Source organism: Brienomyrus brachyistius, chromosome 7, assembly GCF_023856365.1.
Source record: "Brienomyrus brachyistius isolate T26 chromosome 7, BBRACH_0.4, whole genome shotgun sequence".
In the NCBI taxonomy this organism is placed as follows: Eukaryota; Metazoa; Chordata; class Actinopteri; order Osteoglossiformes; family Mormyridae; genus Brienomyrus; species Brienomyrus brachyistius.
The window spans coordinates 25618389-25687345 of record NC_064539.1 but is presented as its reverse complement, the minus strand read 5'-3'; the positions used below and the strand labels follow the sequence as shown (position 1 = coordinate 25687345).

Sequence of the window (68957 nt, the reverse complement as noted above, 5' to 3'; positions counted from 1 at the left end):
GATTAGCAATGTAAACTTGTAGCTTTAAAACCTTTTCATGTTTTAAAAAATAAATTTTCTAAGGAAACCGAACATTTCACAACTCAAGCATGTCTGCTTATCCTATACACCTGCAGAGCCATTTCGACTGGAATATTTTTTCTATTATGCTAAGCATCATGTGTCCAATACAATTATTACCTTTAAAAGGTGACAGAGTTAAATATAATTTTTACATTAGGCTACACAAACACCTGGCTTTCTAATCACCTCGGAACGTCTTTCCTCTTAACGTGGACTCAAACTTTTCCTCCTCAAAAAAACGGAAAAATACTTTACCGTGCACAACTTTAATAATATCACGACTAATCAATTAAAAATACAAATTATAGCAAATCGTCAGCAAGCCGCATATTGGCAGCTTACTGACCGACTAGCCGGTTCCTTTCGGTTAATTTAAACACGGAACCTGACTAGGTCACCATAGGTAACCACCTGCCTTTTTAAAACTGCAATGTACATTTGTTTTATATTATTTCCGTCTCGCTAACCGAGCGCCGTGGTTTACGCACCTTGCCGTTTTTAGAGGTCCCGTTCACAAATAGCGTAACCCTCCTCATAATAAAAAAATATTAAATGCCTTAATTTGTAATATTCGTATATTTAAACGCCAAGAGACAAGTCCAACCATGGAACGTTTTTAAAGAGACAAACTAACGCGCTGTGTTATTGCAGCAGTAACATCCAATAGAAAGTTAAGGATCTTACAGTAGCCAATCAGAAAAGGCAGAGATGACATCAAGATAGATCGACGTGTACAACGCTGCGAAATGTAGAAGTATGATCACCGGCTACTTCTCCATAGATTAAATTATTTTTTAAGTCATCAAGGCTGAAAGTAAAATCGCTTTAATATCGCGAATTTTTCGATTTTACATATAAGCATGTTAGTATCATAAGCAGGTCAAAAGAATTACACTCACAGACAGCAATCATTAATTTATTATAATTGACAAAATTAAAAGTACAAGCAACACTTGAACAGTATTTTACATTTTAGTCCTCTGTTGCGCAACTTAATTTCCATGACTTCATGTGGAGTCCATTGTGCACAAGGCTGATGAATGTTTCATCTTTATAAAATAATAATGAAAATAAAACGAACCTAAGAGTATTGGTCTTCCAATGCAGTTATACAGGGTGAAGATTACTCCAATCAAGGGTGAAACGCCAAAGGGGTGGGGGGGGATGGCTTGGACCTAAACTCGCAGCACTCGGAGAGGGCAAAAACTTTCACTTGTGTCTGAGGGCCCAGCTTAATTTCAGAATACTGCTGCCGTGTTTTTTTTGGTTCTGCTTCTTATGCTGACATTGGCAACCTTACTTACCCAGAAACGTCTCGAGCAGCATCCTACGATACAGGTAAACAGATCACACCTTAAAAACACTTGAGGATCCCCAGATTCTTATTAAATTGCCCCCCTCTCTACCTAATTACAGGTGTTCAGTCAGGGAAAACACCACATACGATATACTATGTGACACTGCACGTGGCAGTACAACCACAGAGACTAAATCTGAATGCAAACAAAAGCAAAGGCCCATTCTAGGCAGCTGTGCTTAAGACCAAAATAACCATCTTTCACCCTCAATGTAACCTTAACAGAGAGTTTACCCTCTTCTCATTTATCCCCCAACGACCTCAAAGTGGGACTGACAAATCTTAGAAAAGACTAATGACAATCTGACTCTCTGTGTAGTGTCCAAGAGACACAGGTGAGGTACAGTGGCTTACATGCCATCTAGAAACCATATTTACACATATAATTTCAATTCAAGCTTAACCAAATTGACAGCATCATAAACCCACAGACATTGCTTTAAAATATGCAGTCAGTATTAACTGTTTGGTTATATGGAGTTATGGATATTTAACCCTCAGTAATAGGGGACAACAGTTTACAAACAAATATTAATGCACCTGAAACAAACTGCCCTTTGCTAAATTGAGCAAAGTGGAGAAATAAACCGAAAAAAAAACCTCACTAGAAAGGGAGCCTGATAATTCAGCAAAGTAAATCACTGACATCTGCCGTCATTTCAATACTGGATATGATTGTGTCATTGGGCCTATTAACGGACTTAATAAATACTTGCATCTAGAGTACAGCCTTACCCTAAATGTAACGATATAAACGAAAAAAGTCCACGGTTGTAAGACATGCACCTGAAAGCCATATTTTTCTTTGTGTTTCTCTTGAGAGTGGGGATGCACACCTGTCTGACTGCTGGCCTAGACCCTTTGCCACTTCTGGCTGTAGCCCCCCAACAAAGGGGGTGGGGAGCAACAGAAGGCATGCCAAGCCTGCGGGAGTTCAGGGCTGGGCTCTCTTGCTTTAGAGATCCCATGAGTATGCGAGGAAATAGTAGCCAAGGGTGAAGCAGAGGAAATAAGGCGAGGCAGAGGCCCCATTAAAAGGTCTTTCTATGAATGGCCCGGGCACGATCTTCCTCGTACTCCTTCTTGGAGACCCACATCTTCTTAAAGGTGTCCAATGAAGCCAAGATGGACCCCCTGTTTGGAGCCATAAAGATACAGATGGTGTTATGGTCAGATGAACACACTTGCTACACATGCTGCGGCAGAACGGGGATTCCCATCCTCACCCAATCCACGTGGAGTACAACCGTTCCTGTGGTGCAGAGATCTGGGGAAGACACAGATACAGTGATGAGAATCCCTGACTGCCAGTAGGAGTTTGGTCTGTTTAATACCGTGCGCCAAGCTGCAGCCGCTGCTGTACCTTTATTTTCACATCCTTTGGAGCCAGCTTCTTCACCTCACTCAGCAACCGATCCCCAAAGCCTGCAGGAAAGCAGGCAAATGGTCAGAGGCTTCAGGTCTGTCAGGGCCTCATATCCATCCATCCATTTTCCAAACCGCTTATCCTACTGGGAGTCCGGAGCCAATCCCGGAAGTGAAGGGCACGAGGCAGGGCAGGGCCTCACATATTAATAATAAATATTCTCCCAAAAAACAGCAAAAAATAACATCTTTCGTTATTTTATATAACAAAATAAATACTCCATGTCGACATATGTTTAAGCGGAAATCTGAAAAACGCCTGAGTGTGCATGAGAAAAATTTTGTGACACTCATATTACTCTAAAGCTGTGCTGTTGCTTTTATTACGTGACTGTGAAACCGGTTTATACTGGACATTGTCTGTTACTTGTTTCTTTTTGTTTCTTCAAAATATTTAGCAGGCCTAGGCCTGGGATATAACCTGAAGCCTTCCTTGGGTATTACAACATGTGAAAGCGGAATTCCAGGTGCTTATATGGCAATGTTTATGCCCATTGGCTGCAAAAACAGTTGGGCTCTGGAATTAGCAGGGTACTTCCAGGCGTAGATGTGAGTCATTGATCAATTCTCTTTTGTCTGTCACATCAGAGCTTCACCTACGTGCACATTTGTGTTGGATTGCCCTGTTGAATGTAAGAACCATTAGAATCATTGTATTGTCCTGCTGAAATTTAAAGAATTTATTTCCATAAATAACACAAGGGCGGTAAGGAGCACAATAAGGGAAGAGGAGAAGCAGGACAGCTTGGCAAGACAATGAGTGAGACTGGAGGAATGCTTTCCACCTTTCAGTAGTGTGGATCCTCCAGAGAGGACGATGTTGGAGAACAGTGTGCGTCGGAGGTCCATGTCGGATTTCTGGATGGCGAAGGCCAGCACCTCGTGGATGCCCTCGCTCTCATCCCCAATCAGGTCTGGCCGGAACAGTAGCTCTGGGGCCCTGAACCGTGCAGGTCCAATCTGGGATCAGAAGAGGCAGAGTCAGTATCAAGGGCGTAGATAGGGCCTCACATTACTGGAGAAAAGCTCAAAAACCTATTAATGTCCCACAACAAAAGATTCTAAACAGGCTAAGTCATACTGCTTTTAATGGAACCTTAGCAAATAAAACAGCTGCCATGTAACTGGTGCTGTATCTGTGAGAAATGTAATGCAACATCCATCCAACTAGAATAAGGGATCAGCTGAGAATGTTAATAATTCATGTCATGTGTCATATTCATTAAATATTCTGGGGGGGGGGGGTGCATTCCAAACACTGACATCTAGTGCACTGCCGTCAGGAAGGGTGTACTGGGCCTTCTCTGTCTCAAGAGTCTCGTCTTTCTGTGGGTTCAGTGACAGGTAGCACGCCCTCTGCAGGAAAGACAGGCAGTGACATGTTATTGGTCGTCATAGCAGCATCTAAAAAGTTATTACATTTTATATTTTTTTGATGCTGAAACCCATGGAACCTGTGGGAAAGTGAAATATCCTGTAAAAAGTCAGTCTGTGCACACTAATCTTCTGCCTGTGCACACTAATCTTCTGCCTGTGCACACTAATCTTCTGCCTGTGCACACACACTGGTTGCAAAATGCAACACTTGGTGTCTTACATTTAATAATCCAAATGAACAACAAATACAATAGTAGACTGCACTCAGGGGTGTCATCCCCTTCATAAAAGTGGCCATTATACTAATAATGGCTTCATATTAGCCAACATTTAAAAATAAATCATTTCTGGAGGTCTTTTTAAAAAATAAAATAAAACACAAAGTGGAGAAACCTGAAAGTTGCACTAATGTGTCTCAAATAAAGAAAAGCATCAAGAAAGGCAGCGTGCAATGACATTACTGCATACCTCCTTAATGGTGCGCACCACCTCAAACTCTGCCGAGGTGTGGAAGTCGTAGCCCTCCTTGCGCAGCAGAAGGCGGAGGTAGCGGGAGACGTCTCGGCCAGCGATGTCCACGCGCATGATGGAGTGTGGGATGGCAAAGCCCTCATAGATGGGCACAGCGTGGGTCACCCCGTCTCCTGCATCCAGCACCACGCCCGTTGTTCGGCCCGTGGCATACCTTCAGGGAGGGGTTGAGTCATTCCCATTTTGCCTCCTTTCTCTTGTACGATCACCCCCCCCCCTCAAATTCTCCCACAAGCCTGCAGACGAGTCATCCTCAACCACATGGCTGAGTGAGAGATTCTTACCTGCACACTGTTAGTCTTTTCTCTATATGTTCCGGGCAAGATACCAGCCGTAAGAAAGCCTAATTACTAATGAGGTAAATGCTACACAAAATTTACGGTTCGGTACAAATCTTGGTTTTGGGTTCACGTTTCAGTGCAATTTCAGTACAGCATGATTCGAAATCATCATCATCATCACCATTATTATTATTATTATTATTACAGTTTTAATTATTAAAACTGAAAACACAATTAGGAACACCTATAAACCTGTCTCTTGTAGTGTCTGAAGAACAAATCTCTTAAGATTTTCCTAATTGTGTTTGTTTGCAGTTTTAATAATAATATCTAAACAAATTGTTTTCCCTGCTGTACTGAAATTTCACCAAATTGTGACAATAATATCGAGATTCGTACCATGGAGATGAAGAGGGCAAGCACACTCACAGGCTGAGAACAGCCTGCATGGAGATGAAGAGGGCTGGCATACTCACAGGCTGAGAACGGCCTGCATGGAGATGAAGAGGGCCGGCACGTTGAAGGTCTCGAAAAACACCTCAGCCGCCCGCTCCCGGTTCTTGCTGGGGTTCAGGGGAGCTTCAGTGAGAAGCACAGGATGCTGGGGAGAAAAAGCACAAAAACACGACTGTCAAACGATAACAAACAGCTGTAAACAACGAACTCTGAAATGCTCACTTTCAAACAACATTTACTGTATTCACAGAACGCAAGACATTTTGCTTACTTAAACGTCCTTTAGCCATCTAACAATGCACTTTCTGAGCACCCAGCTAAATAGTCAGCTATAGAAGGGTTTTCCCTTTGGGGGGAAAAATACATATACCTGTATATCAGCTTTGATGATTATGTGCTAAATTTATTCATCGCACTAATTCTTTCATTGTTTTTGCGTGCGTGCACATGTGTAGTGGATTTATGACATCATGTGCACTGGGTGTATGACATCATGTGAACTTGGTGTATGACATCATGTGAACTTGGTGTATGACATCATGTGCAGTGGATTGATGATATCTAAATCATAGATGGATTATGAAGTGCATGGATGGCCTGGTGGCAGAGGCACACCTCCTCAGAAAAGGTCTGCAGCTGCTCCTTGGAGTAGACATACTGCCATATTCGCTCCATATCATTCCAGTCCTTCACGATGCCATGCTCCATGGGATACCTCACTGACAGAAGCCCCCTGTGCTCCTTGGGGGAAGATGAGGTTGACTTCCAGTTATTGAGTGACAAAACCTTAATTCACCTTCAATCAAAGATAAGTGTTTGAGGGTATACCCCCGAATTTTAGAGCATCACTGACAAGACTCTTGTTTGCTCTAATTTAGCTCTATAATCTAGTATCCCTCCATCCATTCATTTTCTATACCCATTTGTTATTAAGTAAAAGTTACCTTACACGGTTTTACCAATTTCAGTTTTCTGCTGCCATATCATCAGCCATAAGGAACACTTACAACATTACATTTACATTCATACATTATTATATTTACCCAGTGTTAGGCATTTCAGGTCCAGTAGTTACAAATCCAGACCGGGATTTTGTTTCGACCAGCCAGCAGAGCATAAAGAGTCATAGTCACAGAGTACTCAACTGGTTAGTAGGAACAAAATCTTGGTCTGGATGGGTAACTCCTTTGACCTGAAATGCCTAACACTGTATGCACCATCCATATGTATTTATTTCCATATTTGTCTGTGTCCTTTAACACTAACTTATTACCATGTAATTTTTCCCGGTTTCCCTCTGTATTTTGTTACCATTTTGGCACTTTTTGCACATATTTGTCTGGCCTCATACTACTTTGTATATTGTACGTCTATGACTATTCATATGTGTCTATACTTATTGTCCTTGTCTGTAGATATTTTATATGTTGTTGTACAAGCTTGAGTGCTGTTCAAGGATATTTCATTGCTCTTTGTCCAAAGACAATAAAGATTTTTTTTTATCCTTTCAACCGTGTGTTGCTGACATTTCATCTCGAATTGTACCGTTGAATATCTGACATTGCTGCCACTGCCGCTATCATTTCCCAACAGGGACAACCAATGAAAACCCCCAGAAAAACACGAGAAATGGAACTGAACTGCCATTGTGTGGGCAGTGAGGTCCACAGTGAAAGGACAGTCATAACAATGCAGATGACAGCATTAAAACATGATACCTCAGCTTTGGGCCCGATGAAGAGGTCCCCCTCTAGTGCGCCGGCCATCACGCGCACATGCTTCGGCCGTCCCACACTGGAAGCACCAAAAAGGACATATAAGCCATTATCTCGTCATTCAACACCCAGCCAAATACCAGGGGAAAGAAATGAATGAGGCTTACTAGTTTGGGAAGCAGTATTTTGGGATCTGGTCTCCGGCAAACCCTGCTTTGATCACTCCTGAGCCCTAAAAAGCAACATATTCAGTGAGGAGAAGCTGTATCGATATAGTTTGAAGGTTTTCTTTTGTCAAACCCCATCAACACCTCTGTTGTTTGCACCCTGGTCATGAGACGATGCTTGAGGCTGGAGGGGATGCCTCAGCAGACTGTACTGAAGTACAAAGAGACTTGTAGATCAAGAACAGTGTTCTCAAAGAAGATATGGGAGATACTCAGAGTACTGGGGTGAATGACCCACCCCTGATATCTTTAACATTAATAGCATGAAATCACAATACAGTTCAAGATTTTGAATTTTTTTTAAAGGGGGGGAGGGGTATTTATTTCAAGTATAGAAAATATTTCCGTGCAGCCCAAAATGATCATATGTGGATTTAACAAGCCTTGGCTAACAATGCGTGTACTGTTGCAGTTCTCGCACCAGAGATAAATAATGATAAATAAGAGGTTTATTATAGAGCAACTGATGGGGACCCATATTTCTTCGACAGTAATAACAATGATAGCAATGATGATAACCCAATAATTTGATATGGCTAGCGTCATACCAGCATCCCTCTGATGGGAGCCTTAAGTCAAAATCCTACGTTGTTATGACACCGGATTGCAACCGGGCGGCTAGGCGGGGACTCCGTGTGAAACCTGCCTAATGTCAGTACCGCTTTAACGACCGCTGCGAGCGCAAGCGCATCGCCAGCAGGGAAGAAACACGTATCGCAGTAACCTCTCCATAATGTGCTAGCCAGAAGATGCGAGCATGTTTTAAAATCATTAGTCAATGGACGGCAATCAAGCGATAGCTATGCTAAGCTAAGAGAAGCTAACGTCTATACAATGAAAGTGTTAAGGGCGTGGATGTGGGACATCCTATACTTACATTATCGATCACAACGGGCTGATTGGCTATGATGTCGTACGACTCCATGACCAGACGTCCGTGATGTAAAACTCGGTACTGTATATATCTTTCCCTGCAGGCAATCTATGTCTTTTTGGACATTTAAAACAAAAAAGCAGTGTCACTTTGAGCTCTGTCGGCAAGCGTAAGCGTCCACCAAACAGGCCGTTGATGGGTTTGACTGCTTTGACGGACGTCCCCAGCGACCAATCAAAAGAACGGTGGCAGCAAAACGATGCCAGTCGCTAAATTCTAACCAATGAGACACTGAGAGGGGCTGCGCATGTTTAAGTCATGGTAGGGTGCGCGAAAAAAAATATCATGAGGTCATTTTGTCCATAACGTTAATTTAGTTTATAATAAATAGTAAACAGCATAATATGCGGGTTATAAGATTTTTTTCCTGAAAAAGACTGAGTAACAGCGAGAGTATGCACTCCTTATTTCGTAAATCCATGTGTAGGCTTACACGTAGAAAAGTAAAAATAAAAAAAACAGTTATGGAAGAGATGCTGTCCCGCTATATAAGCCACTCATGAACGGAATTTTCAAAGGATATTTTCAAAAGCTTTGTTTTTTTGTAGTGAAAGGGACAGTAATTTCCAGGATTTTACAATGCAGTATTGTTTAAATATCCAATCCGAAGAACTCCAAACTTTTTGACACTTAAAGGGTTAATAAAATTACATTTATGCAAAAAAAGTAATATAATATAATAATGTAAATAATTAATAGCATTAGTTTACTGATTTTCATCTTAATTCACCACTCACATAGATGTGGCATATGTGTATATAGGTCTATAGTTTTAATCAAGTAAAACTTATTTACTCTGTAGCGAAAGTTTAAATGCAATCACCGTAGTGCAGATTAATTTTAAACTTATAAATTAAAGACAGATCATGTAAAGAAAAATGCAAATGCCTTAAAGTGATACAGATTTGAAACGCAACAATTAAAGAAAACCAGGACTTATATCATTTTAGTGCTTATATCCTTCTAGTGTTTGCACTACTTGGGTGTGAAAACGATTACAAATGCCGCGTGGGAATATTCGGTTAACTTAGGCAACAGGTAGGTTTATTTCTTCAGCACTTCATGTCTTTGGGTATCGCCTGCAATAAAAATAGATCAAACTAAAACAAAACTATAGCCATACAAGACTGAAATACTACGAAACAAATCAGTCTAGAAACATTACATGTGCACAAAAAGGTAAATGAGAAATTACTCTGCAAACACGAGACGCCTGCCAGACGTGTAGATGTTTAAATTGCGTCGGTCAGGTCAGCAGAGATGGAAAGTTTCAAACCAGCTCGTTTCAATGTATGATTTAAGATACACTTTACACCCAACATTACCACTTACGCGAAGCTGGTGCAATCCATTGCAGGTCCAGAAAGTACAAATCCAGAACAAGATTTTGTTTCAACCAACCAATTGAATAGTTTGTGAATGTCATCATCATGTCATCATCACTCATCTAGTTGTTTGAAACAAAATCTTGGTTGGATTTGTACTTTCTTAACCTGAATTTACCACCTCTGAGTCTAATACTATATCTGTATGTATGCAAGAAGTGCAAATCAGGTTCAGTATTTGAACGTCTGACTACGACCCCTCTTGGATGTAGATATGCAGTTCAACATCTGAACGTCTGTCTGGGGGAACTTTTTGAACCCCTGTAGACATGCAAGGCAGGTGCAGGATTCGATATTGGATGTTGAGAAGACGTCATAAAAATGACGTCTTAAAAACTTTCATTCTGTCTCCTCATGGTACGTCTTTTCAACGTCTGACAAGAAGTTCAAAAGATGTATTTATAAAACGAATCTTTTCTCAGCGGGTACCCTGAAGTCTTCCTGTATTCCTACTTGCACCACAACGCCAGTTGTATAGACAATATATTAAGCAATATAAGGTTAATTCTATTTACATTAAATTCTAGTTTACAATAATATAAAATAAAATGCTTAGTCTAGCATGTGTCATAAAGGATTAGTGTACCTGTCTGAGTCATGCACTGTGTACAAACCATCTGTACTCTTTGGACTGTATGGGCACACCTATCTGAGACAATTATAAAATCCGGTAGCCCTAGGGAATTTTCCAGGAACATTAATGGTTAAAACGGAGAAGTTAGTGACATCTGAAATGAGACAGCATCTCTTCCTATTTGCAGTCCAAATTCTTATGTTAAGAACATGGAACAAACCGAAGACACCATTGCGACTTGTTTAAGGACACGTTCCCCTTTAAGAGCGAAGACTAAACCGGAAGTGACGCCATCCCGGCCTCCACCTGCGACATGTCAACATAGAGGCTGGGGGCTGCACGGCCTACTGTCTTGCCAGGAAGTTGAAGTTGGAGGCGACTTATTAAGTACTGCAGGTCTCCTGCTTTATTTCGCTTTTGTTACGGTAAAACTTCCTTCCAGTTATTTGAGGGTTTTAAGATTTTGAAGTTGGCTTAAATCTCAGCTTAGTTACTTTTAGTACCATCTTGGAACACTATACTGCGAAGTGTACTCTTAGCCCATCGGCTAACTAGTTAGCTGGAGTTTCCTTAATATTAAATCCTAATATTGTCACGAATAACAGAGAGGGAAAATCACGCAACTCCGGCAGGTTGACTACTTTTGTAAATGTTTTTCTTTTCGCCATTCTGTAGATAGCCAGCAGGTGCCAAGCTAAGTAATTGCTATTGGGATTACGTTTCATATTTATGGGACTGAGTTGTGAGGTGTCACGGCTATCTAACAATGCCGCTGAATTAAGTAAACTTACATGTTAATATCTGTATTAGCCGATATCTGTGTATATGTACCAAATGTATGTACGTATAAATATATCGGTGATATGAGGAATACTTTTTGTTTCACTCTGGGATTTGGTATATTCATCATGTAAGTTTCGTTTAAAACAAAAATAAAAGATGGTTCTTTAAAAGGTCGATAAATATGACCTTGTTGATCATGTGTGTTTACAGCTGCACTTCCAGTAGCCCCTGCTGTGCGTATGCCCCTCCCAACTTCATGGTTAAACCGCTACAGGGACTAGGGACTCGCCATGGCCTGTGCAGAGGATCAGAGCGAGAAGTAAAGAGACACACTCTCACCTGTGTGTGTGTGTGTGTGTGTGTGTGTGTGTGTGTGTGTGTGTGCTGGGTGGGGGGCTGGGTGTTTCGTGGATGTTTCTGTATGTCACCTTTGTTTATTTACTTCTGGACATTATGCTTAAACTCCCCCGTTATAATTAGTGTGGTTCCAGCTTACTGTAGGTGAGCCATTGAGTCTGCTAAGTTTGTCACACATGTAGCCATCTCTCCTATCCCCTGATGAGCATTGCCATGCAGGCACTGCTGGGTGTGCTTTGCCACTGAGCGGGAGGACCGGGGTGCAGAGTGGGTGAGCCCATGTCGCTGCCGGGGCTGCACCAAGTGGATCCACCAGGCTTGCTTGCAGCGGTGGCTGGATGAGAAGCAAAAGGGCAACGGCACCGGGGCAGTCAGCTGCCCGCAGTGCGGCACTGAATACCGCATCGTGTTTCCCAAAATGGGTATGGCCCACGGAATCACCGCGTTATTGGTTCTGTTCCTCTCTTCATCACTGTCTTTTCCAAAGTCTGTACATTAGGGATTCTCCATGGTATTTTATTCCATTGAATTCAGCAGCTGCAGATATTGGAGGATTAATCTACAGTTGCATATAACTAGTGTCTGATTTATACCTAATTACTAGGTTAAGTGATGAAGAGTCTGAACAGTCACTTAAGGAATGTTGGTAAACGCTGAAGTCGAGTGTAAAATGTTGCAGTTACTGAACAGGAAGTGGACTAAACTTCTGTACCCCTGCCTTCCACCACAGGGCCCCTTGTGTGTTTCCTCCAGCAGGTGGACCGAACCCTGTCCAGAGCCAGCCCATTCGCAGCAGCTGGAGTGGTAGTGGGCACCGTCTACTGGTCAGCAGTGACATATGGCGCCGTCACAGTCATGCAGGTGTTTCATGGGAACAGATGAGTTACTACTGGGGTGCTTGGTCTGGTTGTTTTGGAGCCACTGGAATCCCGTCCGATGTTACTGGGCAGCCAGTCCTGTAAGTCACATGTATTAACAGGCTTCCTGTTCATTTTCTGTGCTTCCAGGTGGTTGGACACAAGAAGGGGTTGGATGTTATGGAGCGGGCCGATCCCCTGTTCCTGCTCATGGGCCTGCCCACTATACCAGTCATATTGGTCCTGGGAAAGATGATCCGCTGGGAGGACTACGTGGTCCGGCTGTGGCAGAAGCACTCCACCAAGCTGCAGCTTCTCCTCCCTGGTGACTAGTTGGGATCCTCTTGGTGGATCGATGAGCCCTGGATTTACATATGAGGAATGTTATGACTTAAGCTGAATATTCAGCTGTGCTTCTGCAGCACATGCCAGTCCATAAATGTACTGCCTGGAATGACATAAGTAGAATGATTCAGCAGCCAGCCTGACCACCCCTGTGATAACTAGATAGATGGGTAGTTAAACTAGATCAGATGAGTAGTTAAATGGAGGATGCTTGAATCTGGCATGTCACTCAGCTGACATGGTGGTGCCAAATTCCACAGGGACAATAGTGAATGATTCGTGGTTGAGAGCCCCCTGTCTTCCTCTCCAGGGTTCGGGCGGCCATTGCCACGTGTGCCAGCCGACGCAGGCTACAGCAGCGACCACCTGTCTGTGTCACGCACGCTGTGTGGTGCCTTGGTCTTTCCCACTATCGCTAACCTGGTCGGCCGCCTTGTGTTCAGAAGGATTCCTTCAAGCCTGCAGCGCACAGTTCTGGTGAGGGGTGGTCCTGGGATGGAGGGTTGAGCACTGGGCTGTTATCAAGCCATGTGACAAAGTGTTGGATGTTCTCCACTATATATGGAGACTTGGAAGAATACCATACGCTAGGGTTCTTTTTTTTAACCTTCTTTCATTCCTTCCAAATGAGAATAGCCCACCGCTAGGGTCCCCTTTAGCATTAATGCATGATCTTATAAAAACATGCTTTGCTTTGGGGATGATGTCATTATGGTGACTAGTAACATTACATAAAGCACATGAGAATGTGACGTCTCACCGGGATGTGAGTGTAAGCTCCCTCGGGACTGCCCCAGGGAACGGCACCCACAGCTTCTGCGTGCAGATGATGAAGAGGCAGAACAGGAGGGCATTTTGAATTTTACAAAACATTTCTATAGACCCACAGCTGAAACCTCTTGCCCATTTAGTATAACTTATGGAGTGTTTCTCCATTAGACGTTCAGTCTAATCCGCCGTTGCTAATAATGTGACAGACGTCTCGCACTATATAGAGACTAGGAATGCTGGCATGTGCCTATCAGTGATTTCCAATCCGGTTTTCGGGGACCCTTAGATGCTCCACGTTTTTGTCCCCCCCCCAAGGTTGAGAAACGCTGTTTTAAACAGCGACTGATATAAAAAAAGAAGGCAGTTGATGTAAACTGATAGCAGTAACCTGGAATGCAGCTGCCCATCTGTCCACCCTTTCAGGGAGGGATCGCCTTTGTGATCATCAAGGGTATCCTGAAGGTGTACTTCAAACAGCAGCAGTACCTCATCCAAGCCAACAGACACATCCTCAACTACCCGGAGAGGGATGGCTCAGACGGGCAGCCCCATGAGGACAATGATGACAGCAGCAATGAGTAAAAGCAAAAGCACCCCCTACTGTCCCTGTAAAGAATGATCTGGCCTTTTTCTCCTTACAGCTGTGTAAATGCACACTAATTCTGTACATTTAATGAATGTTTATGAATGTTTTGGGGTTTTTTTTTTTTTTAAAGTGTAAAGCCTTTATTGTTTTAGTGAAAAGGTTTATTAAAATTGTGATTGTTTAGCCCTTGTGTCTTGGTTTTGTGATACCTCTTCATGGATCAACATTTTGCTCAGCAGTTGTTGTGTCCAGATTGATGCGCAAGTAAGAGCCGCGTCAGCCAGCATCTGTGGAGCTGTTGGGGTTAGAAGCTTTGCTCACTCTGCCAGCCACAGGAACTCAAGCAGTAACTTTCCAGTCATGCGCACAGAGTCCTGACTTACAGAGCCTCTTACTGCCAGAGGCGTTGGGACAGACATGCTATGGATGTCATTCTTGTAGGTCTTGTCTGTAATTTCCTTAGCTCTTCTGCAGGAATATGGAATTATGTTATGAAATATCATTTCTAACTGCAGTATTAGTAGTGATGCATTAATGGTTTTATTAATAAGTTGATGTAGACGCCTTCATTTAGATTAATCTTAAATCAAAGTGGTAATGGGTTAGAGTTGTTTTCGAGACACCTGGACTATTTATGAATTGCTTTTTATGAGTGGAATACTGTGGTTCACAATATGCTGATCAAAAGGGTGTTGGACATGGATGAGGTTGTTAAATATGTTGTACATTTGATGCAGTATTGATTTTTGCCAATAGATGTCATTACATCTTGGATTGGAGACAAGGTCTCAGAGGGCAAGGGTGCTGGGTTTAACATATGCAGTTCTTAACCCAGCCATGTAATGTGTAATTCATTCTCTGACATAACTATTTGTGGCACACTCATAACTCTTGCTCAGCCTGGGTTGTGTTAGCCAAGCCTGCGGTTTATAAATTAATTAGATTGAAGCATGTATGCATAAAGGTAGATAATATGATACTCTTAATATTTAGGTTTTTTTTTCAGAGGATTTATTTAGCATTTGGAGAACTGAGGCAAGAAGTAGCTTTGAACAAGCAGAGATGTTATTTTATTTGAGCGGGCATTTAACAAAACAAACACCAGCCATCCCCACATAGGTGACCACAGTCTGACATATAATGGACAGGAATGAGGTTGCTGTTTGCTTTTTTTTGCACCCATTGATTTCAGCAAATTAATATATGAGTAATGATGCCGCATGGGTAATGCTCCAAATCTCAGTTAAAAAACAAAGGATTGTGTTATCTGGACGTCCCCATTGTTGCATTAACTCCGTTTCTACGATATTATCCCCTATATGTATTTGTTAATATCCCCACTCTGTGGATCTGTATGCCTGATAATCTTGTTTTTAAGTAAGGAATACTTTAACCCTGACCTAACCTCAATGTGGTCTTTTGTGTGGCTGTTGTGGTGTAAAGAGGGCATCGGTGGTGTAAGACAATGCATAAGATAAAAAAGCCATTGCCCTTTCACTAGCTTGTCAAGTAAATAACGGGTCAGTGGTAAGACACAATCAAAAGGTTTGCTCTGTCTGTTTGCAATCGCAGAAAGCAGGGAAATGAATTTCTGTTTGAAAGGGCCAGAACCTTTGTGGCCTTTTTGCACTTTTATGTTAAAGTGTTGCGATGGGCTGGCCCCCCGTCCTGGGTTGTTCCCTGCCTCGTGCCCATTGCTTCCGGGATAAGCTCCGGACCCCCCGCAACCCAGTAGGATAGGCAGTTTGGAAAATGGATGGATGTGTTTCATGTGTTTGTTCATCTAATCCAGCATAAATCCAATTTTGGAAAGGAAGGGTAATGGACAGAGGTAATGCTGGCTCCGCCCAGAGCAGCGATGAAGGAGGGTTCTTCAGGGTTTCGGGATACGTCCTGATGGCTGTACTGCCAAGGGCCCATAACAAGCAGGCCAGGCAGACAATGTTGCATTGTACCAAAAGCGGCACCTCGATGTCTTCCAACGCTACACAAGCCAGGTGGAGAAGCTGTCTCCTTGCTGCCAGGATAACAACCAGGCCAGGAAGGAGCGGCAGAGAATGTACGCAGCCCTCCAGATTTTCAGGACTCTGGTGGAGAGAGCAGCTACCTCAGAGTACACATCTGACATGGACAACCCACACGTCCACATTTGTGTAGAAAGCTAGACCGTATCTCCTGAAGCAGCTGAGGAACTTCAAAATCACCTCAGTCTTGCAGAAGACCTTCTACGGCACTACCATGGCATCGGTGCTTTCTTGCAGTGTCCCTGCCTGGTACGGCAGCTGCAGCTCCGAGGACCACAGATCCCACAGACGGTGATGCGGTGCACAGACTGAATCACCAGGACAAAACCTTCCACCCTGTTGGACATCTATATCCACATTCTGGGTCAAGAGCATTAAGCATCATCAGCGATACTCTCCACCCATATCATAAACTGCTCTAGTCACTGTGCTGAGGTAGGCGCCTTCAGAGCCTCACTGAGAGGCTGAGGAGAAGCTTCTACCCCCTGGACATTAGGATCATTAACAACACCAAGTAATATAAGTTGTAAATGCAGCCTGCACTTATATAGTTATTTTCAAATATTTTCTTATAACCTATATCCTTCTACCTTGTTAACTGGAGTCTGTAGCTGCTGGTGTACCTCAGTTCATTCATGTGACAAAAATCTTGAATCTTCAAGAGCTCCCCATTGTCTGGGGGTGTCTCACTTGGACACCAGCATTCCATTTAGAATCACGAGTATCATTTAAGGGGAGGTGGCGTGAGACTGAGCAGGTTGGGAGGCAGTTCAAATCCCAGCATCAGCAGAATGATTTCACCATTGGCTTCCTGAGCAAAGCCCTCAATCTCCAATTGTGTCTGATTCAGCATATGAATAGTTCTTATGGAGGGTGAAACGTGACTTAAAAATAAATACATCAACCAATAAATACACTGTTGGCAGAAATAAGCAAAAAACATGAAATGAATACATGAAAAAGACTTTTTATGCCAAAGATTATTTATTCATTTATTTCTTTCCAGATTTATTTATTAACAACACAGATACTGTATAGACACTTGCCAGTTTATAACGTCGTTATAATAATAGTGTTAAGCGGTGTTAAGTGGTGCGCTTGTAATTGGACATCAATTGGAAACTAGCTGCACTGGAGCCTAGCTGCACTTCTGCCTAGTATGTTTGGTATGTGATATATGCCTCACTTGTACATCACTTTGGACAAAAGTGTTGGCCAAATAAAAGTAAATGTAAATGTAGTGCAGTATCGTGATTCTGAACTGATTCTGATTCTGAACTGCTTATTGTGGATACAACTGCATTGTGGATGCATTATTGTCATATTTGCCCCCAAAAGATGCATCCCTAGTGTTTAGAATACAATGTTGTCCCTGGATCTTTGTTTCATTCGGAATCAGAGCAATGAAAACTCGCTAGGTTCAAAAGCTGCAGACTTGAATCTGAAAAGACCTACGGGAGCCCCGTGACTCAGAGTACTGCAGACAGAAGGTGGTTTGTCAAGGGCAGCTATGTGCTATCATGAAGGGGAACAGGCCACTGCGCAAGGTTAAGCTCGCACTTACAGTAAGTGTGAGACCAGCTGAAGGTATACAGAGCTGAGGGAAACAAGCCAAAGAATGCAAGAAACATTCGCACCAGCATCTTTCTCTTTTTCGAGTCCCTTAACAGATTCTTAACAAATATGTGAACATCATTTACATCTTTTACACATAGTTTTTATGATTTTTCACTTGCTCTTCACTTACACAAATGTTCCCTTTGTGTTTTCCAAGGCTTCTCCCAACAGCCTGAAGACATGGTGACTTCTGTGTCTCTTACTTGCTAGTAGTGTATGATTTTGTGTGTGAATGCACAAAGTAAATTAAATATCTAGGTGACAACCCATGAAATTTACAATAGTTCATACAACGAATTATGTTTTTGTATGATTTTTCTTATTATATTTACCAGAATATATAACTGCAAAGTCACTGTTCTTCAATATATCCAGCTAAATGATTATACGGTCACACTGATAACACCATCATTGAATTCTGTTGAAGGGCAGCACTAAAAGGCAGCTCACAGCGAGCAAACAGTCAGCAGGCTCCCTTGTAGAGCCCCTTAGATACTCACGATCAAGCTTTTACTGCACGTTTAGACACGACACACGGAGAGGTGCAGAGAATATGTAAAATATTACTTAATATACAACACAAGCCTATTAAACAAATGTATAACAGATATATGAATATAATAATACTCCCTAAATCCAAGTACCTTTAACAGCAGTCTTCTGTGTATACAGCACTGCTGCGGGGAAAAATTTTCTCATAGCAAAAAAATACTTCGGTTTTATATAGCACAGCTAGTCTGGCGTCAGACCAGCAAAGGTCTTGAGTAATAAGCATCCAGGAGCTAATGAGTGCCACACAGCCAACTGCCATTCCAGTTTTTTGGATATAACAGTCCTGCCACTCCCACACAAATCATAAGGGGGTTCCGCACATGTTCTGGGTTTTGCTATAGCCTTGGCAAATCGCAGCACCATGACCAGATGACAGATACGTCTGAGTTGGGTACGAACTTGCCTTGAAGTTAACATTGATTACACAGTGCAGCTTACATCACATGGCCCACTCAGTATCAAAAGCCAGTCAGCTGTCAGTCTGTGTCCAGGTGGACACTCTGGAATTACACTGCACAGAGAGAAAAGAAACACCCTTTCATCCAGTTACAGCAGCGAGGTGGGATGGCACGGGGAGACTGAAGTTGCTGCATCTTCACTGGAAAGCTCAGCTGCTTTAGCTGCAGAGAGCCATTCCAGCAACCTGGACGCGGGGGGAACCACAGCCTGCTTCCACCGGCTTAGCAACGTCGGTAGACAGGGTGGAAAGTGGGAAGCTCTCATAGCTCTCCGGTGGCCCCCAACGGCGGCGGCCCAGGACTTGCTGGCCGCCCCGGCGATAGTGGCGCAGGATGGCTCCCAGCTCCTTCTTAAAGTTGCTATTGAGGAAGCCATAGATGATGGGGTTGACACAGGTGGAGGCCATGGCCAGCAGGTGACAGGCGGAGAAGACGGCATCGTGCTGGCAGGACCGCAAGGCCTGGTCATTCCAGTCAAATAGGGTGTTGAAGACATGAAGTGGGAGCCAACAGAGGGCAAACGCCACCACGATGCAGACCAGCATGACGTTAATGCGCCGTGCCCGGTCGCTGCCCCGGCCCGGCCCGCCTCCAGCTTTCCGGCGACGCAGCCGCAAGTAGATGTGCAGGTAGCAGAGCAGGATGAGCAGCAGTGGCACACAGTACTGCACGAGCAGCAGCGAGGTGGTGTAGGTTAACCGTTCCTGCTCCGACGGCCAGTTTTCCATGCACACCAGATGGTCCCCAGGGCCGCCGAGGGACAAGCTTACGTTGCGGAACGGGGCATCAGTGAGGACGTGGAATAACACGAAAGGCAGTGAGAGGAGACCAGCCACTGTCCAGATGATGGCTACTGCCAGGTAAGTGTGGCCAGCTACAGGCATCCAGCCTTTGGGATGAATGATGAGCTGGTGGCGTTCCAGTGCGATGAGCACCAGAGAGAAGGCAGAGACAGTGACAGAAGTGCACTGGATGAAGGGTGTGGCCTTGCACAGCGCCTCGCCCAGCACCCAGCGGTCCATTAGCGTGTAGACCACTGTCACAGGCAGGCACACCACACTAATGAGGATGTCAGAGCAGCACAGGTTGGCGATGAGGATGACGGTGACATTGTGGTGCTCCCGTTGATGGGCAATCACCAACACTAGGCAGGCATTGCCTACCAGGCTCATGGCAAGCAAGGCGCTGTAAGCCGCCACCAGGAAGGTGGCGCTACCCACTGAAGGCAGGCACTCGCCACCTGCCCATGCTGTCTCACCCCACGTTCTGCTGGTGTTCATGCCCAAGGAAGTCGTCGTCTCCATGGCACCCTGAGGAAGATTGCTGAGGGGGTCCTTGTGCTCGTTGGGGAGGTTCACCTCAGACCAGGATTTGAGCTGCAGATCGTGGTTTCCCAGGTCCTGTCTTTGCCTCCTTTTATGTAACGAGGTATCCCATCATGCCACAGCAAGCACATACCCTCTGATCGCCTGCGATCTCCTCATGGATGCACCTGCAAGATAAAGCACAGGTACGCCTCTGTCCTGGTGTTTGTCTTTTCCATATGAATGTCTTATTAAATAAAGGATGAGGGGCTGGTTCTGCTCATCCATCCATCCTCCACCTGCTTATCCTGCTTAGGGCTGCGCTGCCGTCCTATTCATTAAGAAGAAAACCATGTTGCGACAATCACAGGACCCAAACAGAAAGCCAATGAAACGGATGATGAACTGTATAGGTTGGATGACTCTGTCAATCAGTGTCACGCTGCTATATCTGCCCTAGAGCTGGAGAAGGTGCCCTTATGTTAATAATAAGTCACAGGCTCAGTAGGCTGTCTATTTCTCTTTCCATGAGCTGGAAGTGACTGGCCCTGGTCCCAGAAGGAAGCTTTTTTCTGTTATTTTATTGTATTGTCTGTGATCCAAGAAAGAGCACATATAGGTAAAAAAGCTAAAAAATGATACATAGTTGGTATTGAGTGTTATGGCGCAAAATGTCATCGTGATTTTTGTTGGTTAGAATCACAATGGTGGCCCCCCCCATCCTGGGTTGTTCCCTGCCTCGTGCCCATTGCTTCCGGGATAGGCTCCGGACCCCCCGCGACCCAGTAGGATAAGCGGTTTGGAAAAGGGATGGATGGATGGAGTTCAAACATCTGTAAAAGTAAATGTAAATGCGATGCTATGTCATGATTCTTGCAATAATTCTAATCCTTTATTCTTATGCAAAAACACCTGTTGAATTTGTTGTAAACTGTCGTCTTTTACTGTTCTGAAATTTTGTACGTGGTGATTATTTTCTTTTGTAGTTCTGTATCGATTGATGCTCGTATGTTTATCTTTGTTTCACGCTGGTGTTCACTTTCATCCGACCCTTATTCTTCCCTACACTGCTGAAATACTTATGATTTAAGCAAGCATTTCATTGTATATAAGTTATATCTTATGATTGAATCAGACGCTAAAGTCAAATGAGTGTTGCTAGGATGCCCTTCTGACCTCTCATTATTACAAACATGCTATTCCTGTACCATCTGCCCTTTGCTGCCTGCCTACCATGGTTTGATGGACACAGATGAGCTGCCTGGAGCTCTGGGTATCGTCTGCTCAATGGTTCTTGCTTCCTCCTGCCCCCCTCGCTTGTGTTATGGATTTAGGCTTGTTTTAATGTTGATCTTTCTGCTGAAAGTTCTCTGCTGGTTGGTTTGCATAGTGTGTTAAGAGCATGAACGACAAAACACCACAGGTAAATTGTTGAGTTTAAAGTGAAGGATGTTTTGTAGGTCCCACCTAACACCTAAATCTCTAGCAAACAACAGACAGTGGTGTCGGGAATAACTGATGATTCCTGCATCAGCAAAATTACACTATTTTCATGGTGTTCCGGAATTTGAAGCAATTACAATGGAGTCATTCCCATTGCCCTTCTAATTGGACGGAACAGGCTTGGGTAGACTTACTAATGATGCAGACATTATTAGCTGGTACAATTCTTGTTCACTTGAATAAACAATTTCATATAATGGTACATAGTGAGTAGCACTGTTGCCTTACACCTCTAGGACTGGGGTTTGAGTTTCCATGCTGGTCCGATGTATGTGGAGTTTGCATGTTCTCCCTGTGCCATGCTAAGGTGAATTGGAGTTGCCATATTGTCCATAGGTGTGTGTGCGTGCATGCACGTGCGTGTGTGCCCTGCAATGGGTTGGTACCCCATCCTGGGTTATTTCCTGCTTTGTGCCTGTAGCTTCCTGGATAGGCTCCAGACTGCTGTGACAAGAAAGCGTGGATGATGGATAGGATCAGGGCCTTCCAGGAAACATGTTAGCTTTCAAATAACATCTCCAGTTAGAGCTACCTTTCGATGTGTTTAATATGGTACCTCCTAGGGCAGCGAAAGAAGGCATGAGAGGCCACACCAAAACTGTCTCCTGCATGAGGTGATAATAAATGCATTTTTAAAGAATGTCTGCACTCCAAACAAAACAATACATCCTGGGAAAAAATGTCATCATCTCCACCTCTTTCTCTTCAATGTGATTTTACACCCATGTGAAAAGTCCGGGAAATAACAGTTGTACTGTAAATGTCAAGAGTTAGGTCTTAACACCCAGATGTTTATGGTGTCTTTCAGAAAATAATAGTCATTTACCTAAAAGATCCTGAACACCACTGTAAGCATTTAGTGGGAAAAGGCTGGATCCACTAAAAGGGACCAACAGCAGTAAAATTAACTCAAAGCAAAGAAAATAAATTTGGAAGAAAAATTTAAAAGAATCTACTATATGTAAAAGTGATGTGTCCCAATGCAATGGGGCACCCAGCAGGTAATGAAAGGCAAGATAATGGTCAATTAGAGCAAAAAATAACTAGTTTCATGTCAGTTTAAGTAACGTGGCACAAAAACAGAAACCCTCTTCACTAGTGAAGCCTTGCTGAGCACCCTCTTCACTACAGATGCTGCAGTTTGCATTTAATTCCGGCAGACTGAGCCCGGATAAAGGGCACCTGTAATCAACTGTTATAGCAAGCCTACCAGTAATGAGCTGTCTTAATCTTTTATTTATGTTTCGGCAGCCCTGATGTAGGGCTTTATTTGGAACTGTTAAATTAATTCACAACAAATGTCTAACTTGAGGCCAAACGGTACCTTTCCAAGGTTAAAAGCCAGAAATCTTATTCCCTAATGTACTTTCGCTAGACTGTCAGAAAAAAAGGACCAATTAATACCGGGGGGGGGGTTCTAGCTACTGAAAAGATCAGGGGCTAAGTCTGTCACGCCCAGTTCGTACGATCCTCGTGTGTGCCACGCCCCCCTGATTATCCACGTGTGCTTCCCTGATCGTGTTCAGCTGTGTCTGATTATTTTCAACCAGTCCTGTCTTTTTAAGTCGATGTCTTGCCTGAGTTCTTCGTCTGTCATTGATGTTAGTCGTCGTCAGATGTTTCCCAGTCCCCGAAACCCGAATAAATCCCTGGTTTCCCTGCTTCTGCCTGATCGCCCAGTCCGTGCGCCTTACCTGCTATCGTCGATCACAACGAAGTCGAGTTTTCCTGGGGCTTGACTTTATTTTTTTATGTTTTGAAGGAAGATTGGCATCAGGGCTAAAATGCTAGGCTAAAAACTGGGGGCTCCAGCCCTGGATGACGAGACCTAACAATACCTATGGCTGGTACCTTTGAGAGGGAGGGTACGATTACTTGTCACTATGGCTGTACCCTTAAGGATCTGCCAATTGTACCCTTGTTGTAGGTAAATGTAGCCTACCTTTTAGTCTAATAAGATACCCAAATAAACTCTTTTTATACCATTGTGTATAAAATATCACGATTTCTTTTCAGGCAGGATCACGATCCACCACCTTATCACGATTTTTTTTCATGTTCATTTTTAAGAGTATTTTGCAACTTAACAGTACAACAAAACTAATTCCCTTATTTTAAAAATGTTCTGATAAGAACTGCAACTGATAGAATGTCCACTGTAGGACTTTAAAGGCAGATCGTATGGAGATGTTTTAATCGTTCACTACCTATTATCGTCCAAATTGCACACCCCTAATTGGGGATACATTACTGTTGTTTGTATCTTGGGGAACAAAACTGTACCAGGGCTGTACCCTTTTTTCTGACAGTATACCATACTCAGACAGCTTCCGTTGTTTCTTCAAGTCATCATTATACACCAGCTTCTTCACACAGTCCAAATATATGCAGTCAGGCTAATCGGTGTCTCTAATTTTTTTTCTATAAGTGTATGTATGCGCCCTGAGGTCGGCCAGCACAATTTCATCCAGGAGATCCTGCACACGTGTGTCCTCCACTGACTAGGATGGCCAGGATAAGAATTTAGAAGATTCTGAGATGATCTTTATTAACCTGTAGCAAAGGAAATATGTCCAGCAAAATGCTAAACTGATTCCTCACGTGTATTTCTTTACCATGTGTTTCTTCAACGATTCAAAAATCCTTTTATTTTTACCAGATTGTTTTAGGTTATGGATCTTTCAAAATTAATAGTTCTGCGAGGTATTTTTAATAATTCCTCTAACCATCGACGCTTTTGTTTATTTTCATCTGTATTTTCCACTGCAATTTACTTCAGGCTTAAACCACATTCATCGCACACCTTGCAATTAAAATTGTACTGGTGTCGATACTTTTCAAAGAGACGTAATTTATGCACGTTGTGTACTCGTTTTAAATATCTCAGCCGAACAACGTTTCTGTAACTGGATTTTATACAGTTTGCGTTTGCTAGCTGGCAGGAGGAATTACACTAACTCCAGTTAAACAATCATTAAGACACCAGGGTTTTAAAGCGGCGGAGCATCGTACAACCCATGCAGTCTTTAATTGTCTCCCCTTTTCAACGTTCCCCGCTAATCTCAATGTGTAACATTCAAGGAACACTTGAAATCCAATTTTAAAACCATATCGTCTACTTATACATTTCCAAATACTCCATATCGTCTACTGTTTTATTTCCAGATACGGCAAGATAAATGTAGTTTTATCTTTCGAAAAGACAATTGTTTACTCGCAGTGGCATTAATGAAATAAAACGTCTAAAACTATTTCACCCCTTCCAGAAAGAATGCTTTAACTTTAAAAAAATTGCTAACGTTTTATTAACATTAAAAACAAAAGATGGTAATTGAAACAATCGCAGAAACGTTCATTTGTTTAGTCTTGTTATTTATAAAATATACAAATTACGCTGATTAACAGAAAAACACATGTCGATTGCTTATTATTTTGGAGTGACTACTGTGATATTAGAACTGATCCATCAATCGTTCAGTACTACAGTTATATAACCAATACTGAGAAATGTGGGTTTTTTAAATTCGTGAGTGTGAAAAACAAATACAAACAATTTGGTAAATTAGGGATTTTAGGTAATCTGAATGTAAAAGCCTCGTGCATAATTTTGCAAGATAATAATGATCAACTACTTTCCATCAGTTCATAAATATCTGTAGGATTGCAATTATCATTACAAAGATGACATAGCCTATGCCCTGCATTAAGACCGATGAGCGTTTATGCAAAGCCCTTAACATTCTCATCAGACAGGGTGATTAATCAGAAAGATCCAAGGCAAACTTACCGTCCATCGGTCGACTCGCTACGACACTTCACAAAGCGCCATCCGTGCGGGAGAAGAGCAGTTTCCAGGCACAAAGGTTAGTTTTAGGTGAGGAGCGAAGGGAGGAGTTCTTCACTTCAGTGTTCTGGTCCTTGTTAATGACTGGCGAATAGCATGATTTGAAGAGCCTTTATCTTTAAGGGCAACTTTACGGGTAAAACATGCAGTTACAGTTTTTCTCGATGACTTGGGCACATTTCGTGAATCACAGGCTACTTAACATTCTCGAGACTATAACAGCATTTCACAAAACAGTTCATGCATTCAGCAAAGCACCACAGTCAGTACCATCAAAATGTAAAGTACATGCAGCACCGTTCCACAGTTTTTCTCAATTGCTCTCGGTCCATTTTTTAAAATCTACATAACTCTCACAACTATAAAAGCATCTGAAGTAATTATAGGCATTCAGGCCTAAGTGACAGGCATGAATTGCAGATTTGAGATTTATGCGGCTGATGACAAGCAATTTCTGTATTTTTGAACTATTGTCCTTATCTTATACTTCACCACTGAATGAACCTTTCAGTCAACTGCATTAATTTCTTGGTTGCACCTAGAAATTCAGTTTATAAAAGTCATGCACAGAATTGGTGAGAAAGGGCAGCACCCACCAGGGATGAGTCTGACTTACTGCTGGCAATGCAGACCAAACTCTCGCTCCAGTGAAGCAGGGACCTAGTAGCCTTTGATAGCGGGCCCCGCACCTCCTAGTGTACACATGTAGATTGGTTACACAAACTCCCCTGGACCCTCTAGAATCATTGTGAGATTTCTGAAGAGCTGGTCCACTGTTCCACGTCCAAGACAGAATCTTCATTGCTCCTCCTGGCAAGGTTGTTGTTAAAGATTTTGGGCCCCATGAAAGCATATCATATTGGGCCCCCCAGGCCAGACCAATCCAGTTATTTTCCAAATATTTTAGGACCCCTCTCACCCAGGGGAATCGTCCTAACTCCCCCCACCTTACGGCACCCCTGCCTCCTGGATCCAAGTTTTGACTAATGGGTGGATTCTCCTCTCCTGTACACTGGCATTGACTTTGCCTAGGAGGCTGAGGAGTGTGACCCCCCCTAAAGTTGGAACACACCCTCTGCTCCCCTTTCTTAATAATCTGTAGCACCGCCCCAAGTTGCAAATCCAGAGGCGCTGTCCTTGACTTGACGGATAGCTGAGTGGAGGTTCCACACATGTACTCATTAAAATCTCTTAGAACACTTATTCTACCTCACTAGCTCTTATGGACTCAACACAACATTTCACGACCAATCTGCCCTTGGCTGTGGATAAACACCATCTTGGCATACAGACAGCATAACAAATGAAGTCTCTTCTGCCGGTCACACAGAAGGTACATGCTCTGGAATAAGTGTGATGAGATGAGATGCCGTATTGTATACACGAGTCTCTACACACACATAATTAAAATGCATATTTTTTTGCGGATTTTTTCATTGAAAGTGATATACAGTTTGGTCAGACAGTTCCTGGAGCAATTGGGGGAACCTTTATCGAGGGCTCAAAAGTGACGTTATTCTGCCGAGCACAGGATTTGAACTGGCAACCTTCTCATCAGCTTGTTGTCTCAGGCCACACCCTGCCAAAAACTGATTTCCAGAACGTTGATGTGCAGCAGTAAACAACCAATGAAATTCAAGATGATCCAACTCTATTAATCCCAGTGTGGGCCAGAAGCAGCCATACATGGGAGTTAGAGGTGTTACCTCCACAGGTCGGATTAAAGGGCTGTCAGTCCACGCAGAATTTATCTCTGTAATCACAGTCATTAACTGGAAATGGACACATCTTTGGCTCTTCCAGGATATAAATAACAACACATTAGCATTTAAATGATCTCCACCTTCGCGCTCAGATTCAATTTCCCTAGCTTGATTAAATACATATTTCTACACTGAAAGAGAACCAAATGATTAATCGCTCTGTACCACATTTTGTTTAGGATTAAATCACAAAGGAGAAGTGTGTAGTAAGATTCTGTTCAATTACAGGTGTATAAATATATGCCAAGTGCAGATTTGTACTGAAGGAGCTGCTATATGTATATGAAATGTAATTACCTTTGTCGCTTTTTTATTTTCTAGGGGAGAACATTAGAGATTACAGCTAACCGATACATTTTCATGTTTATTATACTACGTCTTGTGTCAATGTCACTAAAGAGCAAATTATTGGAAAGACAAACGAAGAAATCAAGAGAGGCAGAGAGAAGGAAATAGAAGAGGAGTTGGCTTGTGAATGTGTTGTCGGCATCTTGGGTGGTCAGTCAAGCAAGCAGCAGAGAGGAAGCAGATCTGAGGTTGAAACGCGGCTCTCTGTTTGAAGGACTTGAAACATGAGCGTTAGCTGCTGCAGGTGCCCTTGAAACACACTGGCGCCTGTTAATATTAAAACATTAATTAAAATGCTGGACCGGATGGCCACTGGTGGTTCATTCTTTGTGATTTAAATCCTGTGTCTGTGATGTTAATTGGTTGGCAGAAAAATATACCCATATGGATAAATTGCACGTGTCCAGTGTGAGGACCCTGTTATGCATGAAAAAGTCCTATGAAAAAGAAATGTAGCTTGTGCTGCTAGTCTGCAGAGCTACTCAAAGCAAAACTGCACTGTGTAATAGTGTGATAGTCCTCTCTGCAGAGAGCCCTGTACAGGAGCCCAACGCACCCAGCGGCTTCTGGTCCTGAAGTTCTGCTGGAGAGCAAGAAGCAGCACCTGCCATAAGTTCACTAGGAGAAATGATCTGGTCCATTGCAGCTGGCGATGCAGATTAAATGCGGAGACAAAGCAGTTAACATGAGCAGTTTCACAGGTGTGACCCTCGTCTTCATGCCCTCTCCCCAGTATCTACACCCACAGAACATCTTGATCAGTCTGAAGGTTACTGAATATAATGAATGGTGGAAATAAAAATCCAGCTTTGATCCTTATATTTGATTCTTGGTTATTCAACCATTTAAACAAATCAGCCGTAATACTGAAGCCACTGACCGGTTGAAATTAATAACATTGATTATCTCGTTACAATGGCACATGTCAAGGGTGCCATTATATATTAGGCAGGTGAATGGTCAGTTCTTGAAGCTGAAGTGTTGGAAGCAGGAAAAATGGATAAACGTGGAGATCTCAATGACGTTGACAAGGGACAAATTATGATGGCTAGACGACTCGGTCAGAACATCTACAAAACAACAGGTCTTGTGAGGTACCCCCCCGTATGCAGTAATCAGTACCTACCAAAAGTGGTCCAACCTAGGCCAGCCAGTGAACCAGTGATGGGGTCATGGGCACCCAAGGCGGAAATCTGTGAAATTTATTCCTTGCTAGATATCCCAGTCAACTATAAGTGGTATTATTGCAAAGTGGAAGCAGTTAGGAAAAACATAAATTCAGCCATGAAGTGACAGGCCACATAAAATAACAGAGCAGAGTCATGGACTCAGATGAGGCTCGTAGTGCGTAAAATTCTCCAAAATTCTGTTGACTCAATAACCACAAGGTTCCAAACTTCCTCTGACATTAACTCCAGCATAAAAACAGTGCTTGGGGAGCTTCATGAAACAGGTTTCCAGGGCTGAGCAGCTGCATGCAAGCCTCACATCACCAAGTGCAATGTCAAGCCCCCCCCACACACACACGTTATATTCAACACTTATAGGGCCATGCTTAAGTGCCGAATAGTACAATCACTCTGCCAGCCATAGGATTTGAACAAGCAACCTTCCAATTGAAGGCACAGAGCCAAACACTATTAACATACACGGTATTTATTACGTAATAATAATCAGGTCCTGTAGTTTATATTAGGCTTGCGGCACAGTGATGTAAATACTCTAAAGACGGACGCACAGTTTACTGTAGCGGTCTTAAAGGAAGAATGTTTTCCTTTCTTTTTAGAGAGAAAATAGTGCCCTCGCGTGTTCATATATGAGATGTACAGTAATTTATTTCGAGGAAATAAGACCCAGTTCATTGGAAAAGGACCATAATTTCATAGTAAATGAAGAACTGATGAACATGTCAGCCTAAAGGGAGGACATTGTCAGAAAGTGCATACAGGTCGCTTGGAGTTATCATCGACGAGACGGCAGCTAGAAGGAATATTTTACAAGTACATTGCATGTGTTAAGGTTACTTTAAGTAAAATGGTCTTTATTTTTTATAATATTTTATGTACTCAAGCTATTTCTCTATTAGCAATTGAGTTATTTAGTTCAATAATTATTTTAGTTCAATGTATTATTTTACAGTACGAAATATTCTGGCGTTATTGATCTTTTATTAAAAAAAACATTTTAAATATATAATTGTATTGTTTTATTTTTGTACAAATTAATGCGGTCGAGCGCAGCGCAAATAGCATGACTTTCCAGAATAGGGACTGTCGCTACAGGACCTGAATCAACCGTGGATGTGAGAGGCGCATGCGCTAAAACTAATCTAAAACTAAAAACAAATACCTAAAACTGAAAACGAACTTAAAGCAAGCCAAATACAAAAACATATATGTCCAAGTTCCCGTGAGGGGCTATGACAGTGACAATACAGACAATTAAATGTAATCAGTCATTTTGTGAAAATGTATGCAAAAAACGTAAGATGAGCCTTAAATTTTGTAAGACCGCAGGTTTGGCAGATTGGCAGCGCATGCGCGACTCAAATCCACGGTTAACGTGAAGATCCTATGGCGACCATAGGTTGGAGACAGGGAGGGAAACACGTGACATTTTATACGTCAAAATCAAGCGACTAAAACATAACTAATTGTGCGACGCGGTGGTTCCTTTCACATTAGAGCGGAAGAAGACGAAGGAGGAAAAATGGCAGCAAGGTTACTCATTAGGTCTGCTGTCCGCGCAGCAGTCACTTGCCGGGCAGCCCCGGCACCGGCCCTTCAGCGTTGCATGGCTGGAGGTGAGTAGGTGTCTTTAAGAATCCATAATCGACTAAGTAACTTATCAGTATCTCCCGGGATGAACGCAGTAGTCAATTTGATATGTTGCCAAGGGCATGTCCATCTAATCGCCAGGCCGCAGTTATAGAAGAAATTTAATAAATTAATACAATATTGATAGGTACCTTGTTAAGAATATCACGGTTGTGCATGGTATAATTTTGATCATCATTTTGTTTCCCCTCCTTAATTATTAATTATGAGGTCATGTTGGTCATCGTGTTTTTGGAGTTATACACCTGGGACTACCACGGACAGGAGAGTCAGTCTTCAGCATTTTTGCACAGCATAACAGATATAAATACGAGCTTCGCTGTAACTGTGTCTTTTACTGTTAGCTTTCATTGTCTTTGCGCAAAAAATGTGACGTGTTTCAATGGCGAGGTGTGTTGCCAAAAGTAAGGCACATAATATTGTATTGGGGGGAAAAAATCTTCGCTCTGGACCTTTTGTAGGCATTCCGACTGACGAAGATCAAGCCACCGGTTTGGAGAAGATCGTAATGCGGTCGATGAAGGAGGGCGTTGTGAGTATTAAGAATAGCTTTTCGACTTTGCTTGGCTTTTAGCTGGCCTTAAAATGAAGAAATCCGAGATATGAATGAATTGTTTGAAAATGCAGTCCTTGTGGTTTGATAGATCTCTAGATTTATTGATTAATGTTAAGTAATTTTTTTCACAGGATCCCTACAACATGCTGAAGCCCAAATCCTATGCAGGTTCCAAACAGGATCCACACCTGGTTCCCTCAATTACCAACAAGAGGATTGTTGGCTGTGTCTGTAAGCATTTCTGATCTTCTATTGTCATCATCAGTCTTCCAGCAGTTTTCTCCACAGCATCGATTATTGGCATATTTCTAAGTTTTGCTCTCTCCAAACATTTTAGCTATTTTTACCTACAGTGGGGATCATTTGGCTAAAATGTGTGTTTTAAGGTTTACAACCATTGCAGAAGGTGTCATATCTGAAAGGGTTTGTATGTTGTTTGGAGTATAAGCTTTTTAAACAAGACTTTTACTCAGTTTTATTACAAGAAAGTACTGAGTGCTTTCTCCTAGGGTTGTCTAATTTGACGATATAATATCACAAACAACTAAAAAGGCTCCACAATCTGCTTTAATGGCGAGATTGTCAGTATTGTGATACAGTGCACATTCTGTCAGTTGCAGTTCCATGGCTCATACACGCAGGTAAAGATGTTTTGTCAGGCAAATCCATTTTAACACAACAATAAACCGGCAATAGCAAACAGTAGACAGTGCCTTGGGTTTATTTCCCCATCCCATTTACACCTTTGTCCCAAACATGCAATGTGCCCTTCAAGTGTCAATGTATCCGCATGAATAACGTGGAGGAGTTGGTCCCTAAAAAGAATTCAACACTGATAATATTGGTTTTATGGATATAGATTTGAATTAACTTTTTAATATGGATTTTCCAGAACCTTGTAGGGCTTTTAAAAAAAAAAAAAAAAAAAAAAAATGGCCGAAATAGATTGTTAGGAATAGTTACTGAGCAGTACAACCAGTCTTAAAAAGCAGGATGAAAAAGAATCATAAGATTGTGAATGATGATCCTGTCTGGTATTTTTAACCACCTTACCCACTCCTCCTTTCTGCACACTGTGGTATTCGGCTTTTGCTAATCGCCGGCATTTTATATGACTTAGGAGATATTTTTCTTCCTCTGATGGTCTGGTTTCTCTCTAGGTGAGGAAGATAACACCACCGTCGTGTGGTTCTGGTTGCATGCGGGTGAACCCCAGCGCTGCCCGTCCTGCGGTGCCCATTACAAGCTGGTGCCCCACGAGCTGCCGCACTGAGCCCAACACGTGTGTATGTGTGTATGCACACTTTCAGACCAACGCGTACCACCCTACCCCTCTAACCTCATACCTCTCTGCTTATGTTTGACATGTTACAAGGGTCACAAGCCTCCCCGGAGGCCTTACTTGGGCGATTTCATTCCTTCCTGTTTACATCGGTTGCGTACTGTACAACAAAAGTTTGGTCCAGAACCTCTTAAGAATAAAGTTGTGTTGTAAATCCTACTTTGTCATCTGCTGTTATTTATTCTATTTTAAAGTTACTTGTCCTTTATTGCTCCAGAATAGGTGACAGTAGTGTGGAGTAGAGTTGCATGATTCATAATTTTTTTGAATGGCAATCTTGATTCATACCTCTGATCTCATTCTTACGTGACAATGGATCCGTGTGCCTGCCTTAGCGGGGAGCTCCCTTTTCCCCTCTAAGCTGTATCAAGAAATGACAGACTGTTATACCACATGACAGGAAGAAGGGGGCAGGACAGCAGGGACTATAGAGAGGAACAGATAAGGTTGAAGTTTGGTTAGCATTTCTAATTAGAAATGCTAAACAAATTATCAATTAACGGCTCGATCTGCGGCCCAGATTGATCCCAGTAAGGAATTATCAACATGTCGATGACCAGTACTTCGAGACCTCATAAGTGGTCAGTGAGCTGATGAATTCCCTCATCCTCAACTATGGAAAATAGCTGATCATCCTATGCAATCATCTCCATTTTTAAGATTTTGCCTGTTAACTCGGCTCTGGCTCTAATATTGATTGTTCAAATATCGGGAAAGATCGACACAGACTGATGCTAATGTCTTGATTTTCTGGCCAGCCAAGCAAGTTCAGAAACATTTTACATAAATTCTTACACCATGGTATCACTTTGTATATATTGCTACTGTTTTTGTTCTTGAGCAAATATACACTTGATGTACAGAAATACCCTTAAACAACTTCCCAAGGGTGCTGAAGACTTTCGTAAAGTACTGTACATAAAAAACAGACTCAAGGTTAGTTTAGGTTTACTCAATTGTTGTATGCTGTATATATTCCAGTTTATTTTCAAAATCAGATTAAATTACAATAGTACAGAAGCATTGTTACCCTGAATTAAGTGTAGTATTGAGGTTTGCGCATGCGTACCCGCTAACCTGCGCTGGATGGAAGGCGTTTTCACACTCCACGAAAGCACACCACTTCATAATTATCTTCAAAAAATTCACAGCAGAGAACAATGTTATATCATTTCATTCTAGTCTGAGGAGTTTCATGCTGACATCATAAGTGGACAGACTGCAGCCTATGGCATGCCTGTCATTACAGGTCACGTCACTTGCTATATGAACAAGGTCCAAGAAGTTAATTTTCAATGCAGCCACTAGGGGGAGCACTTGCTTGCAGCAGTGTAGCCAGCTTGACCCAGACCACATTAATATTAAACTCCTTTATTTTTCTACAGGCATCCCCATTTACATTACCATTACTTAATGTTAAAAGTATAAAAAAAATACAAAATGTAAAAGGAAATTTCAATGTTTCAACAGCAATTACCAAACAAAAAAAATCAGATACAATGAAAGAAGCCTCTAAAAACTCTCCATACCAGTGGAGACACTGCACTGTCTCAGACTTACCAGAGCAGGCATGGATAACAGCATCAACAGATTAACAAAGCCAGGAATGGCAACTTAATGTCCTACTTGTAGAATGAACACTGAGTGTGTGTTACGGAGAAAACCAGCAAAAGAAAGAAATGAAGCATTCCGATAAACCACAACTGTCAGGCATGAGCTCATCCTTGACTTTACCCACTTTTCAAAAAAAAAAAAAAAAAAAAAAAAAAAAAAAAAAAAATCGCTCAGCGTATTGGCTTTTCAAATGGCAAAGCACCAAATGTTAAGGCCTTTGTGGTACTGTACGGGGCCTCCGGCGGTCCGAGCGTGATGTCGCTCATTCCGGCGAGCGGCAGGGCCGCTGAGAGGGGGGCGGGCCTACAAGAGCTCCACGTAATTGGCTGGAAACATGCCGAAGCTCCCGTCCGGGGCGAAGCCGCGCCACCATCCCTCATCAATCATCTCTATTCCTGTGATGATGTCATCCGGGTCAAAGGAGATCTCGGTGTTGTCGGCTATAGTGGAAAAACCACAAGAGATTGTGATGCAGCGACACATATTAGTTGTGCTTCAATCTGGAAAAACCAGCATACATCAACTCGGGTGCAACCTCGTCCTTAAACTGAACCTCCAACTGAGCACTAACTCATATTATATTCCACCTGGTGTTATCATCAGCGTCACGGGGGGGGGGGGGGGGCGGAGCCTACTGCTTGCTAACTGAATTCCTACATAAACTACGAGGGAATCTTAAGGCATCAGGTTAAATCCACGACAGAACTCCCCTGTCACACCAGCTACTCCATCCCAGCATAAAGCTCAAGTCCTTACCACCAACACCCTCCCCCCCCCCCACACACACCTCCCAGGATGCATTGCACTCACCAGCCTGGTAGTCATACAGAGCCCTGGCACACGTGCCGTGACCTTCAGCGTTTTCTCTGGCAGGCACCTCAGTCTGGGCAGAGAAGTACAGCGGCAGAATCCCATCAGGCCCCTTCTCTTTATGAACCATATGCAGTAAAACCTCGCATAATTCGTTCCGGAAACTCCAAAAATCCAAGTCCAAATACTCGTATATCAAAACGAATTTTCCCATTAGAAATAATGGAAACTCGGATGATTCGTTTCCACAACCCAAAAATATTCATAAAAATTTAAAAGATTAATACAAAATATAAAGTAAAAAATACATAAAACAAATTAACCTGCACTTTAAGAATCGTGGACGGTGTGAGGGAGACGAGAGAGAGGAGAAGAGGAGGGTCATTTTGTAGGGCGACTTTCACTATAACTAACAGAATCACTGCTATCTGTCGGCTCACTGGAATCTTTTTCTTTTTGTGGGACTTTAACAAGGATCCTATCCAATGACAGCCGCTTTTGCCTCCTTTTCACTCGGCAGGCAAAGCGTTTACATAATACTTGTATTATAAGTTAAAATATATTTAAAAATTTTGCTCGTCTTGCAAAACACTTGCAAACCAAGTTACTCACAATCCGAGATTTGACTGTACTTAATTTGCTGCTTAAAGTCTATTTAAATACAAGCCATTGATACATTTAAGGCAATTAAAGTTGATATGTACTTATGTCACAAAAACTGAATCATCTTTGGACAGCATGGTGGTAAAATTCACCCAACATTGTCTATATCCTCCAGTAATGCCGCCCTGCTAATGTACAGCGGGCTGGTTTTTAGCACTGATTCACTGCCACTCAGGCGGATCTAATAGAAGCAGGATGGAAGTGGTTCTCCTGAAAGCTCAGCACTGATGTGTTACGTTTCGGTCACACTGTCAAGGTGGAGGCGTAGTAGGTTACCTGTGGGGGCTCCTCTTGGACAGTGCTGTCCTCTGTGATGTCCTCATATAGTTCTTCCTCTTCCACCGGGGGGGCAGCCTCATAGGTGGGGGCCTTCTTCCCGTTGTATGATGGCTCAGTTTCTGCGTGGAGGGGGAAGGATTTAGTTAACATCTGCATCCAAAACAGAGCATCCCACTGCCATAACTGAGAGGGGGTGGGCAGTGGTAACTACTGAGGCTTGCATGGTTGGCAGAGGTGATGTTATCGTTTTCTGATGGCGCCTCCCTCCTCCAGCTTGGCCCTGAGTGTGCTGCTGCGCATGCGCACATCTAAACGCACTGGGATTGAGCTCATTTGCCTGTTTGCAGAGAAAGGGGCTGTGCAGCCAACCCAAGATGCACAAGGAGGACAGGATGAGCGGACCAACCAGAGAGGGCTGGGGAAGCACGCTGCGCGCGTGGCGGGCTCCCATTGGCTGGCTAGGAGACCGTTAGCGGTTCTCACCTGGTTGCGAGCTGGCAGCTGGGATTTTGGGAACCACGTCTCTCTCCTGCTGAAAAACGTCCCTAGGATTTACGGGGCCTTTCCCAATGGGAGGGGCTGCCACCTGGGAGATGAAGAAGGAGTGAGAGTCTGCCCTGCTGACAGAAGCACGCACACGCGATCACAGGTAGGCAGCGTGTTCGATACGCGCATTTAAAATTTGTATTTCAAATACAAAATACTATTTTGTCATTTGAATGTGATCAAGTTCACAAAAACAAGTATGTAATTTGATAAGAACGTATGAAATACAGAAAATACTGAATATGTGAAAGTGCATGTATGCAAAACCCGTAATTAACACGTACCTTTGTTAGTTATCGGTAGAATAAAATACCTTCCACCATTTGAAAGCAGCTTATGTGCTAAATAAATATGGCTAAAGTAAGCAGAAATCTGCCCATAGAGTTTATATTATCTGTCATACCCTCACATCAACTGGCAGAAACAGGAAAAAACTTTAATGACACAAGACTGTGACTTATTGTGCAGAGAATCTGACCTCTGACAAACTGGCTACTATGCTATTATGTTTAGCACCCTACTATCCTAATAATAGTATCCAACAATGAGGATCACGGCAACAGTGAAGCACTCACATTGTCTTTAGCAGAGTCTCCATGTGTTGCCAAGGACTGTTTCTGCTTCTCCTGGGAACAAGAGGCCATTTTGGTGTTACTATAGATGCGGAGGGACAGCGAACAAGGCACCTGCACACATGTATAATATGACCGTTATTATTAATATTATTGTTATTAATATGACCATGCTGCAGAGATAGACTGCACATTAGGAAGAGTTGGTCAGCCTGTTGACCTTGGACTAGTAACTATGGAGTTTCCTCCCTTCTGTTATCTTCCGGTTCTTACTCATGATCTATCGATTTTAGAGCTTCACAATTACACAATAAGCGTCGATAAAAGTTTGCTTGCTCAATTACTTTGCGATATGGCAGAAGGAAGACAAAAAGTAGTGCATGAGGGTTCATTAAAAGAGAGGGGAAGTCTCAGCTGTGTGGGAACACTTGACACTGAAAGTAAATGAAATGCAGTCATCACAGAACTTAAATATCACTACAGCAGGCTGCAATCCAACGTCATCTTAAAAGACAACAACCACAGACTCAATAATGCGAGGTGAGCCATAGATAACGATAAGCTAAGTGCCGTTATCCTCTTGGAGTAGACAAGCCTAACTTTGTCATTGCTTTGTCTTAAATTATTTAGCTCAATTTAACGTTCTACAGTTACTGTGTCTCAAGATAATCAGTGCTAAAAATAACAGGCTAGCCCCATCACTTATCGTCATCACTTACAGTATATATGATACAATAAATGACAAAAATACATCTCTTCAAGGATAATAGCAAATTCAGATAAGCAGTAACTGTAAATTACAAAATGTCACTTGTTCTTTAATTTTGATCACTACTGTAAAAACTTAAAAAAAATGTATATATATATGCAAACTGTTGGTAACTAAAATAAGACATTACGTGCAGAGAACAGAGAACTTGCGTGTTCTCTGTTCATTCCAAAAAGGAAGGTGTTAAGTTGCAACGCAAAATTAAAAATAAAAGCAGAACAGGGGTACGTTCCCTAAAAGCATAGCTACTAATCATGTTAGCAGCTTGAACATTTGAAACTTGGCAACTTAATGGTTTCAGCTATCAAAGCCAAGATGTTACACATGAAAAGTGAGGCTCCTTGTACCAGTTTCTCATGCATTTCTTTGTTCCAAGAGGACACGTGTATTTGGGTCCCTCTTGGAACGCAAAATACAAGAAAATACTACAATTTTTTCCATCAAGTTCAAAATTAATCCAGTTATTCACAATAACAGGCTGTAATTAATCAGAAAAAAGTTTTAAAAGTTTAGAAAAGTTTTAAAAACAAGATTATCCATGGCTTGTAGTGATGTACAGATTATTCATTTCCATAAAATATGCTACTTGAAAGCAAGTACAAGCTGTATTTCAATGTTTTCAAAAAGGTTTAACAAGGATCAATAGAAAAGAGGGTATTGTATTACAGGTAGGAATGTCACACACCTGTGTATGTACTGAACAGGCATATTGAAACACTATTTAATCCTGACTGTATAACCGACCAACCACCCGCAACCCATTTATAAAAACCGCCTCCAGCATGTAAAATTATGTAAATCTAAAATCCATGTTGCAAAATGATGTTTTTTTTTAAACCATATAAAGTGTACTGGAAAGATTCTCCTTTAAAGATATTAGCCTTCAATAAAATAACACAGACACTGTAACTTACAGCGTTTTTCATCCTATTTATGCTTCTCACTGGCATTTTTTTAAGTGACAGTGACAATGTTTCCTCACCATTTTCCTCCGTCAGCTTCCCCGTGAGAATATTTTGGTTTTAGCTGTGAATTCAAGGTTTCTGTGCAACCTCACAAGCGATGTTCTGCCATTGTTTACAGCCATGAGGGAATATATGAATAATTCTGGGCGCTATATCAAAATAAACTGAATTGCACTGAAACATAGGCTGAAAGCAGTGCCTTCTCCTCCCAGGTGTCTAGGCCCACTTCCATCATTGGGCTACCAAGAATACAGCATGTGCATCGGGGCAGAGATGGCACTCACCTGCTCCTCTGCGTCTGGGTTTCTGCTCTCAGCATCCTGCTGCTGCTGGTATTTCCTGCACCCCCGAAAGATCAGGCCTGGTTACTGGCAATAGCCAATGCACCGATTTCTTTAACTCGATTCTGGGGGAAACAGACTCACCTCTGCTGCTCGATCTGACTCGCCCTCTCCTTATCCCGCTTCTCACGCTCAGCGGCTTCCCTGGATTCCCGGGCCTTGCGCTCACTCTCCAGGCGTTGCTGGTCTTGCTCCGCCCGTCTACGTTCCTCCTCCCTTCGCTTCTCCTCATCTTTCTGCAGACAAAGCAACCTCTGAAACCATCCTCTGAAACAACTAGGGGCATGTCAGTCACCATTCCTCTGCCTTATTCAGTTTTTCCTTGCTTTGGTGAACATCAAATGAACACAAACAAAACTAAATCAGGCCAGACAAACACAGCTACAATACATAGTATTCATTTCATAAAAGAGCCAATTGGTTAGTTTAACTTTGAATTCTGGGATGGACCTTCTGGTGACCAAGATGTCCTCCTACCTCAGCCTGAGCCCAGAAGTTGTCCTTGTTGGTTTTCTTGATTTCTGATACAGCATTGGTCTTCTGATAGACGGATCCCTGAGGAAACAGGTCGGTGTTTTTATGTTCAGAGAAGTTGGAGAAGCCCTGGTCTGGGAATCCGCAGGTTCAGCTCAGTCACCATTTGTAACCAGCCAACTTCTCTTCCAAGCTATCAGAGTGTTCAACTGAGATGTTAATTCATAGCCTATACTCAGTCCCAGCAGTCATTGTCTACAGGATAAACATCTGGTAGCACATAGAAAGGAAGAGTGCATTTAAAGAAGGGAATAAACAAAAGAGATACATGCGTACACACAGACATGCACACAAACACACAGACATGCACGCAAACACACAGACATGCACGCAAACACACAGATCTGTTCTCATACCTTTGTGGTGACCGTCCTTTCATTTCTATGGGCAAAACCCAAATCCCAACACACACACAGAGCAAGAAATAGTAATACAGTAAAATCCCGTTATAGTGGACTCACTTGTAATGGAATATCATTTATAACGGACGAAGTCCGCTGGTTCTTGCACCTTTAAGAACATGCAGAAAAAGCATCTGATATAGCCAGGTCCCTTGACGTCCGTTATAATGGGATTTTACTGTACTACAAAAATGATACCACAGAGTTCACACAAAGTACGTTAGTAAAGCAGAGATTGTAGTAGGTTATCCACACCCCACTACTCAGGAGATCTGTGTTTATAGACGCTGGAAAACATTACATAAAAGCCACCTTCATATGGACTTTTGTATGGGGAGTCAAAAAAATACCATTTTTCAAAAATGGTAAAAAGGAGTACATTTTAGTACATCCAGACATTCAGCCCACCGGCAGTGGGTCGACCTTTGAGTTTGCCTCTCTTCGGGTGACGACAGACAGGGCAACTTTCTGAGAAATGTTGCCAGGTATTGCTGCTCGGGCACTTTTCCATTGATATTGGGCAACACATTTCTATCTGAAAAACTTTAACTGGCAGGGGGCAACTTTTGGCAACCATCCAGATCCAGATGAGTTGCCCAGCTGGCAATTGCACAGCAACGTCACTGAAAAAGACGCCCTGTGTATCTTCACCTTCCGAGGACTAATTTCAGAAGCAGCATCCCTCGGGATGCCGCGGATTGACCATCTAGCTCTCAAATGGGTTTTCCCCAGCCACTGAAAATTGTTGGGAGTGCTCACAGGAGGAGATGGCGCCAGGCTCAAGCATGGAATGGGCTCAGCCATAATTATAGGATTAACACACACTCTGGTTTCAGGAACAAACACGTTTCCTGGTTTTAGGTCCTTAAGGAAGGGAGATCTATACACAAGATCTGTCACCCCAGAAATTCCATGTGGAGAAGGGAGCTTTCAGCCAACAAGGTGACAAATTTATCCCCCAAGCAGAGAATTTAACCTGATGGTCAATATTGTTCCTCATGACAACAAGACAACAGAGATGCACAAAAGAATGAAAGTGAAAATACAGAATGAACCGAATGAAAGTAAATGTTTAATGCACTAGCTAAAGGTTTGTAAGAAGAGTGTGGCATCGAGTGGGGGGTGGGGGGCTCCTTACCACAGGTACCCGAGGGCCAGTGTCACAGAAGCGGTTGGACTCCTTGTGAAAGCTGTAGTTGGCCCCTGAGGCCTTGGCAACTTTCTGCATGACAGACTCCGGCTCCACATCCTCCTCTGCTCGGGCATTGATGGTGACATGGGCACCCTGCTCATCACATTACTCTGTTACACAGTCTGCTTAGCAGACATGGGCGGAGCATGAGCAACGTCAATCACGCATGGGAAAAGCACATGTCAGCAGACAGCGGACCTCACAACTGCTGCACAGGACACCACACACACGCGGAGCAAGATCCCCTTTGATTACACCACTGAAATTTGCTGAAGACACTATCTGGAGGATAGTATGTACGCAGATGAGCCAAAACATTATGACTGCACCCGTGTGAAGTGAATAATATTGATCTTGCAAAAACGGTCCGTATCAAGGTCTGGGATGTATTTTGGGCCATCACTATCAATTATATAAATAATCAAGTAATCCACTGATTAATTGAACTATATATATATATATATATATATATATATATATATATATATATATATATATATATATATATATGTGTGTGTGTGTGTGTGTGTGTGTGTGTGTGTGTGTGTGTGTATTGCATTGCAATTCGTGCCCATTGCAGGCTGCACACTCACACATACGGTACAGTCTTGCACTACGTCCTTTGCACTGAATGGATGTTCATCCACTGTAAAATGGATAATTCATCGACTATAAAACCTATAAATTTGCAACATTACTACTAAGAACTATATATGTGGTGTGTGTGTGTGTGTGTGTGTGTGTGTGTGTAAAAAATTTAAAAATTCGGCCACTACATAAGATTAAAAAAATCTCGGAAAAACAGTTTACACACTGCATGTACTAATTTGATCAAGTTTTCGTTGTATCATTAAGAGGAAGAGCTTGTCTAACAGACAAAAGCACCACACAAAACAAAGATGGAAACCAAACTTCACAGGAACACTGGTCACAAGGACATGAATTGTGACATGAGATAGTTTCACTTTGAGGGATTAACTCCAGGACACCCGCTAGCTGTTTACATCCTGTGTACGGGCTGGAAACCCTAACCCACATCAATTCTCAAGCACACTAACGGTGACACACAACCTGCAATGCAATTATTTGGCTTACAGAAAGCCAGTGTAAGGCCCCCATTGGCAAGGGGGGGGGGGCATGTATAAACGTAACAATGTACAACAGCTATACCCTAGTATTATAGCGAGGCAACTATGAGATACAAGATTACACCGTACCTTTAAGAACTTGGCCATGGAGCTGACATGATTTGCACATTGTCCTTTCCTGGCATCTTTAACACCTTCTCCAGTCTAAAAGACACACACACACACACACAAATTAAAGCAATAAACTTCACATATGGGTTAAATCTTAGACATCAGCAAACCAAACCTGACGCCAGTTTAAGCGGCTGCGGTTTCTCGCCGGTTCACCGAGCAGTTATGGCTGTAGCACTTACCCAATTAATAAGGACATATTTGGGCAAGCCGGAGTTTGGATCTTGAACCCGACAAAAGCCGTACATGACCTTCCCGCTGTTCAGCTCCTCCACAAGCTCCTCCAGACCTCCCTCTGAAAAGCGAATAACCAGAGCAAACAATCACAAATGAATCACAAACGAATCACAAACGACTGATATTTGTAATCATACCATACAACTGCCCAATCTGTCCGTCCCAAACACTTATTCAATGCAGATATGATAAAATGCCATGAAATTGCCACTCAGCAGCAGCTAAAACGCCACAAAACACATGATTTGGTCTTTGGCTGTCAGTAGGTTAAGACAGTGATGCGATGACACCGGCCCAATCAAAGCAAACACACCTAAGAATTCATAAACACAAATAAGAACACAGAGCAAAAAACAGTACAATGAGGGGAAATGGCTAAGTTCCAGCCAATTAACTAGAGCTTAATCGACTGATACAACAATACAACAATGTAACAATTTACCTCCTTTCTCAGCCAGTCGGATGTCATTGCTGTTGCCCTCATATGTGAATAAGACCCTTCAGAAAAAAAAGAAATACAGGGAAATACACAGAAAACATTAACATGATGCAGGACGACTCCTTTTTAAAATTCCCCAAACATTCAAAGCCAAAAAGGACAACACAGATCGGTGCATCATTCGGAGCTTTGGAAAACGTGCCCCTCACAGAAAGCGCTATCGGGAGGGTATAGCTGTGTGTCAGGCCAACACCCCCTGACAGCACTGCAGGCACACAAGTGCAAATGCAGGGGAAGTAGTTCAAATACAAGCAAGGTACTGACCATAAAAAGTTCCAGCATACAGCTCAGCACAGAGCTTAGCCAGGCTCACACTTAGCCAGGAACCTCTTTATAGCAGCCCATTTTTCTGACAAGAGTGAACTGAAACTCGCTGTCACTGATGCAGACACACGACTGAACATAGGATTTAAAGAAAAAGCAGAACTGGACCTGAACCGTGTACAAGGAGTTCACAACCACCTGTAATAGGTCAGCAAGTTAAGCTTAGTGCTCAAAGTGAAAATAAATTGTAACTTTGCCAGTCTATATTTCGGGCGGCATGTAAGCAGTCGAGGGAGGACAGCATGCATCTGCCTGGAAGAGCGGATATTCTGCTACTGGGCTGGCCAGCACAACGGTTCAAGGCAGCTGACGCACGCCTTCCGCTGCCTCTGCGGTGTGGTGTGTGGGGTCCCCACATACTTCCTTCTCTGTGTACATTTTGTTTCCATATTTACACTTTGTGTTCTAAAATTTACACTACAGGTAATATGCTTGACACCATTACGCAGAGATCGACACAAAAATAAATACACGTAGCCACACGGGGAAAAGCGAGTGAAAGTGATTTGGTAGGTTTAATGCGACCATGGTAAGAATGTGCAGTATTACAAAAAAAAGTACAGCATAAAAAGTGTAAGGTAAGTCGCCATTTTCTTCACAGTTCGTCGCAATCCTATAAAACCGGTGGCTGATGTGAGAAACTTTCAGATTTCTTCTGAGGATGAAACGCTCCAACACTAGACATTATTCCAAGCTTTCGATGCAATCAAAACCTGTGGTATAATCCACGCGTGCTTTCTAAAAACAACGCGGTTTACTTTCCATCCGTACATCATTCAGACGTTGTAGCCAATGCATGTGTCCCCTAGGGGGGATAGGGGACCCCATCCAGAAAGAGCTCATTTCTTTTTTTCGTATCCGTAGAAAGGAATAGGAATACTTTTACTCTGAGGTAGAAGGGCATAAGTCAAGTATTGATCAGTGACAAAGCAGGACACGCTCATAATTTTGTGTCTCAAAATACAAACACATAAAGTAAAGCAAACTATTAACTTAAATAGCGAGAAACTCTTGCTTCGTCACCTGTCGCAATAAAGGGAGGGGCGAACGAGAAATGCGCTCTTCCTTGAAGCATAGCAATCTTACTACACACACACACACACACACACAAAGCCCTTTTAATGTTATCTGGCCAGTGCTCCTAAATGCATTTGGACTGCTTTCATTTGATTTATGCAGACCACTCGATTGAAATCACAGAACCACGGTAAGGTTTGTTGCTCAAAAACAGGAAGTAACTCGGAAAAAGGAAATGCCAAGTCTACACACACACACACACACACACACATATATATATATATAGGTGTATGCACACACATATTTACAGACGTGTACAGACACATACATAATACGTGTACCATGGCGTATATGCATTCTGTGTTATATGTGTCACGCATAACAGAGGACCTGGCACAAAGACTCGCACGAAGAAGCAGGAAACCCAGAGGTATGATGGTGACATGGCTGTAGGATCAAGACACAGCAGCATCTCAAACCCGCACGTCGCCTCTCACCAGTTGGTCTGCGACTTCTCGTCCACCACGTCTTTGTAGGCAGCCGTAAGCGCAGCGCCGTTTTTGCTCAGATTCACAGCCATTCCGGTAGCACCACTGACCCTGCTGCGGCGGGCGATTTCAAGATGCAAGCGACGGAACAGAACAGGGAGGGCTGAGCCTTAGAGGAACTTCTCGCTGGCTCCAAACCCTCCTCCTGTACCTTAGCGAATATGCGGTGCGGTACTGCCCTCTGTCGGCCGGCGGTGGAACTCGGAAGGCAGCTCCAGATAATGACAAAACGTAAAAAAAAAACAGTTGGCTGCCAATTTTGGTGAAATTCATGGAATTAATGGGAGTGTCCACATACTTTTGGCCAAAAAACTGTTTTATTCTGGCGAAAAATCCTGATAGTCCCGATTTTGACAACTTCAGCCATACTTCTCTAAATTTAGAGAACCTGGCCAGGTGTACTGATGAGTTGAGCAACCTATTTAGATGTACTATCGAGCCTTTTTGCGCATGTGCAGTTGCACATTTTTTTTGGGGGGGGTTAGGGTTAGGGCTATCGATTAGGACTATGGTAGCCTAACTCGACAAAGTAGCTCAATTCGACAGGAACGCCGGCCATTGTTCTAAAATGTGTGGTAAAATGTTTAGGCATGATATGGTCTGGTCCATGCATTGTGGGGAACAGTTTAAAAACAGGTCCAGGCAGATTGTCTAGTCCAGGTCCTGCCCTGGGTGTTCTGGCATCCTAAGCAAGATTCTGCTGTCTGATATTTAACTGCTTAAATATCAGACTGAATTTTTCCTGATTTGTGATGTTTGGTTCCCTCACACACCCTGTTAGCCAGGAATTCAGAAGGGTGAAAGCTAGAAGCCTCTACAAAAATATGAAACCAGTTCTTTGTGGGATTATGTCCCGATTAATATATTTTAAAAACAAACTTGGAAAAAGAAATTCACCACAAGAAACACTGAGACAGGCAGGAGACACCTGCTCATGGCCTTCAGGAGACACCTGCTCATGGCCTTCAGGAGACACCTGCTCATGGCCTTCAGGAGACACCTGCTCATGGCCTTCAGGAGACACCTGCTCATGGCCTTCAGGAGACACCTGCTCATGGCCTTCAGGAGACACCTGCTCATGGCCTTCAGGAGACACCTGCTCATGGCCTTCAGCCTCAGAAGTCAGCACCTCTAATCAACTGAACAACAAAGAACTGCAGGCAGAACAGAAATTAAAGTAGTTCTTAGTACAGTGTCGCAAACACATACAGTATTTGTGTTTGAAATCTTCTCGTTAAAATGGGCATCTGTGGATATACTATGCACATTTATGTTTTTTTAACCATATAAAATCCCTCGTGTGGAGATTCCAACGTTAATGAATGCTACATAAATCAAAAGAAAAGATATACAGGATACTTACCACAATTAATTTTGAGGAAGTCCATTTTAGTGGGACCATACCAGAAACATGCTGTCATCTGGCAAAAAATGCCCAGTCGCAGCTATGTGGTAACACACATACACATACACACACACACACACACACACACACACACACATTCACAGTTATGTGATAACACACTCACACAAACATGCACTCATATTCACAGCTACAACTCACACGTTCACAGCCATGTGGTACCACACACACACATTCACAGTCATGTTGTAACACACACACACATTCACAGCCATGTGGTACCACACACACACACACATTCACAGCCATGTGGTAACACACACACACGCACACACATTCACAGCCATGTGGTACCACACACACACACATTCACAGCCATGTGGTACCACACACACACGCACACACATTCACAGCCATGTGGTACCACACACACACACACACACACACATTCACAGCCATGTGGTAACACACACACACATTCACAGTTATGTTGTAACACACACACACATTCATAGCCATATGGTAACACACACATAGTTACAGCTAGTGAAAACACTGAGTCTGGTGACCATTGCAGAAAATAACTAATAATAAATCACAAACATAATCACAGCTTCTCTATTTAAATAAATATTTATAATATAGATAACAATCATAGAGCCAATTGTCTCTCTACGGAGGGCAACCCATGTCACTCACAGGAGGTCAAAGGTCATGCTGCACTTTGGCAAGGTGTCCTGCTGTCCTCACATGGCAGACCTGTGAGTGTCAGCCAATGAGATGCGCTGGGGGGTATATTGGGGGAAACACCCCCTACAGAACATGACTGGTCCTGCATTTTCACTCCTGACCCCCACAGCTCAGTCTGTCGGTTCCGTTTGCCAGTGTTCACAGCTAAAATGTTTTGTATTCCCAGCTCTTCAGTTCACTGACACCAGGTCCCTTCCTCACATTGCGTACTTCTGTGTCCATTCCATAGCCAGTCGGTTGTACCTGAAAGGGACACAGTGGTCATTCTGTGTCACTGACCTCCAACACCAAAGGGGTTAAGAGGCCACACAACATGATTCTAGCCATATTCCCACCATAAAAACCAAAGCAGACATTTCACCTTTTAATTTTGCTCTGATTCTAATTTGCTCTGGACAAGAGCCTCTGGCAAATAAACATAAACAAATTACGTCAAATATTACAAACAATAAATGTATTCTGACTGTACAAGAACCACAAAGCAATCATTTGTGGACGTCCCCCATTTGCCTTTCTTCTGCAAATGCTGCTCTATTCCCAACCCAACAATGTACAACAACCGGGCTGAGAGCAGAGAAACCAGCATTTATCCAGAAGGTCACGGGTTCAAATGCTTCATAGACCTAAATCCAAGTCATACGCTGAATTCAAGACACATGGACTTGCATGTTATACACATTCTGTGGGAAAACTCGATGAGGGGAATGTCATGTCACCTAGCCCTGGAGAGGTCACTGAGCATGGGGACAGGTGAAAGAGCCAGAGCGGGCAGCGGGACGTCGCTCACTTCTCTCTGTCTGCCTTGTAGGTGTGGGCGATCTCTGGCACCAGTGGGTCGTCGGGGTTTGGGTCACACAGCAGCGAGCAGATTGACAGCAGGACTGCATCAGACCAAAGTACAGGTCCAACCTGAGGATGGCTTGGCACGAACGCTGACCTCCAAGACTGGGAGCAGCGACTGGGTCTTACCTTTGGAGACCGTGAGGGCTGGGGACCACTGGGATCGCAAGATATCCAGACAAATACTGCCATTGCTGTTGATGTTGGGGTGGAAGATTTTAGTGGTGAAGACCACCTGCACACAAAATGTACGAACTACTAAGGTATGACTAAATGGCCTGGTTAACAGGACACACTCTTAGCTTAGCAGAGACGTGGCCTCTTCACACCCATCTTACTTCAGCTGAGGTGCGGTTTGTGTATTAGTGTGACAACATGGTCATCTGACCTTCATCCTGTCAGGTGACATGGAACTCAACAACTATAATACAAATCCAAAGGGATGCAAAAATAAAAGAAAAAACAGATAAAAGGATTATTTTTATATTTTTTAAATAAAAAAAGAATATTTGAAATCTGTATTTAATCTATATTATAATTATTAAATGTATATTAAATCACGTTCAGTCTAGAGGTGGGAAGTAACGAAGTACAAACACTTCGTTACTGTACTTAAGTAGATTTTTCGAGTATCTGTACTTTACTTGACTATTTATTTTTGTGCAAACTTTTAACTTTTACTATGTACATTTTAGCACGGATATCTGTACTTTATACTCCTTACATTTTCAAATCAGGCTCGTTACTCTTGTTTTGTTTAATTTAACTGACGTTTATTACGGCATTTCGCCTTTTCTGAATCAATAATGTGCATGATCCAGACAACTTGACTGATTGGTTGAGGCTTAAAAACGTTTGTAAAGACGCACAGAAAAGTCAATCCCATTGGTGTATTCGTCTTTGCACATGACGCACAACACGATAGACACGATAAAGCGAGAGAGAGAAAGAGAGAGAGAGAACGAGAAACTAAAACCAGGCAGCAATTGGGTGGGAAAAGATGTCGTGATTTCATTGGAAAAAAGAAGCTTGAAAAAGAAAGTAGCTCGACGAAATGTCTAATAATACTGGTGGGAGTTTTAGCGGAGTCTTTCCCGACAGTATTCAACCTAAACGCTCCACTACCAGCCTCAACTGCGTGCGAGAGACTGTTCCGCACAGCAGGACTGATATTCACACCGAAAAAGGCACGCGTTGATTCCAAGAACTTTGAAAATCAGCTTCTTTTGAAGCTAAACAGAGTTCAGTCAGCTTTGCCCTAAAATGGTGGTTTGGTCCTTTGCAAGGGTACTTTATACCTTCATACTTTAAGTATGTTTTAGAGCCTGTAGTTTTCACTTTAATGAGTAAAAAGGTGAAGTCAATATTTCAACTTTTAGTAGCGTATTTTTAAAAACATGTATCTACACTTCTACTTGAGTGAAGAATGTATGTACTTTTGATGTCTGTGTTCAGTTGATTCACATTTCAAAGTGAAAACTTTCGTAGCATTTAAGTGATACTGAAGTGTCAGAAATTCTTATTCACACCTCTACGCATTGTTCTCTGTGGCTCTTCTCATCATTCTCCTCATCTCAAGCATGAATATCACCGCAAAAATACACGCCAGGACAGGGCACAGCACCTAGGGCCCAACGGGCGTTTGGAGTCGAAATTTCCTATTCCTCGTTGGAAATTTCAACTGGAACACTCCCTGTAGTCGGAGTTCGGACTTGGAAAGTCGGGGGAACCTCTGAAACCCCGACCTCAGAATTCTAGAGGACTGTGCCCTTAATCAACAGAAGTGAAAGCTGTGCATTAGCACTTTCATTTTATTTGCGGCTCATTAAATAAGTTGTACACAAAGTTGTGTCCATCCGCTATCTATGGACATTTTGCGACAGTGTTTTTATGTGCAAAATACCGCATAATCTATAGTTATCAACAGTTATTGCTAACAATGGCTAGCAATGAGCCTGACTAGAACTGGGGCCTGTTTCACAAAGCAGGATTTCTTGCTTAGCTGGATAATTTGTAGGATTTAAGGCAGTCTAGGCTTAAATGTAAGTGAATGAAGACAAAGGCCATTTAAACTGGGGTACCTTAAATCTGTCAAGTTGTGTGGCTAAGCAAGAAATCCTGTTGTTTGAAACAGGTCCCTGATATTGCTTAATGACTTTCTGACTTGCTGTACTGGAACGCAGTTAACTCATGTGTATGATGTCACTCCCAGCGCCGACTTTCGACCTCTGAGGTAAATGGAACACAGCATAACCCCCCCAACCCCTACTCACCTTTGGTGGTTTAAAAGGGTAATCCGTGGGGAAGTGTATAGTCAGGAAGAAGACACCACCCTGAAAGGGACTGTCATTCTGGTAATGAGACGAAAGAGAGAGAGAGAGAGAGAGGGAGGGGTCAGTCCACCAGGGATGAGGTGAACGGTACTGAAACACGTGAAATCAGGTTGCCATGGCGACGAGGGAGCCCACCTACCGGTCCCATGATGGTGGCCTGCCAGTGGAACACTGCAAAGTGATAAATGCAACATTAAATGTAATTTCCATCCATCCATCCATTTTCCAAACCGCTTATCCTACTGGGTTGCCGGGGGTCCGGAGCCTATCCCGGAAGCAGTGGGCACGAGGCAGGGAACAACCCAGGATGGGGGGCCAGCCCATCACAGGACACTAAATGTAATTTTTGCAGGTTAATATTAAAAGACTTGATGAACCCAGTCATTCCTAAAGGAACTGATGTTCCTGCTTGAAAATGCCTACCTAAGGCACACTGTTAGTTCTGCATTTAAATATTGTTTCTAAGTCTTCATATATGCAGATCATATATGGAATAGCATATTCCATATTCTGTTTGGTTGGCAGAGTCGGGAAATTCAGGTCCAGAGAGTAAAAGTCCAGACTGAGATTTTGTTTCAACCAACGAGTTGAGCGTAAAGAATCAAAGTCAACTGGTTGGTTGGTCTGGACTTTTACTTTCTGGACCTGAATTACCCGACTCTGTTGGATGGCACCTCAGTGATTTCTGTACACAGGGGTGACCCCGACACAGCAGACAGGCAATGAAGGTATGGAAGCACTTTCAACACAGTCAAGCCAACTTGGTATATAAGAGCGGGTGTCCTCAGTTCCGGCCTGCTTATACTTACAGTCCTCCCCAACCGGACCAGCTGAGCACTGCGCCGGAGGGTCACGCTGTAAATCCGTCAGCTCCTTGGCCAGGAGGAATGGGGGGTGATGGTGAAGGCAAAACACAAGTTACAGCAAAAAGAAAAAGCCCAGAAGGTCAAAATTAAGCCGAGTGCACATTCTAACCGCTTAGCTGCTTATCCAGTTAAAGCTTTACAGTTTCATGTTTTACCAGATTTATTCAGTTATGTCAGGAGCACAAAAAGGAAAGACACCTTCTGAAGGACACCTTCTGAGGTGTCCACACCTTCTGGGATCTGTGGCTCATACACCGAGATGCATTACACCAGGTCTCTAACTCTGTCCTGGAGAGCTAATGACTTCTGATTAGCTACACTGGCTCTCAGGTAAATACCAGGGACAGGTGTGGCTCATCAGAAGCCGGGTAGGATAGAAAACCTACTGGATAGTAGCTCTTGTTGGAGTTAGACTCCACCGAGTCCGTTGATGAGGAAAAGATGCACTCGTGAGGCCGAAGGATGGTTGTAAGTCCGCTCTCTTTATTTGTTGCACGGATCGATCCGGGAGCCTCGCTCAGGTGCACAAACAGTACATACCGAAGGAAGCTCAGCTCTCTATTGTCTGTGTCTGGCTTTTATACCCTGTTTAGGGCATCTGCTGTTCTTGTTGGTATCTTTCCACTCTCGTGACTTACAACTATGGTTTTGACAATGCTGGCGTTAGTACCCACACTCTTTTCCTTTTATCTTATCCTGTTATGTTGCAAAGTTGCAGCGTCAGCGACCCTCAGAGACCCCCTCCCTTGTTAGGCCCAGCAGGTCAAGCATAAGCATAATGTCACCATGACCTGATAATGCCCCTTCTGCTTTTCTAATTTTACTTACATTATGAGAAGGGCTGAGGCCCCCCTCTTCTTCCTGCCTGTGTTCCACTTTGTTCCCATTTCTTAGTGTGACAAAGTTTAGCACAAAGCCTGCCCCCCCTTCACTCTCCAGGACTGGAGTTGGAGACCTCTGCATTAAACCAACTCTGAAGGGCTAGTCTGTGTTTGGGTAGACTGTTAGAGAAGTCAATGAATTACAATGGAGCAATTCAGATACTTAGCTTCCACATGTAGATCTGTCCATAAAAACGGGTTTAAAAAATTAATTACTTAGGAAAACAGCAATAAATTAAAGGCGGCTTTCCTTTTGAGAATTGTGCTATGTGGAAAATATGACACCTCTCCTTAAACTTAAATCATGCCAGCTAATTGTCCAGCAGGACAAATTGTGTCAAGTTGTTAAGATTCAGAGCCTATACTTCAGAGCCGATTAAATGCAGCAATGATACTGCTATAGTCCAGGAGTGCTGTATTTCAATTTCAGAAGGTGTGTGCTTACGATCGGGGCTTCATTAATACTGTTAAAAATACACGCAGCTATGGCGAATGAAGCCCCATCTACCGCTCCATATTTGGCAACATTGACACCAGCGGTACTGTATTTAGAAAGCAGTGTGGGACTGACGCTCTCTCAGAGCCCCCCCGACTGATAACAGCCTAAGGGGGAGGGGATCCCCATCCCCACCAATAGCAGTGCGGGGTTTTTTCGACAGTCATTAAATGCAAGGATCTTCTTCAAAAGAAAACAACAACAATAAATAATAATAATATAAACAGAATGGGGGAAAAACAATCAAAAACCACTTCGGTTATGTGAGGCGTCTCACACCGCCCATCAATATGTCCTTGATAAGTTGTTACTCCTTATATTTGACATTCCGATGTTACGATGATGAATCGCGTTCCGTCCAATAACTAGAAATAGCGCCCCGCTGCTCATAGAAAACGAGGCGCCAAATGTCTACATCCGAAGAGGGAAATAACCATAGCATACGGAACACTCACCTTCTGAATTCGCTTTAGCGCCATTGCCCGTTTATGCAACTAACAAATGATGTTCTGCGGTTTACAGACAAAGTCCCGGTGCTTTCGAATATGACGGAGAAGTGCAATGCACATGGCTTTCGGGGTGCATGTGTCGGTGCATGTACAGCCCCCCTCCCTCTCCGTCTAGCGTCAGTAGTTTGTTGGATTAAGCAGCGCTCTCCACGCCCGGCGGGGATCCCTTGCCGTGCCCCACTTCCTCCACGTATCTCTTCTCCCGGTGCTGGCTGAAGGCCTCCGATAACGCCAGACAGTGCAAAAGAAAGCCGAGGCGACGAGCGGATGGATGGATGGATGGATGTGAACGAGGCGGAAAGGATGGAAGGGAATTGTAGTTTGTAAAGTGGCATTATTATTAGCCTATTATATATTCATTATTTAAAATGCTGCTGTAAAATTACATCCGCTGTATAAGTCGTGATGCTTTTTCATTATTATCCTGAGTTAGTTCACCTTAACATCCATTCATGGATTCGTTCACTTTCTCGCTCGCGGGAAGGTTCTCCTTGTATATTTATTAGACTGTCATGAAGACGTTTCATTTATGTTTGTTATTTATATATAATATCCATTCATTTTCTGAGATCACTTATCCTATTATTATCAGGGTCGCGGAGGCTCACAGAGGCAGGGAACAACCCAGGATGGGGTACGAACCCACTCACACACCTACGGGCAATTTGGCAAGTCCAATTAGCCTCAGCGTGTTTTTGGATTGTGGGGCGAAACTGGAGGAATACCCATGACGACATGGGGAGAACATGCAAACTCGTGGAACCCTGGCAGAGAATTTAACCCAGATCGCAGAGGCAACAGTGCTAACCACTGCACCACCATGCCGCCCCCTATATAAAACATCCATCCATTTTCCAAACCGCTTGTCCTACTGGGTCGCGGGGGGTCTGGAGCATATCCTGGAAGCAATGGGCACAAGGCAGGGAACAACCCAGGATGGGGGGCCAGCCCATCGCAGGGCACACTCACACACCATTTACTCTCACATGCATTCCTACGGGCAATGTAGCAAGTCCAATTAGCCTCAGCATGTCTTTGGACTGTGGGGGGAAACCGGAGTACCCGATGACATGGGGAGAACATGCAAACTCCGCACACATGTGACCCAGATGGAGATTCGAACCCGGGTCCCAGAGGTGTGAGGCAACAGTGCTAACCACTGCACCACCATGCCGCCCCTTACAGTGCTAACCACTGCACCACCATGCCGCCCCTTACAGTGCTAACCACTGCACCACCATGCCGCCCCTTACAGTGCTAACCACTGCACCACCATGCCGCCTCACCACAACATATCCATGTTGTTATATTTTCTATTGCTGGCGACAGTCAATTAGCAGATTCCATCATGCTGGCTTTGCCGTGTAAATATGTATGTGGTATTATAGATACTTGTTCTGTATCCGATTGTCATGTGTGCCCTTGCCTGTGTCCCCCGTGAATCCTACCGATCCTCGGCTGTCTCCAGTTATTGTATAACTACCCACCCTGTGTGTGGCTTAAGGACACGTGAGGATCGGACAGGATTCATATAAGTCATTTATATAAATTTCCCACCGTGTGGGTATCTTACATTCCGGCGTCTGACCCCCTTGTGGTTCCACTGTTCGATTTGGTTCTGTTTTCGTTGGGTGTCTGCATTGATCCTGCTAATGACCCAGTTAAAAAGCCGGGTCCTTCCTGATAACCAAGTTTACTCGTCATTTGCCACTCTTGCGATATCTTGGTCTGCCTGGCGCAACCAAAGGAAGGTACAACTGCGGCAGCGAGGGCAAGAAGGGATCAGCCGGTGTTCTGACGAGTTAGCTACATATCTAGACGTGCTATCGAGCCTTTCTGCCCATGTGGAGCTCCACCTTTTGGGGGTTAGGGCTATCGATTAGCACTACGGTAGCCTAACTCAACAAAGTAGCTCCACTCCACAGAGCACCGGCAAAAGAGTTGAGTCTGTTGTAGCCTTTTAAGGAATCTAAACTGTGAGATGTAGCAAAATCGTTGAACATGCCTTTTACTTGAACATTTTAAAACACCTTAAAAACTGTAGGTTGTGTTTTGTTTGAAAAAGATTGCACTCTTATTTATATTTGGCAAACTGCAGACCCAAAATTTCAATAAAAAACACATGCATAACAAAGTCCCCGTTCCTGGTCACTGGGCACATTTGGCAGTGAGCTTCTGCTTTCTCTGCCTCCAGACATCCTTATACTGCTTTCGGCGCGTGTGCATGATCTGGTTATGCCAGAAAGCGAGGACAAGCTGGCCGCTACCTCATCCATCCAAGCCTACTTCAGCTCCAAAGGCTTCGTTTTCCCGTAAATGGTGTACTGCATTTTCACTTTGAGCGCGAGCACGTCCCTTTCCTACAGAAGAGGATTAGGGCCACGTGAAATAAATTTCAGAGAATTCTGAGAAAAAAGCCAGAATTTTGAGAAAAATGTTGTAACCCTGTGGTTGAGTCAGCGGCTGGGCTGCAGGCCTTAGGTCACATGCAATACACCAAGAGTTCAGGGGCAAAAGTGGAAGTGGAGATGTTTGTGACTGGCAGCATTCCCACGAATTCGTGGAATTTCGGAGGAAGTCATTGCACGTTCGGAAGAGCAAAAGATAGGTGGAAAAGTAAATCTTGATTTTATTTTCATGCCAGCAGGTTTAACATTAGTAATAGCATTTGTTGCAAGCACTGTTTGCAAAAGTGGCTTTTTTACCTACCATGGTGGGTTAAATGACTGTAAACGCCAATGCTGAGGTGACATTCGTTCATGGGATGTCTGACAACCAATCATTTAAAGATTAGGCTCAAACTATAGCACTGGGGTTATTTTTCACTCTTTTTTGAGCAGAGAGCTCGATGCAGTCAGACCCTACAGCAAATGCTTTTTGAAGCTTCATTCGGCCATCACTAGTCTACGGTCCCTGATTTTGTTCATATAATTTTTACTTCAGTGGTATATCTGTTTTTTCATGCAGGATGAGCTTAATGAAGTTCACACACATGGAATCCGCACAGAATCAGGCTAAGAACAAGTGATGAACCTGCATCTGGCCGGCCAGCTCATGTATTTCCAGAGGATAGACTGAAACCCACTGACATGGAGGAGGTGAATTTGTGCAAAGACGAGTTCACCTCCAAAGGCCACTTTCCTGGTGATGAAACGGTTTTTGAACTGTGCTGTGTGCTGACGGAGGAGAATGGATGGGATGTTCCAAGAGATCAATTTGCTGCAGCTGATCTCTACATCTTGTTAAAAGAAGAAACATTTGACAAAATTAAAGACCAGTAACACACAAATCTCAGAAGGCCGAGAGAGTGACAATGTGTAACCTGTTTGGAAGCAGCAGATTTAATTTTCTGTAGATATTTAAAGTATTTGTCTTTCACGCATCTCTGACATGCCCCAAATTAGGGAAAGTTGCTGTTCGGCCGGATGTTTTTTGATTTAGTACAGATTCAAATGATTGAACTTCTAAAACAAACTTGAGACCACTGTATATGCATTCTCCACCAACTCTCCTGTTAGTGCCCCACCACTAGCCTTTGCCGGCTCTACGTCCTACCCCGATGAGGTCCCAGTCACACTCATTGAGCCTGTCTTGGTCTCCCAGGTCTGTCTGCTTCACTGCAGCTACTTAGGCTCCTAGCTCAGGGAAGGCTGCCTTCGCGTCCATGTGAGCTCTCTGTCCCTTCACTAGCACCCGGCTCCACAGAGGCCACTGCCACACCCAGCCCTCAGAGGGCCTCATCGCCTTTGCTCTCGATCCAAAGAGAGTCCTGGGTCTGCTTCGTTCACCACCTGGTGCCCCAGCTGTGCTCCGTCCACTTCCAAGTGTCTTGGCTCACACCCGTCCACCTTCAGGTGTCCCTGCTCAGACCCACTCGCTGCCTGGTGTCCCATTTCCGTCCTTCCTGTCTTCAGGCCTCCCGGGTTCTGTCCTGCCCGTCTTCAGGCCTCCTGGTTCTGTCCTGCTCATCATCAGGCCTCCTGGATTCACCTCGCTCATCCAGCTTGTTTCTTTTACTCAAAATTTCAATCTAAAAGGTTACATCTAAACATCATGATCAGTAATTCACAACAATCTCAAACTGATGCTAGTTTGTTCAAAAACCTCTGAGCTAAAGAAGGATCACATGGAGCCAACAGTAAGTTTTTTTTTTTTTTTATTAAAAAGTTAATTTCAGCTTTTTTTGCTTGGTTCTGTTACTGGAAATTCAGTTCCTGAAAAGTAAACCCACATTTTGCAATATTGAAAGTGAAGGAAAAGTTCTGTTACAGGCTGGAACTGTCCTGTGGGTTTTTAGTAAGTATGTTTTATTTTTATTTGTTGTTGTTACTGGTAAAAAAATTGCACGTATTGCAATCTTATTCTCTGGCTACTGGTGGATATATGAGCTGCTGGATTTAAAGGATTTTTATTTTTATAAATCTCAAATGGCTGGTAATACAGTTTTTCTCAATTGCTTTGTAGCATCTTTCAAATGATAATTATTAACATTTGCAAAACAGCAAGTGTAATCCGCACACCATAATGTCACTTCTGCACAGCAGGACATCATTTCTCATTGCTTCACACAATTTTCCAAATGTTTTAGCACATATATTCTTTTTTACATATATACCAATGGTGGGGTGGGGTGGGGTGGGGTGGGGTGGAATGGGGTGGGGTGGAATGGGGTGGGGTTAGCACTACTGCCTCACAGCAAGAAGGTCCTGACTTCAATCCCTGGTCCTTTCTGTGTGGAGTTTGCACGCTCTCCCCGTGTTTGTGTGGGTTTTCACCAGGGGCTCCGGTTTCCTCCCACAGTCCAAAGGTGTGCAGGATATGCTGATTGGTGAGTCTAAACCTGCCCTGTGTGAGTGTGTGTTCCCTGCGGTGTGTTGGGGAATGCCCAGGGTTGGTTCCTGCCTGTTCTTGAGATAGCCTCTGCGACCCTAGTGGGGACCAAGCGGTCATGATGATGATGACGGATGCCAGTGGTTTTTGTACAAATTTCATTTGGCATAATTTTCAGTTGCTTTAGTTTTGTTGGTCATACTGGATTATGTAATTTCCCAATGTAATAATTTTACACCCTAAACTATATATGTATGTGTTCATCATGTTTACCACCTCATGCAAAACAGTTAACCCAAATTTCCTTTCAAAATCATTTGAAATATATTCCATAAATTACAGTGAAATGGCATCACTGTGTTTTTGGTTCCCACGGTACATGATTTTGTTGTTTTTTTTTTTTTGTTGCCATTTTACTGTTTTTTGTGCTATACAGTGCGGTGTCCGCTATTGTACTTTTTTGTTCGCTATTGTACTGTGTCTTGAGATCTGAAGGAGTTACATGTGAATGCGAGCGCTTTTTCTTGCCAGTGAATGTTACGCACTGTAACACAGAGCCTTGCAATGTTGAAAAGTGTGTCTTTGCCAAGAATAAGTATCAATTTGCTAAAGGAAAATGATCAGTCAGTGACAATGAGAAAGTGGGAAGCGACTGTCGTTCGGATTGGGGCACTAGGGAGCAACAGACAACAACATATTTATGTTTATATAGCGCATTATCACAACATTACATCGTCTCAAAGCGCTTTACAGCATCCTCACCCAGAGCCCCCAGTGAGTAAGCCATAGGCGACAGTGGCAAGGAAAAACTCCCTAGAAGGAAGAAACCTTGGGAGGGACCAGACTCAAAGGGGGAGCCCAACCTCCAGGGGCCGGCAGGGAGAGTCAAATAGAGAGATGGTTAAGTGCCAGAGATGGGGAAGCGCCAAGTCACATTGTCCCAATCATAAGATGTAAGCAGACTTACACTGACATAATGACAATATATCTAAGCATTTTCACTCTCATGGCTAAAACGATGCTGATTGAAGTTTTAATTTTGGTGGCACTGACTAATTCATTGGTGGAATTCTTTAACATGAGTTAATTGTTTTGGGTGAGTTACATGCTTTAGCGGCTGACCTACAGTATTGTGCCACATGCATAATCTGTTTTGTGAAATGCGCTTATAGTCTTGAAAATGATAAATATGTTTCAGGAAATGTGTGACGGTTTGCACACGGGAAAGGAGGACACTTGCGTGATTTCGGGTGAGGTGGGCTGGTTTTATTTTGGGGAAATCCAAACTGAGATAGTAAAACTGGGTCCGAAACATAAGGCGAGTCGAGGGGAAGGCGATGGTCAGTCGATGCGTGTCATTCAGCAGAGGGGCAAGAGAGAGACAGTGATCGGTAGGCTGGTGGAGGCTGGGCGATCATCAGGTTCTGGGAGTTCTTCTTTCCTCTTAACTCTGTGCTACTCTGTCATTTCTGCTGAACGGGGAAGCGAACGTGGAAGATTCGTGGATGTTTGGTAGAGTCACTAAAAATGGTAATATGTGCTTCTGTAGTTGAAAACCCAGGCGTGTCCAATCCTGCTCCTACATGTTCGACTTATGACAATGTAACAGACACTCAGTTTACTTTTTTTGAGTGTGAAGAGCTACCACCCTGCAGAGCTTAGGTACAGCCCTAATTTAACACACCTGATACACAGGAGGATCGGACGAGCAGGTCATCACAGTCCCAAAGGGAATAAACTTTGCGAATGGGATTCGCATCTTGTAACGGTACAGTATGTGCATAAAAAGGAAAGCAGATGTGCGAAAAAATCGTGGATGCAAATAAGTTGCAATGAAATTTCCGCGAATCTGTGAATCTGCGAATCACGAGGCCCGAATGCTCGAGGGCTGACTGTACACACTTTGCTAATAATTCTGTGCACAGTGTAAGTCTCGTATGCTGACGAAGACAGAACTGTCTCTGAAAGGTATTATTACACATTATGAACACTGTTATTAGGACCTTGCCTATAAGATAACACTGCGTAATGCTTGTTTATTTGCCAGCAGGGACAATGGCCGCACTGGTAGGACGCCTGAGTGCCCTGAGGGTGATGGTCCTTGTCTCACTTCTGAGTCAAACAGCACAATTTGGTAAGATGCCCAGATTTTTATCAAAAAGGCTGGAAACGTTCATTTTTCACATGTTATATTTGAGCTGTTTGTATCCAACAGACAGGCCCTAACATGAAAAAAAAAAAGAAAATTCTGAAACTAATATTTTGCGTAAAATTAAAAGGCATGTGACTGTAAAATTGTTCAGATTTGAAATAATTTGTTCTATTTCCTTAGGATTCGATGAGATAGAATGGGATGAGTTGAGACCCGACGTGGCTTTGCTGCACAGACTGATGGGGCTGCCTGACCGAGTCGTACATCAAGCTCCTGCACATTTGAAATCCAGCAGAATGAAAAGAGATGTACCGACCACATCCACGGCATTCTTCAAGGATCTATGGAAATGTCAAAATCTTACTGAGTGTGTCATTCAGAACGAGCAGGTATTAAGAGCACGGCGCCTTTATTAGCATTATATTCATTGCGCAAATATCCTGAGCACAGCTATTTATCTCTCCAGTAGAGAAAAATAGCTAGGAAGCTAGTCAATTCGATTTATTTTTATATAGCGCCTTTCACAACCCAAGTCATTCCAAGGTGCGTTACATGGGTGTGTTGTGATACATACAGATAGACCAATAGAAAAACAGGGAAAGGGGAAGAAAAGGAAATAAAAGAAAGAGCCAGGTGACAATGGAGGAGAGGAACCAAAAACCCCCCACCCATGGAGAAAAAAACCCTGGGGGTCCGAGGTTAACTGGCTGCCCAGGCACCCCTGGGCATGATAACATTATGGAAAAAGAAAGAATGTGTTTTATCGCTTTATATGACAGTCTGGAATGTGCACTTCAATTGTGTCTCAATTGTTTGATTTAAAAATTTAAAGTAAGGAGCAGAGGGGAAAATCAAGTTAAAACGTGTCTTTGTCCCAAACCTTATGGAGGGCACTGCATCGGACAAGCAAACCAGAAGAGTTGCTGGAATACAAGTCAACATATCCGGCACTATTTTCACTCAGTTTTAGAATGTATGAAAACTGGTCAAGATTACCCTGAACTAAAATTAAGAATTTGAAATTGATGTATGTAATAACTCCTGTAAATATCATCTTATTTTTATGTACTAGAACTTCAGAAGATTTATGAAAGAAATTGAGAGCAGCAAGATTGAAGATAAACTCGTTTTGGCATCACAGCTGTCTTACACTTACCAAAATAAGCTCATACTCATCATGGACCAGGAGATGGACATTCTTCAGAGGGCACAGCAGGAGTACAGTGAAGATCCTCATTATTCCATCAAGGTTGATAAAACATGTATAGAAAATTACTCCTGTACCCCAACTGCTGTCAGTACCACAATTGTTAAGATATTTGGCAGGACCTCTGACAGTGGAGACACCCTGTCTGGTTATTCTGGCTCAGCTCTTGCAACTCAGATTTTGAGGTCGAAGCTGGTATCTGCACCAGTATTCTCCATTGATGGTAACACCAGTGCTGTGTTTCAGTACAACTTCATGAGGATTTTTAAGCCAAATGGTATTACTCCTGTCCTGGAGATAGCAAACCAAAATGATCATATTTACCAAGTTATGGATCAGAGTGGCAAAACTACTAGGTTACAAGTCCCAAAGAGACCTGCAGATCACACCACTCAGTATGACTGGCAGAACATCCTGATCATGGAGGATGATCCCACAGTTCGAAAGATGGCCACCTTTCTGTATGAAAAACACCCAACTGTGTCTTCTGTCTACGTTCTGGAGAATCAGAAACCCAAACTGATCAAAGGTGACGCTGTACCATTGTCTCAGGACAGCAGACTTGTGCTTGTTGGACATGGAAAAAGAGATGGTACAGAAATGAAGATGGGGGGATACAGGAGCAAGGAGGTGGCTGAGATCATCTCACACATGAACAGAGATGGAGACCACATCAAAACCATTAGTATGGTGGCCTGTGAGTTAGGGTCAGATAAGGTGTTCATTAGCAACTTGCTGAAGGACCTCCATGCCAGGTCCATCAAAACAAAATTACATCTGAAGAGATCTCTGTTGCAGGTTGGTCCCTCTGGGAAGAAGATAACAGTGGAAATAACCCCTGATGGAATAGTATATAGACAGAAAGATCACAACATGAAAGTAGTGGCTTGGCTTGACAAAAATGAAGAAGTAATTATAGAAGTTCAATCCAGTGAAAGAGGAGAACCAATTTTTCCAGATGAACATAACTTTTTAATTCTTGGTGATGAAGAACACTGGCCCACACATCCAAGAAAATTTGTTCAGAATGATGCACGAGAAGATCACACCACTGACCTTGAAGCTTTATCCTGGGCATTTTTCCATAAAAAAAAGAATGAAGACTTAATCAATTTACTTACACATCCGACCCGTCGGTCAGAAGATAAATATTTAATAAGTGCTGCTAAAATAAAAAAGGATGGGAAGGTGTTCAAACAAGAGGACGTTCGAGAAAAGGATTGGCTTAATTCCGATAAAGATATCAATAAAGTTCTTGATAACTGCTATGAAATAAAGTCTAGTAACGACATCATGAATATTATTACCCACTATACGACCTTCAGTAAAAATGACAAGACAGGGTCATATCTGATGTTGCATGATTGGATTTTTCAGATTGCACATGGAAATATTTATGTTTTTCCTGTTGGGAAAAGACTTAGTAACAATGAGAAAGGGGTTATTAAGAAAGAAAATGAAATTAAAAACTGCATTTATGAACAATCTGGCAAAGAACAATACAAGTTCATGAAGAGTACAATTACAAATTTTGAAGATGGTAAACAATTATATGCAAAATATGCTAGAGAGACGCTTCAAGGTACCTACATTAAAGGTTCAAATGATCATAATATGGAGGCGTGGTTTGGCACATACTTCACAGCATCAGTTATATCTGAATCTTCTAGAAATTTTCGTACATTCCCTGCCATTCTGATGGCTCTGGACATGAGCCAAAACTCTGACAATAATATCAGAGAAAAGGGACTCAAAGCCCTGTTTGAAGAGCATCCAATGGCAGGAGGAGGGACTTGGATTTCACCAGAAAAAAGAGGGTTTTTTGGATCAAGCACAGTCACAGGAAGATATGACAAGACAAGTAATCTAAGGAAAGTGACAAGTGCTGAAGAAAACATTTATTCATCATGGTCTAACAACAATGAAGGAGAGGATAAAATGATAGAACGCCTGCTTCAGCTTGTACCTCTAAATGACAATGGACAAAGCGAGTTGGTTAAGCAAAATTTCAAGGATGATTTTAAAAAATTCAAACAAGAAATTAACCAAAACCAACCACATGTTTTGGGAGGATCAGATGATGGACGTGTAACATCCCAGGATATGCAGTTAGCTTCTGAAGTAGAACATTCCCTTAAACTATCCTCACATTACTCCAGGTCATCTAATCTACTCAGTGACCGGATTGAGAGTCAGTGGAAAGGAAGTTTTGGTGAAACGTTGGGTGGACTTAAAGTGGATTCACACAGTGTTAGAGTAGAGGATGGAAAATTTCACTGTCTCCTACAATATGAGAATTATCCCAGACCACTTGACTATAGCGTGGCATTGCCTGAAGAGGCCCAGCGTCACATGGAGACATTTCAGAAAAACATGAGAGATGTTTCTGAAATTAACAGTCCTGATCCAACCAAAATCCACAAGAGTCCTGAGCACTTGGAGCGTATGGGGAAAATAGTGGGAACCGTAGGACTGATGTTGGGAATGCAGGGTGCTGTTCGCGCCTTTGAAACAGGAGACATCAAACATGGAGTTATGGGAACCTTGCAGACAACCCATGGAATCACACAAATGGCTTTGGCTGCACTAGCAAAGGCTTCGGTAACTTCAGAAACGAAAGTTATGAAAGTTATGAAAACTTTAATAAAGAGTCGAGCTGGAAGATTTACAATGAATGTTGTTATGCCACTTGCTGGAATTGGATTTGGCATTTACAATGTTTTAGAAGACCTTCAGAGAAACGATACTCTGCGAAATGTTGATTTAGGCTTAGATCTACTCATTTTAGACCTTGATATTATTGAATATGCCCAACCAGAACTGGCACCAATTATAGCTCCAGTAAACTTAGCGTTAAACATAATAAGAATGGGAATTGATTACATTTATATCAGTATCCAGAATGAATTAGCAAATCTACCACAGAACGCTGGAACGCTGCTCAAAATTGAAGCTGTTTTCAAAGGACTTATAGAGGGAGAAAATTATTTAACCCTTGATGTGCTAAACTTTTTTTACACAATCCCTTACCATGAGATTGAGAAAGGACGTAGGCTTGTTCAAAACATTGCAGACTACCATAAATATTATAGCTTTCATGAGGTACAGGGAAGAAAGACTATTGATTTTTCATCAGGTAACAGTTCTTGGAATAGTGGGAGCATCACATTCTGTCTTGCTGAGGAAGGATCTTCTGAATTCTGTATGGAAAACTTTGTATCCTCAGATGAAATTCTTGGGAAAAAATGCTGGAAAATTGAGACAAAAGGAACAAGTGATATAGTCCTCGGCACTGGAGAATCACATTATTTAACATACACTGAGATAACGCTGAAAATGTTTTTACTTATACCAGTTGACCAGATGAGTGTGGTGTCTGGTTATAAAACTTTGTCAGACACGCGGTATGGATCATATTACGGAAATGATAAAGAAAACAATTTTTTTGCCATTCAGTCAAGTAATGATGCTTATGCTATGGAGGTCATGTTGGATTATTACTACAAGCTTTATGGAAAGAAAGGGGGTGATTCGTTTTATTTAGGACCTCAGAGGAGCCATGTAGAGGGACAAGGGGGGAGAGACATTTACATTATTCCTGAGACTGGGGGAAACACTCATATAAACAATTATGCTCCAGATATGGCTACTGATTTACTCATTCTCAGTGTAAACTACTGTGACATATCAGTAACAAAATCAGGAAATGACGTTATTTTGCAATATTTAACAAATCACAATGTAAGAATACTAAACTGGTTTCTGGGAGAGGAGTACCGTCACCTAAACATGATGTCAGCTGATGGTGTCTTGTTCGACATCCACCCCACTGTCATTTCTTCCGTTAAGCTTATTGCTCTAGGCGTGAACAAAATGTCCAAAACTCAGGGTCAGAGAGTAAATGCATTGGAGCCTCTGCTACTCAGTGTGACCAACATCGTGGGCTCTCCTCAAAATGATTGGCTAATTGGAAACTTGCAGAAGAATGTGATTGAAGGTGGTGGTGGAACCGACCACATGAAAGGAGGAGAGGGAGAGGACATCTATGTGGTGAATGAAAACTCAGTGGTTTACATTGAGAATCATTCTCATGATAAAGAAACTGATATGTTGATTACAGACACAAAACTTCATGATTTTAGAATCAAAGTACAAGGAAATGATTTAACTCTTATGGCACAAAATCAGAAAATGCTTGTCACTCTGGTAAATTGGTTCCGTTTCGACGCAGACCGTCATCTTCTAGTGGTTGCGAAGGATTTGGTGACTTTCACCATCTCTGAGGACAAGGCTGCCTGCAGAAAGTCTGACCTTTTCGAAAGCAAGTGCATCTTGAGCCAAGTTATTGATTACAGTAAATCGAAAATTTCCCTTGAAATAGACATGCAAAGTGATGAGGCATTACAGAGTGTAACCGAGGTCTATGGTTCAGACTTAGATGATACCATCAAGGGCAATGCAAAACGCAACAGCATTATGCCTGGACAGGGAAACGATTTCCTTCAGGGATTAGGAGAGGAGGATTGGTATGTAGTGACTCCAGGCCATGGTTTGAAGACCATTGACAACTACTCCCCAGACACTATAGTAGATACACTGTTCTTAAGAGAAAGATATGAGTTCATCTTTTGCATATGTGAAGAAGTACACCTTTCAATATATATAAATTACACCAAAGAAGTCCTGTTGAAAGGCTGGTTCAATTCAAAACAGTCACAACACCTTCAAATCCAGTCTGCTGATGGGATAACATTTAAACTCATAGACGATCTCAGCCAATGCGGAGGTCGACTTATGTTCCCACAATCTGTTGATTACAGGAATAGAGCAATAGGGCAGATCATGCGCATGGAGGACGAAGAGTTTGCCACAGTGGTGGAAATGTATGGGTCCTCTGGTCTTGACTTCATGGTTGGAAATGATAACGACAATTTGTTGGACCCCTTCACAGGAGGTGGGCAAATGATGGGAAAAGAGGGAACTGACCGCTACGTTGTGAAACCTGAATATGGGATGGATCTCTGGATTGATAACTTTGCATTGGATGAGAAGGTGGACACTGTGCTGTTCAAGGCAGAATTCCTCTCTGGCCACTTCACAGTTGAGTCTGAGGAACATGACATACTGGTAAGCACCACTGAAAAAGGGCAGAAAATGCAAGTTCGGCTAATCAATTACAGAAATGGACGTCAAAATCAACATCTAAGTTTCCAGAGTCACGATGGAGTATCTTTCAGGGTGAGGTCTCCAGTTAGACAGAACAGTGAAAAAGCACCGACTCCTTGGATCGAGCCGTACAAGGTGAAGCTGGTTGAAAAACAGACAGACTGCCGAATAGATCTGAGCTTGCATGGCAGCCTCTCCACTGTTCACACAGTGCAGGGCTGTCTCAATCAGAGTAATCATATCCTGGGTAACAGGATGGACAACGCACTCTTTGGTGGCATGAAAGACGACGCCCTAGAGGGAGGTCCAGGACATGACACCTTGATTGGTGGACAGGGCAGTGACATCCTGATGGGGAACTCTGGGGATGACACTTTATATGGAGATGAGGGAAATGATACCATGCTGGGGGGCTCAGGAGCTGATGTCTTTGTCCCCGGGCTTGGAGCAGATTTGGTGGATGGGGGCTCGGGCAGAGACACTGTGTTGTACCTGGGAGATCACAAGAAAGGTGAAGGGGTTTATGTCAACCTGCAGACCGGTGAATGCCGACAGGCAGATGCTGAGGGAGACGTACTCAAGGACATTGAAAATGTGATTGGCACTATTTACTCAGATGTGCTTATTTCAGGCTCAGAGTCAACTCTGCTTAAAGGCTCAGATGGCGATGACATCCTGGTATCTGTCAATGGGGACGATTACTTGGTTGGAGGAGAGGGTCAAGACATCTACCTGTTAGTTTCTCCTAATGGCCTGCTGACTATTAACAACTGTGCCGATGATAATTCCACAGATATCTTGTACCTTGACTTCCTGTCTCAGGATGATGCAGTAGGCTGCTCACAGACAACTAGTTGGCTGTCTCTGACTTTCAGTGGGTCTGATGGTTCAGTGGTTGAGGTGAGACTGATGGAATGGCATAACAGCAGCGATAAATGCGGCCATTTGACACTAATCCTCAGGGAAGGAGCGACGTCTATTGATAAACTACAGATCTGCCAGCATAACGACATGTTCATTTACTTGGTAAGAGCAGTAGCAGTTGCCACAGTTGCTATAGCTGCAGTAGTTCATGTGATAGGAATACTTTTATCCTTCCTTAAGTGTGTCCGCAGAAATAACGAGGTGATCGGTCAAGGAAGGCCAGTTAATAATGAGGGAGAGGCCGGTCTAGAGAGTTCTGAGGATGTATCAGACCCTTAGGCTAAATTCTGGACGGAGATAAAACACATCAGTGATGCATCACCCTGGAAAAAATCTTGTAAAATTTATGGTAAATTATTGCCAAAAAAGTTGACAATGAATAATTCTAAATGTAGAATAATTTGCCATGAACAATATTTGTGTTTTACTGTCACAGAAAAAAAGTAATTTTCAGCTTTCAGATTATTCTGTTTACTGCATTTTCTTGTAATTCTCATTTATACCCGGTAATACCCTGTAATTTCACATTTTCCTGTAATTCTCATTTATACCCGGTAATACCCTGTAATTTCACATTTTGCTGTAATTCTCATTTATACCCTGTAATACCCTGTAATTTCACATTTTGCTGTAATTCTCATATATACCCTGTAATACCCTGTAATTTCACATTTTGCTGGAATTCTCATGTATACCCTGTAATACCCTGTAATTTCACATTTTGCTGTAATTCTCATATATGCCCTGTAATTTCACATTTTGCTGTAATTCTCATTTATACCCTGTAATATCACATTTTGCTGTAATTCTCATTTATACCCTGTAATACCCTTTAATTTCATATTTTATTAATACTGTAATCTTTATTTACATTAAATTCCAGTAATTTCATTTACTAATTGCCAATAAAGTACTGTAAAAAGGGAAGGGGTTTCTCTATGACTTGGGTTGGTAGTAGCGTTTGGGGGGTCAAGGAGTCCGATGTTAGTGGTTTATGGTAGTATATTGTGTGAAGTTTATTGAATTGGCGGACTACACATCCCATCATCCCCTGCGTACCACAAAATAACAGTCCATGCTTAGTGTGCTGTTTGGTTTATTTCTTTCTTTATACAAGGCAATAACTTAGAGCTGTGAGGTACCCACTGTTCTAGTTTTATCCATCGGCCATTGTAAAGGGAGAACTTGGGTAAATCAGCAGAAGTGTCTCACCAGGCTCTCACCAGCTTCCACCCCGGTTGCTGTTTCCTCTGGTCCCTCGGCATATGGGTTCCCTGCGGAAGCGCGCGCTGCCTGGGGAAGGTTCCCTTATAGCCCAGGGTGGAACAGGGGAAGGTGAAGGTTTGGCACAAAGGGGGGGGGGGGGGGGAAATAGGTGAAAGAGGTTGTTTGTTCTTGCTTTTGTTGTGTGAGGTGGGATGTTCTGTGTGAAAGAGCAGGGGACGTAATGCTTAATGGCCAGCTATTATGATGTGTTCGATGTTAAATGTATGTGTTGTAATGTATGTTGTTAGTACATGAAACTCCAACTGGTTTCCCCTTGTCGTTGGGCTGTCCCAATTAGTTTAATGGGAAGCCGTATATAAGGGCAGGGGATTAGAGTAAAAAGGTGGTTGGTGCTCTTTCTTTTGGTCTAATTGTTGTTTGTTTTTATTTTTATTTTATTTTTGTTCTTTTTGTCATGCTGTGGCCTGTGTGGATTATGGGCATGTCAAGGCCAAGAGAGAAAAGTAACAGCTTGAGGTGAGGCTGGAAAGGCCCCATGAAATAAAGCTACCTTTGTTCTGAGGCCTACTGCGTTTGTGCCTGGTTTCTCCCCATTTGTATACTGGGTTGTTTGCATTCCCTCAATAAGGCAGGGCCTGTCCAGCTCTTGCCTTTTTCACAAGTACGATAAA

The 68957-nt window shown here is 42.9% G+C and overlaps 8 protein-coding genes across 22 annotated transcripts in view; 3 read left to right on the top strand and 5 right to left on the bottom strand.

Moving 5' to 3' along the window:
- Positions 1–703, bottom strand: part of LOC125746849 (BTB/POZ domain-containing protein KCTD9-like) — an 8122-nt gene extending 7419 nt beyond the window's left edge. Inside the window, exon 1 of the mRNA XM_049021407.1 lies at positions 552–703. Coding sequence (XP_048877364.1) covers positions 552–599 — 48 coding nt within the window. The 5' untranslated portion in view covers positions 600–703. The remainder of the gene's footprint in view (positions 1–551) is intronic.
- Positions 704–963: 260 nt separating this feature from the next.
- Positions 964–8522, bottom strand: actr1b (actin related protein 1B). Its single transcript, XM_049021409.1, has 11 exons — positions 8310–8522; positions 7373–7437; positions 7209–7284; positions 6106–6231; positions 5511–5635; positions 4691–4907; positions 4109–4201; positions 3631–3805; positions 2784–2845; positions 2647–2687; positions 964–2554 (listed from the first exon to the last, which is right to left on the bottom strand). The coding sequence occupies exons 1-11, from the start codon at positions 8355–8357 to the stop codon at positions 2452–2454; spliced, it is 1131 nt and encodes a 376-aa protein (XP_048877366.1). The 5' UTR covers positions 8358–8522; the 3' UTR covers positions 964–2451.
- A 2069-nt stretch (positions 8523–10591) lies between these two features.
- Positions 10592–17200, top strand: marchf5l (membrane-associated ring finger (C3HC4) 5, like). 3 transcript variants are annotated; one of them, XM_049021411.1, is made up of 7 exons: positions 10592–10721; positions 11319–11427; positions 11685–11887; positions 12196–12326; positions 12473–12647; positions 12978–13144; positions 13862–17200. In XM_049021411.1, the coding sequence occupies exons 2-7, from the start codon at positions 11399–11401 to the stop codon at positions 14018–14020; spliced, it is 864 nt and encodes a 287-aa protein (XP_048877368.1). In that variant the 5' UTR covers positions 10592–10721; positions 11319–11398; the 3' UTR covers positions 14021–17200. The 3 variants fall into 3 exon arrangements, with proteins under 3 accessions (XP_048877368.1, XP_048877367.1, XP_048877369.1); XM_049021410.1 differs by having other exon boundaries at positions 10595–10750; positions 13862–17199; XM_049021412.1 differs by having other exon boundaries at positions 10625–10712.
- Positions 17201–18833: 1633 nt separating this feature from the next.
- Positions 18834–19979, bottom strand: LOC125746416 (neuropeptide Y receptor type 1-like). Its single transcript, XM_049020357.1, has one exon. It carries the CDS (start codon positions 19977–19979, stop codon positions 18834–18836), a length of 1146 nt encoding a protein of 381 aa, XP_048876314.1.
- A 10135-nt stretch (positions 19980–30114) lies between these two features.
- Positions 30115–32331, top strand: LOC125746853 (cytochrome c oxidase subunit 5B, mitochondrial). Its single transcript, XM_049021420.1, has 4 exons — positions 30115–30240; positions 30736–30806; positions 30962–31061; positions 31991–32331. Exons 1-4 carry the CDS (start codon positions 30147–30149, stop codon positions 32101–32103), a joined length of 378 nt encoding a protein of 125 aa, XP_048877377.1. The 5' UTR covers positions 30115–30146; the 3' UTR covers positions 32104–32331.
- A 782-nt stretch (positions 32332–33113) lies between these two features.
- On the bottom strand, positions 33114–44892 carry dbnla (drebrin-like a). Of its 2 annotated transcripts, none has more exons than XM_049021405.1 (13): positions 44692–44892; positions 42797–42852; positions 42300–42412; positions 42076–42150; positions 40805–40951; positions 39209–39286; positions 38816–38967; positions 38675–38729; positions 36660–36770; positions 36022–36124; positions 35536–35657; positions 34597–34669; positions 33114–34226 (listed from the first exon to the last, which is right to left on the bottom strand). In XM_049021405.1, exons 1-13 carry the CDS (start codon positions 44772–44774, stop codon positions 34090–34092), a joined length of 1305 nt encoding a protein of 434 aa, XP_048877362.1. In that variant the 5' UTR covers positions 44775–44892; the 3' UTR covers positions 33114–34089. The 2 variants fall into 2 exon arrangements, with proteins under 2 accessions (XP_048877362.1, XP_048877363.1); XM_049021406.1 differs by having other exon boundaries at positions 36660–36710; positions 44692–44889.
- A 1827-nt stretch (positions 44893–46719) lies between these two features.
- Positions 46720–53059, bottom strand: LOC125746852 (ubiquitin-conjugating enzyme E2 D4-like). 8 transcript variants are annotated; one of them, XR_007399077.1, is made up of 8 exons: positions 52727–53058; positions 51723–51895; positions 50838–50901; positions 50168–50199; positions 49969–50046; positions 47825–47930; positions 47572–47736; positions 46720–47098 (listed from the first exon to the last, which is right to left on the bottom strand). XR_007399077.1 is itself a non-coding variant. In XM_049021413.1 (8 exons), exons 2-8 carry the CDS (start codon positions 51855–51857, stop codon positions 47031–47033), a joined length of 597 nt encoding a protein of 198 aa, XP_048877370.1. In that variant the 5' UTR covers positions 51858–51895; positions 52727–53059; the 3' UTR covers positions 46720–47030. The 8 variants fall into 8 exon arrangements, 6 of the variants coding, with proteins under 6 accessions (XP_048877370.1, XP_048877371.1, XP_048877373.1 ...); XM_049021413.1 differs by having other exon boundaries at positions 47643–47736; positions 47825–47950; positions 52727–53059; XM_049021414.1 differs by having other exon boundaries at positions 47643–47736; positions 52727–53056.
- A 3937-nt stretch (positions 53060–56996) lies between these two features.
- Positions 56997–68166, top strand: LOC125746798 (uncharacterized). 5 transcript variants are annotated; one of them, XM_049021267.1, is made up of 4 exons: positions 56997–57076; positions 59658–59744; positions 59943–60151; positions 60835–68166. In XM_049021267.1, the coding sequence occupies exons 2-4, from the start codon at positions 59666–59668 to the stop codon at positions 67336–67338; spliced, it is 6792 nt and encodes a 2263-aa protein (XP_048877224.1). In that variant the 5' UTR covers positions 56997–57076; positions 59658–59665; the 3' UTR covers positions 67339–68166. The 5 variants fall into 5 exon arrangements, with proteins under 5 accessions (XP_048877224.1, XP_048877225.1, XP_048877222.1 ...); XM_049021268.1 differs by having other exon boundaries at positions 57035–57076; positions 59661–59744; XM_049021265.1 differs by lacking the exon at positions 56997–57076 and adding an exon at positions 57512–57608.
- Positions 68167–68957: the final 791 nt, after the last annotated feature.

Excerpts from the sequence above, each read along its gene's own strand:
- marchf5l (XM_049021411.1), top strand. The coding sequence starts at position 11,399 with ATGGCCTGTGCAGAGGATCAGAGCGAGAA. Across the intron at positions 11,428-11,684 it reads GCAGAGGATCAGAGCGAGAA|GCACTGCTGGGTGTGCTTTG; the intron begins GTAAAGAGACAC and ends ATTGCCATGCAG. Across the intron at positions 12,648-12,977 it reads GCTGCAGCTTCTCCTCCCTG|GGTTCGGGCGGCCATTGCCA; the intron begins GTGACTAGTTGG and ends CTTCCTCTCCAG.
- LOC125746853 (XM_049021420.1), top strand. The coding sequence starts at position 30,147 with ATGGCAGCAAGGTTACTCATTAGGTCTGCTGTCCGCGCAGCAGTCACT. Across the intron at positions 30,241-30,735 it reads TCAGCGTTGCATGGCTGGAG|GCATTCCGACTGACGAAGAT; the intron begins GTGAGTAGGTGT and ends GACCTTTTGTAG. Across the intron at positions 31,062-31,990 it reads GAGGATTGTTGGCTGTGTCT|GTGAGGAAGATAACACCACC; the intron begins GTAAGCATTTCT and ends GTTTCTCTCTAG.
- dbnla (XM_049021405.1), bottom strand. The coding sequence starts at position 44,774 with ATGGCTGTGAATCTGAGCAAAAACGGCGCTGCGCTTACGGCTGCCTAC. Across the intron at positions 42,413-42,796 it reads CCGACTGGCTGAGAAAGGAG|AGGGAGGTCTGGAGGAGCTT; the intron begins GTAAATTGTTAC and ends TTCGCTTTTCAG. Across the intron at positions 36,125-36,659 it reads GAGACTCTGCTAAAGACAAT|GTGGCAGCCCCTCCCATTGG; the intron begins GTGAGTGCTTCA and ends TTCATCTCCCAG.
- LOC125746852 (XM_049021413.1), bottom strand. The coding sequence starts at position 51,857 with ATGCAGAGGTCTCCAACTCCAGTCCTGGAGAGTGAAGGGGGGGCAGGC. Across the intron at positions 50,047-50,167 it reads AGGCCACCATCATGGGACCG|AATGACAGTCCCTTTCAGGG; the intron begins GTAGGTGGGCTC and ends TCTCATTACCAG. Across the intron at positions 47,099-47,642 it reads TACAAGGCAGACAGAGAGAA|GTACAACCGACTGGCTATGG; the intron begins GTGAGCGACGTC and ends TGTCCCTTTCAG.
- LOC125746798 (XM_049021264.1), top strand. The coding sequence starts at position 58,959 with ATGCGTGTCATTCAGCAGAGGGGCAAGAGAGAGACAGTGATCG. Across the intron at positions 59,002-59,657 it reads CAAGAGAGAGACAGTGATCG|CAGGGACAATGGCCGCACTG; the intron begins GTAGGCTGGTGG and ends TTTATTTGCCAG. Across the intron at positions 60,152-60,834 it reads GTGTCATTCAGAACGAGCAG|AACTTCAGAAGATTTATGAA; the intron begins GTATTAAGAGCA and ends TTTATGTACTAG.
- actr1b (XM_049021409.1), bottom strand. The coding sequence starts at position 8,357 with ATGGAGTCGTACGACATCATAGCCAATCAGCCCGTTGTGATCGATAAT. Across the intron at positions 7,285-7,372 it reads AAATACTGCTTCCCAAACTA|TGTGGGACGGCCGAAGCATG; the intron begins GTAAGCCTCATT and ends TGGTGCTTCCAG. Across the intron at positions 5,636-6,105 it reads TGCAGACCTTTTCTGAGGAG|CATCCTGTGCTTCTCACTGA; the intron begins GTGTGCCTCTGC and ends TTTTCTCCCCAG.
- LOC125746416 (XM_049020357.1), bottom strand. The coding sequence starts at position 19,979 with ATGGAGACGACGACTTCCTTGGGCATGAACACCAGCAGAACGTGGGGT.